At 46.5% G+C, this 72089-nt stretch overlaps 1 protein-coding gene across 1 annotated transcript; it reads left to right on the top strand.

Moving 5' to 3' along the window:
- The first annotated feature begins 10301 nt into the window (after positions 1–10301).
- LOC144163754 (phospholipid scramblase 1-like) lies at positions 10302–43476 on the top strand. The gene is made up of 6 exons (XM_077694486.1): positions 10302–10372; positions 10555–10676; positions 26049–26188; positions 35372–35536; positions 42755–42916; positions 43453–43476. The coding sequence occupies exons 1-6, from the start codon at positions 10302–10304 to the stop codon at positions 43474–43476; spliced, it is 684 nt and encodes a 227-aa protein (XP_077550612.1).
- The last annotated feature ends 28613 nt before the right edge of the window (positions 43477–72089 follow it).

The following is a 72089-nucleotide window of genomic DNA, read 5'->3' on the forward strand; positions in this document are numbered from 1 at the left end:
AACCTATGTACAAAATTATGTCCGTAAAAATAATTGTTACCAGACGAAAGGCAATGAAGTTAGGCGCTGGTATTTACGGCCATGATGAGAATGCGTGATATGTAAGAAGCTGTCCATTTTGAACTCCGTTAACAACCTAAAAAAACACTTCAATTGGAAAGATTGGGTCGTCCGCTCAAAACTATGATGGGTGACGTGGAATGTGTCGTCCATAAAGTTCACAGAAATGTTTATGTCGTGTTGTGTCAAGTGCCTTGCGTTTAAGTAGGATATGAACTAAGGATAGGCCTTATCCAAACCTGCTGCACAAAGGTTTTGGAGGTTCAGCTATAAACAATATTATAATGAGAATTGTTTATGTGCAACAAGATTTTACAAAATACGTTTGGTATGAAAACCTTCTTTTGTTGTTGAGCAGTCGACAATATAAAATGCACAAAAATATTTACTTAATTTTGAGCCAAACGTCCTAAAGCAACTTCCACAGAGACTTGCAAAGGGGCGAGTCAATGCCGTTGATTCATTAGCTTCTCCAGTTGTCTTTATTTAATGAATGTGGCGACGTCTTCCATAGCACCAATTTTAGGGGCGAAGCTCCTAAAGCCATGGATCTGTCCATCCCTTGTGTCTCGTGGTACGTGACCGCCGCATGCTTTCGGAGATGTCGCAAAGTTGGCCGCGTTGCACGCGCAAGAACCGGCTGCAACCGGCAGCGCAAACTCAGCACCGGGAGGGCGAGCTTGCCTGTGTTCGCCAACGGAGGCGCGAGCGCACGTGCACTGCGAGGGGGAGATCACGCACGAAATCACGCCACGAACGCAGGCAGTCGTTCTCGGAGATCGAACGAGACGCAAGGACCTTTGCTCGTTTCCTCTCGTCTTGTTCGGACACAAGTTCGCCCTAAGTAAAAGTTCTTTCTTTACCGTTGTGTCCCATCCTACGTGACAACTTGTGGTGGAGGTGTGGGGTAGTCCTCGATGGCGCGGAGTCTTTCACCAGGTCTGGGCCTGGGAGCATTGTCTCCGAAAATAAAAGTTGATTTGTACAATGTACGCACACAGTCTTACGTCTTTCTTAATGTTGTAATGGGCGTACTTTCACGGGAGAGTTACGGTTACCGATGATCTCCCCCTCTCGAGCTTCGCCCCACTTATCATCATTCATTCCGTGGATATGGCGTGATTTTTTTTTAATGTACAGCCTCCCACATTTTTATTAATCCAGCGGGAGCGACGACCGATAAGCATGCCAGCGCCTTATCACGGTGTTCACAGGCAAAATTTGTGAGGGTACGCGCACGCGCATGGAACTATCTCTGGCGGGAGTATCGTCTGCTCCGCTGTTCTTCTCAGGGCAACACACCCCCGGTTTTTCTTATCTTGCAAGACCATTTAGCAACCGCCAAAGGTAGCTAAGCAGCGTGCGACAAAAAGTAATTCCGATGCTGTGGAAGGGGGTGTGCCCCTCTCAAAAAAACAGCGTAGCAGGCGACACTCATGCAGCAGGTAAACCTATGCGCGCGCGAGCGTGGTCTCGTCTATTTCGCTGGTGAAAACCGTGACAATGCGCTGACATGCCGGTCGGTCCCCGCTCGCACTATATTATGAAAAATTTGGGAGGCTGTACCTCTTCGGCGTTTTTTAAAATAATGTTTTCAATAGTAGGAAAACATTGATTAACACCCTTTAGCCGTCAATTAACCATTCTACCCTGTGTTTACCGCATTTTACCCGAAAGGTTGCTGTGCCAAAAACCACTTCATCTTCTTTGCGTCTTTTCTAGCTGCGAGTTGCCCCCAGCGGAATTTTTCATTACGAATATTCTCGTGGGTGAATGGGCATTGTTTATTTGCGCACATAGATAAGTGGTAAAATCATCATCATCATCATCATTCTTCGTGCGAAGAGAGACGACGAAGCCTCCGCGGTGACGGTCACGCGCGGTCACGGTGACGGTCACGGTGACGGACCCGCGGGCTGTACAGGCGGCACTTCGAGCGGCTACTGAGAAGTTCGAGCACATTACGGAGGTTCGCCCGTTTGGCAAAGGTGGCGTCTTGTGCCGATCGTCAGACGAGACCTGTGTCGCTGACCTCTTGAAATGTACAACGTTTACCTCTGTTCAGGTGAGTGCATTTATCCCCCCTCACCTTGCTTGCGTGAAGGGCATCGTTCGAGGTGTTGATGTTCAGATGACACCTCAGGAGGTACTAGAGCAGTTTTCGGTAGCGGGAGTCACCTCTGTTTACCGTTGCAGCCGTGTTGTAGAGAAAAACAGGGTGCCAACAGAATCTGTCATTGCTACATTTGTTGGGACGCAATGTCCATCGGAGATTAAAGTATGGCCTCTCAATTACCGTGTGGAACCTCTCTCTCCCCGGCCTCTTCAGTGCCACAACTGTTGGCGTTTTGGCCACACATCCAAGGCATGCAAATCGTCTCCCCGGTGTCGCGCATGCGGTGAGAGCCATTCTGTCGAGCTATGTACTGCCCAAGATGCCAAATGTTGTCTGTGTGGAGCGGCACACCCAGCTGACTATTCTAATTGCCCTGCGACAGCTCAAGAAGTCCAAGTTGTCGAGGTCATGGGTAAGCGTCGCTGCTCGCGCGGGGATGCTGTTACTATTGTCAAAGAAAGGACACATGGTTATGCTGGAGTTACGGCCAAACACTCTCCATCACTCGCTGATGCAGCCGTAGTGAATACCATTGTTGCAGCGGTTGAACAAGCCGTTGCCAAGCTCCAACAGTCTTCCCTCGCTGACCCAGCTTTTGCTTCCGCTGTAGCAGCGGCTGTTGAGAAGGGTGTCTCTTCAGTAATCACCCAGTTAACTTCCACCATAATCGAGTGCGTGTCTCGCACAGTGGTGACTCAGCTGGCGCCACATTTGCAGCCCGCTCCCCTTTTGTGTACCTCCTCTCCCCAAGTGATCCAGCAAGTTTCCACCGTCCCTGAAGGTCCGCTGCTCTCAGCAGCTAATCTTGCCTCGGATTCTGTTAAAGTCTCGTCTATTCTCGCTACTTCGGTGCGTGGATCGGAACATCCTACTTACGCTGAGGCTGGTACTTCGTCTGTTCGTGGTCCTACGGCCGACAACGAGTATATGCCTCCCCTTTCGCCCTCTTCAGACTCGGACATGGAGCTTCAGGCTTGGCCTATGGAGACTGTTCTTCAGTCTAGTAAACGTTCCGGATCACCTAGTACCGAAACCCTGGAAGTGCAGCCAAAAGCAAAATCCAAGAAAGGTAAATCTGTTTCAAAGCCCAAGAATCAGATATTACAAGCTGCAGTTGCTGCAGCCGGTCTCTCTGAATCATAGGGGTTCTAAAAGTCGTTCAGTGGAATTGTCGCTCCGTTTCGGCAGGCTTTGCGGATTTACTTTGTTTGTGCTCCCAATTTTCCCCAGACGTAATTTTGCTACAGGAAACCTGGCTTAGTAGCAACCAAAAATTTGGACTTTATAATTACCGCACTTTTCGACTAGACAGGCCAACCCGAGGTGGCGGTCTGTTAAGTTTGATATCTACAAAGTTTGCCCACACCGCGAAGGTGTCCTTCCAACTTCAACGCCCAGACTGTGAAATTTTAGTGCTGGAATTAAAGCTACCTGGTTGCCTCCCCTTCTCATTGGCCAACGTGTACTTTCCTAGTGGCGTCGTTGATTCCGAACCACTTGATTTGGCTATTGCTTCGGCTGTACCTCCCATTATCTTTGCAGGAGACTTTAATTCCCACCACGTTACTTGGGGCTTCCGGACGGATTCTTGCGGTAATCGGTTGTTGGATTGGATTACAGATAACAACTTAACATGCATAAATTCGGATTCTCCAACCTACCATAAGGGACAAACGCAATCTGTTTTGGATTTAACTATATCTTCTCGAGGTGTTTCAGTGCCTTCTTGGTCGACCGTTGATGGCGGCTCGAGTAGTGACCACATCCCAATAGTTTTTGACATTGGGTGTCCCATCCGTTTCGTTAACCGCCAGAGCCGTTCTTTTGTTAACTATAAAAGGTTTCAAACCTCTCTGAAGGAGTCCCTGTCCTCTCTGGTCACACAAAATGAAGCTGAATGTGCGACAGGCCTTTGTTCCGCCCTTTCCTCTTCAGCTCAGTCGTCATTATTTGAAGTGATGTCGAAGAAGTCAGTATTGCCGAGTCCCTGGTGGGACGAAGAATGTTCGCGCAGCTTTAGACGTAGAAAGGCGGCCTGGAAGAAACTTTGCCATAACCTATCCCCGCTTAACTGGTGCAACTACAAATATTTTTCAGCGGTATTCAAACGCGCTGTTTCTAATGCTAAACAGACTTATGACACAGATCGATCTCTGTGTCTCTCCAAGCCTAACAATAAGCGTGCGCTTTTTCGCTTTCTTCGATCGCGGAAAGCAGTACCCTCTCCAGATAATACAGACTCCGTGGTGCTATCGTCAGGTGAACTCTCAGAGTCCCTAGAGTCGATAGCTGATGGGCTTCAAGTTCGTTTTTCGTCTTCCTTAGCGATGTTATTTACTCCGCCGGACGTGGTAGACGACTTCATAGAGGTAACGCTATCAGAGCTCGCTGACGGCATGACTAAATTGACTGCTGCAGCTCCTGGCCCAGATGGCATTACAACTGAAATGCTGAAGTTATTATTTGACGAGGCTCCCAATCATTTACTTAACATGATCAATTATTCTATTCGACATGCATGGATCCCCGATGTCTGGCGTCTCGCCAAAATACTTCCGGTACTTAAGAATGCTGGTCAGGGCCTCTCGATTGAAAACGTCAGGCCTATTGCGTTGACATCTAATGTGGTTAAATTAATCGAGCGGATTTTGCAGCAACGCATAATGCAATTGGTGTCCAGTTCTAGAATCTTTAGCCCAAGACAAATTGGTTTCCGCCCTGGGTGTTCGATTTGGAGTGCGCATATGGACCTTGAAAGCCGGATTAAACTAGCCCGTCGCACTAACCAGTTTTCGGCCCTAGTAACCCTAGATGTAGCAAAAGCTTTTGATAGCGTCGATTACCCTGTGTTGTTGTCCCGATTACAAGTCTTAAATTTCCCAAGGTATATCATAGCTTGGATTTGTGAATTTCTGAGAGACAGGCAGTTCAGTTGTGTAAAATTTAATGTTACCTCCTCACAGCGACCACAGTCTAGGGGCGTACCGCAAGGGGCGGTCCTTTCCCCTGTTCTTTTTAACATCCTTGTACGCGCTATTCCGGTGGTTTCTGGTGTTTCTACATATGTATATGCCGACGATATTGCGTTTTTTGCATCAGCACCTGACATTCAATCTCTTTACAAATTATTGCAGTCTTATCTGAACATTATTGCCTCCTGGTTGGACAGTATTTGTCTCTCTATGAATGTGAACAAATGTTCCTTATTAGTTTTTCCAATCTCAGGTCCTGTTAACATTACTCTCAGTTACCGACAGTGCATAATTCCCCAGGTTCCTTCTTTAAAGTACCTCGGGATTATTTACACCAGTGAACTTGACTGGACCCCACATATAGCCCTCATTGAGGCCAAAGGTGCACGTGCTGTTGGGATGTTGAGAAGTCTCAGTCATAGAAAGAAGGGCATGCGCAGAGAGACCCTTCTTATGATATATAGAATGTACGTTCGCCCCATTTTAGAGTTTGGGTGCGTGTTATTCTCTGGGTGCGCCGCGTATAAGCTTCATCGTCTGGTTATTCTGGAGCGCCAGGCTCTTCGCTGCTGTTTAGGGTTGCCTAGGAATGCAGCAAATGCAGTAGTTTACTTGGAAGCGCGCGTTCCTCCTCTGCTTAATAGGTTCCGGATTCTGACGGTTGAAACTTTTCTGAGAGCTTATAGCTCTGAGGTGAACAGGGAGCAGTTTATCTTTATTGCAGAACCAAGTGCGTTTATGGTGCACCAATGGCCCAGGTCCTTTTGTCCACAAAGCACTTTGATACAGAGCTTCCTTTCTCCATTGGGTGTAGCAATAAATCAGATTATTCCATATACTGACAGGAGTTCACCTCTTTCTATCAATTTCCGGAACATTTTCCCCAAAAATGCTAAACTTTTACCAGCCCGGCTACTCAATCGTCTTCTCGAAGATTATTTGGCCTCTATGCAGCCAGGTGCTATAATTTATACAGATGCCTCTCAACGAGAAGAAAAATCCGGTATCGGAATATTTTCCCTTTCCCTTAACTGGACCTTTTCGGTTCGTCTGCGTGATTTTATCCCCATATTCTTTGCGGAATTCCTGGCAATTGTGCTGGCGCTACGAAAGCTGGATGTGTCAATTACATCTCCAATGATAATTTCCGATTCTTTTTCTGTATGCCTAGCCCCTTCTTCCCCTAAAGACACTCCCCTTCTGCGGACATTTCGGTCACTCCTGCCACCTCACTTCACTGAAATTCACCTTCTTTGGGTTCCTGGTCATGCAGGGATCACATTCAACGAGACTGCCGACTCTCTAGCAAGGGTAGCACTTTCTGGGCCTGTAGTAGACGTCGTAGAGCCGACACCTTTAATAACAGCAGCTAGGTACCGTAGGATGCTGAAACTCCAAGTACAGCAAGAATCGGTTTTATTATCATTAAGGGATTTTAATCATCTTAAATTTTCATGGAAACCTGAATGGTGCCCTTCACGCAACTTAGAGGTGATTATTACAGCCTTACGTTGTCGAGTACCTAAGTTAAATAGGTATTTGCACAGGTCTCGTCTGGCGCCAACAGCTCTGTGCAGCTATTGCAACGAAGACGAGTCTGTCGATCACTACCTTTTGACATGCCGACGTTTTTCCCGACTCAGACGTCAGTCCCTGGAGGTGCCGCTTTACAGTTTGGGGATATCCCTAACAGTGCCGGCTATTCTATCGTTCGGGGCATCCGAAACGGGGTTCTGCCGCCGGGATGTATGCTCTGCCCTCCTGCGCTACATTGAAAATTCAAAACGATTCTCTTTATGATTGCGATTGGTCACCCTCGCTTTGATTTTTCAGGATTTTTTTTTTCTCAAAAATTTTTCAAACCGGTCTAAATTATCTTGCCTAAACGTCGCCTGATTAGAAAAGAATTCCATTCATTTTAACCATCCACTGTTGATTGGCCGATCCCCTGATTGGGTATGTGCCATACCTAAAGGCGCAACAACAACAACAACAACAACAACGACGGTCACCGGTCTCTGGCGTTTTACGTCGTTCGTGTGGCGAATGTATTCACGCGGGTTCAACCAGAGGACGATAAGCGCGGTGAGTACACGGCAGACAGCCTAACTGACGACGAGAATTTGCCCCTTCAGCTGCGCAGGACCAGTGCAGTAGCAACACACTGGGACGAACCATATTGATGCATTGACCGACAGAGCTGTTGTAAGACTTCATGGCGTGTGCAGCCACCCGACAGGAAAGCATCTCGTACACTTGCTGAAGATATCCCATTGAATTATATTAGAATTCATACGAGAGAATCGCACATTGTGCTGGTGTTATAGAGTGTTGTTCAGAAGCTGTCTAGGAGATGCTGCCGTCTAGAAGTGAAGCAAGTAGCAATCACGACACTAATGAGCGCCGACAGGTGACGCCTGGATGCCAGAGTCTTAGTGTACGCGGGCCGCGGGGGAATTGAGGCAGCCTCCGCTACCTATTACTTTCAGTTTCGGTTTTGGTTCTTTCGCACGGTTTTCAAGGGGCCAAGGTTTCAGTCGGATTTCAGCCATGTTCCGGAGCGTGCAATGCAGTGTCAAACGTTGATGCGTCTAACGATGCGTCTTTCGTGTTTTACCGATTCCTATGAAAGAGTTATCAACCACGTTTTTTTTTTAAAGTTAACCCTGCATTTCAACCACTCGCGTTATTTTCGTTAGCACATTATATTGAATATAACCAGTATTTACTGTACACCTTGGGGTAAATAAGGCGTGACGAAAAATGTCACGCCACTCACGGGGCTGTTCTGGAGGGCTAGATAATTTGGTGAGTAATGTTGTTATCGTACGGAAGCGTTAAAAGCCTGAGGCACGTTGGCTAACTGGCTTGCAGTGAATTGGTCACGCCCTTCAAAAAAGCCCCACGACCGGGCAAGCCGACCGAAATATCAAAGACGCGGATCTTAAACCAATGCCCATTGGCGCAGAAAGCAACAGCAGCGCCGGCAGTGTTTTCAACTGTTGAACTGTTTGCCTGAAGAAATGCTGTAAATTTTATGAAAATAAAATATTTAAGGATGACGCCCACTTCTCCGGCGGCCACATTAGCACAGCTGTTCTTTCACATGCGAAAAAAAGTTTATGCCACCTTTTCCCCCCAGGCATTTATTGCCCGTTTGGTTGTGTTCGGGCTGTTCGGGATTTTTGGGCGTGTAACTTTCGACGTCACTTGGGAAAGGAACATTAGCGTCTTCTTAGCGATATTTTCCTGCCATGCAAGGGACTGGGTGGTGGGGCAAATCACACCATGGGATAAGGTTGGTGCTTCCGCCCCCCCCCCCCCCCCCCATCGCTTCTTTTTTCAGTCGAGGAGGCACCTTGAGGCATGGGATTTGTTGAGTAACATTTATAGCCACTCAATATACTACTGAAAAAATAGACAGAAAGTGGGCTACAGAATAGTATTTTGAGGGGGTAAAGAGTACGTTACCAACGCAATAGAACTGATAACGCATTACATATAGCGTTGTTAGCGTACGCGTGTTGCTGACGGCGCTTGATCCAAAATCAAACATGTAGTTCTTGAAGCTACGTTTATTTCGACTTTACGTGTTCGTGAACCGGCGGCTTAGAACACTATTCGGCGGAAATTGCCCTGAGACAGTTACTTCAACGGGGTTTGGGGCGCTTGAACACAAGAAACGCCTTAATGAAAGAGCAGCTATTAGTTCCACAGCCCCTATTTGCCGGTTCACGAGGTCACAGGCTACAAGAAGGGGAATCCGAGCTATACTGTATAGCGTCAAGTAACGTTAACGCTTTCCGTCCTACCAGCTGCATAGGCAGCATTCACACCATATTGTCCGTTGAAATAGCATGGTCGGAAACAGGCGTCGATGATTCACACAAGTTGTACCGACGTATTTTGTTGGAACGTTACGCTAAACATTGCTCCGCACGCAGGAATGCCAGAATGACGACATTGGCTAAAATAAATTTCTCCATGGCATGTGGTAAACTACAGAGTCGAAGTGTGTTATAGCAAGTTTATTTACGCGTCTATTACCACCACCTAACGAAAGGGTAATGAAAAATTGAATTTATTCGATTCGGTACATGATAGGTACGCGAACACACCCTTTCATTAAATAAAGGCGCCACGCCGGCACTTATAGCCGGTATTCAATGGCGAGGAATTCATGCAGGCAACCAAGTGTGCGCGCCATATCTGTGGACAAGCGTCTGTTGCTAGGCGACGTTGTGCGCACCGCCCACAGATCAGGCACCCCTCTTCTCCTCCATGCAACCATGCGAGTGCGCCGTCACTCCTTACGTCGGGCTCCGCCGGATTTCGCTACTTGTCCATGCCTAGCACGACTGTGAAACATATGGCTGTGTTTCAGTCATGTGTTTTGCGTTGAGTCATGTGTTTGCATCCGCACCGAACGCAAAGTATTGCCTCGAGTTCAATGTGAGTGGGATTAATAACAATTCTGTGGACGCCATCGTTTAAAATCGGATTGGAACGGAGCAGATGACGCACGCCGGTGTTTTTTTTCTTCGGCGTGGGGCCGCAGTGGCCCAAGCCGCGCCATGTCCGTGGCGCATCGGCCATGTCTGTGGCCGTTTCCAGTGTTCCCAAGCGAAGAAATTGACCGCTACACTTCTCAACGAATACCGCCTATAGAGCCCTCCTGCAGTCGCGCTTTCATTCCACATAAGTGTGGCGAGTTAAAATGTCCGACATTTATTTTGAAATTTTTCATTTTAAGTTGTAAGAACAGCGGTGGAGCGGGCACCATGCCACCGGACGCCGGTCTCCGTGACCGCTGGTCAGTAGCCTTGCCGGTCATGAGTGCGACATGGTATTTACGTTAAGTCTCCTTGGATGAGCCCTTTCCGTAAAAATTAGCAGTGTCCTAGTTCCGCTATGCCAGGATATACTTAGCGTGAACTAAGGTTCAGCTGGTTATTCTGAGTTTTCCTGGTTGTCTAGGATTAGCTTGAATATAATGCCTACTGTTGCGTCAACAACACATTCACGTTATACGCATTATGTGACAGATGTATATTTATTTAGAGGTACGGGTCCTTTAAAGCGCCATACTTGGCTACTGCGCAACGGAAGTGCACCGCTGAACACGCGCCGGCGCCAGTGCGTCTGCCGCGGCTATGACGTCGCTCCTCAGAAATGCGCAGAACGGCAAGGCACGCGCCGAGGCTCCGGCTCCGCCGGGCCAGCGGTGCACCGTGTGACGTCACTGCTCCTCGCGTATGCGCAGCACGGGTCTCTAGGAGTCACGCAAAACTGCTCAACCTCGACCAGTGTAGCTCTCGATACAAAAGTATGTGGATATCTGTTGCCGACCCATAAATTGTATTCTGTAAGTACATTGGTCCTAATTCCGGCTTTTCTTTTTTCCAGAGCCAAAAGGCCGAGTGGAAAACCGGCTAGCCCTTTCCTCATCGAGTCGCTGCCATCTACGCCACTCCACCAGTGCAATGACAAGTTTGCCGCGTACACCAACCCCTGTACGAAGCCTGCAGGTGCCAGCCAACATAGAGCCGCCTGTTCCGCAAGGGCCTCCGGGACTTGAAATACTGGGACAGGTTGACCATATCTTGATCCAGCAAAGAGCTGATGTCATTGAAAGTACGTTCAAAGGGAAGAGGATTTATTTTTCTGCGCATGCGCCACGATATCGAAGCGAATTTGTCTCTAAAACTTGACAATTAGACACACCAATTCGAGACGGGACATATGGCTCCCAGGCCGAATGGCGTTACGAGACCAGAGGGAATGATGCCTTTGCTGCAATCTCAGCATTAATGTTTAAGGAAGCAATATAAGTATATTAGGAAGGGGTCGCAAAGAACAAACTTACTACAAAACATTACTGGACAAGCAGCAACATTTTTACATATGTTCACAGGGGAAGATTACGTTTCTGTAAGTTGCCGGGGAACGCGGTCCAACCACACGTTTATGACAGCGGCGTCCTTCAAACCCGGAGAGCAGTGTCGCGTGGCGGAATACGTAGTTGTGTTCTATCTAGTGCCCCGTTAAAAAGCAAAGCTGTATACCTCTACGGCCAACGATTTTATCGAAGTAACAAAAACCATCTCCGTGTTCAAAAAAGCCGAGGCGCCCTGGCATAAGCCTCCAGGCATATTCTACAGGCTTATCAGGCATGCAGCATAGAACTCCCAATTCGTTTAAGGAAACCACAAAACAGGCATCGAAACGGCATTATGAATGATAAGGCAACTGTGAACAATGCCCCCCCCCCCGTGAGTTGCTGGTAAAGAGTATGTTTGCAAATTATCTCTGAAGGCTAGGCAGGACTAGTATTACAAAATAGAGCAGTTCTTGCCCAAGCCGCCGTGCTCATTCGGGAGGCTAGGCAGGACCCTGAATATCCCCCCAGACAAACAGAGCGTCAGGCTAGTATCGAAGATATTAAAGTACCGCCACTGACGCACTGAAAATAAGTATCCAGAAAACTAAAGTAATGCTCAGTAACCTCGGCAGAGCAGAGCGCTTTGAAATTGGTGGCAATGCAGTGAAAGGGGTAAGCGAATATATTTACTGCGGGTCCCAACCATGAGGCAGGGATAATTACAAGAATTGGGTTTAGGACATTCGGCAGGCATTTAAAGATAATGAATAACAGCCTACCATTGCCCCTGAAGGAGAAAGTGTATGATAGCTGCATCTTACCGGTTATCATCTACGGGGCAGAACCTAAAGGCTCACTAAAAGGGTTCAACCTAAATTGAGGACGGCCTAACGAGCAACGCAATTGAAGATGATAGGTGTGATATTAAGGAACAAGAAGAGAGCGGAGTGGGTCAAGGAACAAACCCACGTTGAAGACCTGTTAGAAGAACTTAAGAAGAAATGGGTACGGGCAGGGCATGTATTGCGAAGGCAAGATAACCGTCGTTCATTAAGTGTAACAGAGTGGATCCCTAGAGAAGGCAAGCGTGAGAGAAAGTTAGATGGGCAGATGACATGAAGTGTGCAGGATAAATTGGTCGCAGTTACCGCAGGACCAGGGTAATTGGAGATCCATTGGAGAAGCCTTTGCCCTGAGGGGAACGTAGATTGGCTGATGATGATGAGTGAAGCACGCAAGTCAGCAACACCGGCTTTTTTTGGTGTTTATCAGTGTTTCGACATTGCCGCATCTACGGCTTCGGTGTTAACATCGACCGGGTTGTTAGTTAACAACACTAGCGTAGATGCAGAAAAATGGCATCTTTTGACACATTTATGTGGCTAAAACCACGTCAGTAGCAGGCATCCGAAAAGTAGGGAGGACAAGCTAACCATGCCAGAGCTGTCCGAATTGAAGGCATAAACAACAAAATGCACCGCCAATGTACAATCTCTGTAAACAAATGTCCCGTAATCCGAACTGAAAAATAATGATGGCAGCGAATAGGAGAAAAGAGGGAAAAGAGAGAATAGAGTGTGGAAACTCTGCACTCTTATGTAGTGACCCTCGAGCAGCGCAAGCGTCAAGCCCGCCAATACAAACAGAAGCATTTTATACCCTCGTTCATCACCGTTTGTAGTCGCTTAAAACCACTTTGGAAGACATCCACTTTCGCAGGGAGGGATGGCGGCCGAAATTTCAGAGAGTCGTGTTGTTTTAAATATTTCGCCACATTTGTTTCCGCCCAAAGTAACAATCGCAGGCCAATGAAATTTTTCACCGCATAAGAGCCGCAGAACTTGTGAACCCTTCGTCAGCGTTTATTTTGGCTGGAGGTGTTACCAATGACACAATAAATATTTCGGGTGGCGGAACCCAGAGATCTCCTAAAGGAAACAAAACGAGGCTTCGGGAATATAATACACTAAGCAACAGTTTAAAGCGACGTTTTGTACGAACTGTAATCGCATTGTTTTTGGTCTCGAGAAAGAACGCGCTCAGCGAAAAGAACTTTATCGCCAATGTTCAGCAGGAAATAGTTGTAGCTATTGTTTTATATTATCAATTATCATACCTTCCTATCAGAATTTATTACGCAATTGGCCACTAGGACAATTTTATCTTTATTCGAAGTTTCATATATGTGTCACCATTAGATCCCATTGAATTTTCATCTGTCGTCAACGCTTAAGCACAGAGTCTCGTTAGAGAAAACGGCAGTAATTCTTGTTTTAATAAAACTTTTCCATAAACAATTACACGATGATAAGCCACAAAGAGTACCCTTTCGTTTACCCAGTTAAACTATTTGTTATAGTTACTTCATCCACAGTTGTAAATGTTGGAGAATTTGTCTCTGTCAATGTATTGGCCTCAAGGGGGGAAATGGTTCCTGATGCTTAGAATAAGTCGTACAATGAAACCATTTGCAGCCAATCAAACATCAATTTGCCCATAAGAAGACTCTGTAGAAACCCGAATTTCATCTAATTGACTGAACTGTTTCGCTATTAATTAGTTGGTTTTCTATTTTAAGATTCTTTTTCGCCTTTGTAATGCGAGCTTCTCAGCTTCACTGGTCATTCACCTTCGCAGATAAGATTGGCTGAGATTTTATATTTGTTTACTTGACTTTGGAAGTATGGGGGAGCAATCAAAGAATTTCACGTGGTTGCTCCCTGTCACGCGTCTCACGCGGCGGAGAAATAAGGCTCAACTTGATTCATTTGATGACCACACAATATATTTACAGAACCAAAACCTCAAACGAACGCGAACATAACACACTCACACGCATATCACACTATACAGAAAAAAAAACATGCACAACCTCACACTACCAAAAATCTACTCCTAAAGTCACTATAACACATTAACTGCATCTGTCACATTCAAAAAAATCCTACCGCCGGTACCACGGTGCGATGCAGATGACGTGGCCCAGTGGGTTGGTTGGCTTCCGCGTCGCCGAACGTCGCCGAACGTCGCGATGGCCCGTTTTGGTGCGTCGTGGTCCGGCGGACCGCGGTGCGATGACACGGCTTCGCTGAGCAGCGCGATCAGCAGGGGGCCAGCAGAGCGAAGCTGCTGGTAATCGGTGGTCTTGAGCTGCCCGCTGCCAGACGGTGCGGTGCCGCTGGTGCGTCGTGGGGCACTGCTCGACGGGTCGCCGGCGGTGCGATGCCGCCGGTCAGCAGGAGGCCAGCAGAGCGCAGCTGCTGGTAATCGGTGGTTCCGGGCAGCCCGCTGCCAAACGGTGCGATGCCGCTGGTGCGTTGTGCAGGCACGGCCCGAACTTCCCACCGTTCCTCCAAAGATCCCGTTCCACTCTCTCTACTCCAACTTCGTACCCTTCCTCTTCACCTCGCATTGTATCGTGTGCGACTCCCATTCGCTGAACAAGTTACCTCCTCCTCCTCTTCGATTACCCTGTGTTTCTTCTCCATTGATCACTTCAAAATCCTTCTCACCATCCCGTATGCTGATTCTTCTTTCTCTTCTTCTTTTAAGACAACATCTTCTTCCGGGCCAATCCCCCTTCGTGTATGGGTTCTTTTGACCACATGACATTACCCCCCGAAATTGAAGAGTTTTTTTTCTTAAAAAAAACTGCTACACACCACGCCTGTTCGTCGAAACAAAGTCCGCAGTCTGTACGTCACAACAACCTCAGTCCTATTAACCTACTACATCAGTCCTACTCAACTACTAATATTCATCACACACCGAGTTCACTGTTCACGAAAACTAACTTCAAATCTTACATTCAACCACAGTACGTAACACTAACAGACAACACTTCATCATCCTGTTGCACTGTCTACTCATGAAATCTGCTGTAACATCACTGAAATCAAACACATCAATAAGTCTCAAGCTTGCAAACACACTTAATCAAACTACAGTACTCAACTACCTCCTTTCCGTGTAGACTTCATACTCCTACAACACCTTGTTGTCTGCACCATACCACGAAATTTATGCTTTATCCTAATATCTAACCTATTTGTCACCTTTATGAGTCCTCTTTCTGTCCAGGTCCTCTCCGTGTATTCCATCAGGTTAGGTGACACTTGCCTTCATCTTCACCTTCTTGCGCCTCTTCCATTCAGCACCTTTAACTAGCCTGTCATGTCGGTTTGCACCAGCAATGTGCACTTGACTCACTGCCCTAGGACCCGTGACCTGTCTGAAGTCCTCTGCTTTCAGCTTTCTCTCCATTGTGCATGACTCGCACGATCTCTTCGTTTTTGTCTTCTTTGCGCGTCTGCGCTTTTGCTCTCCTCTGACGCTGGTATTTTGCCTACTCCCGGTCGAAAACTCACTGCATATCTTTTGCCCGAAGCCACCTTGGCCGGGGTGCTAATTACTGAGCCAGCCGTTCGTCTCACAGGCCTTAACTGGTTTTCTGCGCGTCCTCTTGGTAGCGTGCGTTAACTCTACGAACTTCCCAGCTACCCTATCACTTTTCGCACAGCTCCGCTCATGCGCTTGAACCGTCCTAAGACCCAAACTCTTTTTCCTCCTCTCCTTCGCACTCTTACGAAAACAAGGAAACGTTTTCTCGCCCTCGTGCCTCTCAGCCCCCTTACCGGATGCTTGAAACTGCCTTTTACCTGGGACTAGCCCCGTTCCAGTGTCTGACCTGACTTTCTCAAGGTGGGACTCCTTGTCAACAACAAGCTGCTCGATCTGAGGGAGCTGTCCTAGTTGCTCTGAAATCCCTCCACCTGGCTGTGCACTGGTGACCCCGTTTATCATCTTAGACGCTGAGCTGTCCGCTGAGCCGTCTAGAAAATTCGCACTGTCCTTTTTTGGGGCAAGTGTACCCTCAATAGTGATAGGCATTTGTACCCGACCAGCAATAGAGCTTTCTGTCCGGATGCCATTACTGCCAGTGCACGGAGCGGCAGGTACCTCCGTCTCAGTTATTAATCTTTCAGAGACCGTAACACCAACTGACTCAACAGACATACTAGGCGGCAACGCGCTCTCCTCGCATGGTGAGTTCTCAGTGCACTCATTTTCAGGCGCCTCGCCTGCTGTTATGCCACCCCCGGCCGTTTCACCGCCTCGCGTTTCCAACGCCTCTTTCTCCTCATAGCGGTGTGAAAACCGCGTTCGGTCAACCGCACGTGCTTCTTCACTGTCGCCAATCTGCTTACTTTCTTTCTCACGTGCCTCATGGAGGTCGGCGACCCACGTTCCTTCAGGCTCACGTGCAGTGCGTTCACTGTTCTTTCTGCGTTCCCTTTCCTCGCGGCGCCGCTTTAACTCTGCTAGGCGTATCTGAAGTTCCAAAATCTCTTTTTCCCGCACGGCTTTCCTCTCATCTTCTTGTGCTCTCTCTCGTAACCTTATACTTTCCCGTTCATGCAAGCTGAGCACCTCCTCCTTGGTCAAACCTAATGTACAAGCCAAGGTTAACATCTCCTCGAGACCCATCTCTCCGCCAGGTGAGACGTGTGGTTGGGCCAAGGATAGATCCTGGCAGGCTCGCCAAATGTTTTGTCACGCGTCTCACGCGGCGGAGAAATGAGGCTCAACTTGATTCATTTGATGACCACACAATATATTTACAGAACCAAAACCTCAAACGAACGCGAACATAACACACTCACAAGCATATCACACTATACAAAAAAAAAACAGGCACAACCTCACACTACCAAAAATCTACTCCTAAAGTCACTATAACACATTAACTGCATCTGTCACATTCAAACAAATCCTACCGCCGGTACCACGGTGCGATGCAGATGACGTGGCCCAGTGGGTTGGTTGGCTTCCGCGATGCCGAACGTCGCCGAACGTCGCGATGGCCCGTTCTGGTGCGTCGTGGTCCGGCGGACCGCGGTGCGATGACACGGCTTCGCTGAGCAGCGCGGCTCAGCAGGGGGCCAGCAGAGCGAAGCTGCTGGTAATCGGTGGTCTTGAGCTGCCCGCTGCCAGACGGTGCGGTGCCGCTGGTGCGTCGTGGGGCACTCCTCGACGGGTCGCCGGCGGTGCGATGCCGCCGGTCAGCAGGAGGCCAGCAGAGCGCAGCTGCTGGTAATCGGTGGTTCCGGGCAGCCCGCTGCCAAACGGTGCGATGCCGCTGGTGCGTTGTGCAGGCACGGCCCGAACTTCCCACCGTTCCTCCAAAGAACCCGTTCCACTCTCTCTACTCCAACTTCGTTCCCTTCCTCTTCACCTCGCATTGTATCGTGTGCGACTCCCATTCGCTGAACAAGTTACCTCCTCCTCCTCTTCGATTACCCTGTGTTTCTTCTCCATTGGTCACTTCAAAATCCTTCTCACCATCCCGTATGCTGATTCTTCTTTCTCTTCTTCTTTTAAGACAACATCTTCTTCCGGGCCAATCCCCCTTCGGGTATGGGTTCTTTTGACCATATGACACTCTCTTTATAAAGCTGCCCAAAACTACTGGGCTGGCACTCGTATACAGTCTGGGTAGCGAGTGGAAAAGCCGCGATGGCGAGCCACCTCTTGTAAGGCTGGGGTGGCTGCTTAGAGATCAAGTGATCCAGGAAGAGCGTCCAAGGAAACAACTTACAGAATCAACGAAAAGAACAATGAACAGGTTTACTGCCGTGTGTTTCAAGGCAGATCGTGGTTGAAGTGCTTTGGCAATATCAGGGATGGTGCCTCTTTATTTGGATTTATTATACGGCGTTGAGCGCCGACACTATAGGGAAACTTTACCCCGGCTTCATCGTGCGTACTTTGATTAGAGAAGCAGAAAATGTGTTGATTGAAATTCACAGACGCGATTAGTACTGCGCCAATCGGCCTTGATAAGTTATTGGAATGGGCAATCTAACCTGCTCATCGAGGCATGAGACCGCCTCTGTTTGCGTTTTTGAAGATCCCACGGTGGCGGCTTACGCGACGGGGCAAGTGACAGAAAAGTCATAGCAATTTCTTTATTGCGTAAGCACCGTTCACAATTTTTTTCTGAGACGTTTCCTGATCTTCGGCATTCGTTAGAGCTTTGTTTGACTATAAGAAACCCAAGCCAACGCTACGCACTTTTCTTATGAGGGATTGTGATGAAGATTTCGTGAAATGTATGCTGAGTCAGATATAATTGCGGTGCCTGTTTAATTGCGAACAAGAAAAATATGCGATGCCTGTGCGGTTTTATTGGACACATCGTGTGTACCGTGCAAGTTCTAGCTTCGCAGTACATAGAGTGTACATTTGCAATCGTATGTTCTCTCTGTTTAATGTGATCTGATGCAAACTGAGCGGCTTCATCTGCAATTTGGCTGCAGCGTGTCGGAAAAAAAGTGGTATGAACCTAAGCGCGAGTACAATAAATACGCAAATTTGAACTGTATTTGGCCTCATTAATGTACCGGTATACTAATAGCAGCTGTCCATGTGTGCTTCGCCGACCAGACTGACTCAACCTCCATTACTGGGCGCATTGATGGGACGTCAGGAAAGGTCCTTGAGAACGGTATGTTGTGAACTGGAACCCCTAGAAAACAAGCGCAACGAGACTTCGACACTTCAGCGACCGCGGATATTGTGCTTGCGAATCATTCAATAAAACTGGTCTCGGCTTCCCTAGTATTTTGGCTACTTCGAAGGAGTAAGAACAAAGATTAAACATTCAGCTTGTTGTGAACAAAATTTCTGTACAGAAGTTATCAGAGCATCATTCCTCTCATAAATAGTTCTTAATCGTTTATTTCTTCTCTACTGTGCGGTCCTTCTCCTTTATGAGCGGAAAAATGAGTACGTAATCAAGACAGTAAGGGGTGCGGACCTGTTCGTCGCTTCCGAAGGTACGTACCTGTCTGGAATATCTCTACCAAAAGGGTTAGACAGGCAGCAAATTGTACTATGCATTTCTACTTTTAAATGATGATAAAATTAAGAGTTGCAGAAAACTACAAAGACTGGAATATGCTCCAACGGTGGGCCATACAAAGAACGGTGAGTTTGCTTACGGTGCTTCAGAGTTTCTTCAAGTTTTATCATATTCTAGAAGTTCACCGGTCTGTCAGGCTCGTTGGTTTCGAGTTTGGCACTCCTTTGTCGCCACATTGAAGTGAAACATTAAGAAAACTTGCACTCACGCGCAAGACGAATAGGGAAGCTGTTCTGGGTGAGCATTGCCGGACACATTCTGAAGTTTCAGTATCATAATTTCTTTTCGTAGTTACCGAGCTAGTAATCTTCATTGTACGCTATCTGAATCTAAGAGTTCGTCGTCCTCTTTGCGGCGAGTGGTGGACAAAAAGTAAACCTCAGCATTGTTCCTTCTACCAGCACAACTAGCTCAGCTTGCACTTGGTCGCTAGACTTGAACCATAGAGAAGCCGCAGGAGTTCAATGTTTTCTCACGACAAACATTCCTGGAGTCACAACCGAACTGCCGGTCGTTGCGAAAGCCATCACGCTGTTTTGGCCCACCCGGCTGTTGTGGCGACAGAGTGTTTATTACAAAGGCGGCTGCCATGACGAAATATGTCACGATATTTCAAGCTGTTCGCACAAAATACAGCACCGGAACAAGGCAATTGTTTCGTAAGGATAGCGTTGCAGCTATCCGTTTCATTCACCCAATGGAAGATAAATATTTTTGGGACTCTCCTCTGCACACATTCAGTGTCAAAATAAAACTTTCAATTTTTAAATTGGGGACAGGGCAGAAGAGTAGAGAAGACTAGTTTGCCCATTTACCATTTCTAGTCAATGGAAAAGGAACTGCTATTTAGGCCTGAGGAGGGGGCATTCAAAGGCGTACCATGTTATGCTACGTACGTGTGCCCTCCGTTCCATCACTTCGACTGAATTTACTTGGTGTTGTTCGTTAAAAACTCAATATTATTTGCGCTACTCTTCACAATGGGGAATAACATTCAAGCCTTGTACAACTACTGATGAACGCTCAGGATCACGACAACACAGGAATACGGCACTATGGAACAACAAAATCACGACAACAATACGACAAAAGATAGAACATTACAATCAGGGCACCAAAAGAATACGACAAGACGGCAGTAGGACACGGAAAACACGATGAACTGCAGAAAGATTTCTCGTCCCTATCCTCGTCTGGGTTGTTATTGAAAATACAAATCAACATGCAAGAGTTGACGAAGTTGAAATAAACTGACGGCACGTAGCCTTAACAATTTCATAAGTAAAGCCGAGAATAAGGTGCACAGCCGTAAACTTAGGAGCGTCTTCAATCTGTGAAGGTCGATTACCAGGGGAGCTTTTAATCCCATAACACAGAAGTGACAGAATATACCGATAAGTAAGAGGACATATTGTTCTCAAGGGTATGGACAGCTGTCGCCTCATTGGAAGAGGTTTACAGCTCGGAAACTATCCATTCATGCTACTATAGCACCACATTTTGCCGGGGTTGAGCGCGGCTAAGCAAGATTGTCGAGCCGGAGCTCGGTGTCAGTTGTAGAGGGCGCACCGGACACGCACACAATTTCAAGGAGAGAGATAGACCGCAAATACTTCTGGGTTCAGTGTCGCTGCAGCGATGAACGCCAAATTCAAATTAAAAGTTCAGTTTATTTTGTAATTTTTACATAGCAAAAATTCAGGGAGAGGGTACAGAAAACTGATGCTATATTAGCTTGACTGGGTCCCATCCCCCCTTACAATTCAGTGAGCTAGGGCAGAGTGCAGCTGTTAATGAAATGAAATACACATTGTACAGTAGAGTAACAGATATTGTAACGTTACTGAAAAGAGCAATAATAGAAAACATCAACTACAGCAATGCAGAAAACGCACGATAAAACACTGCTAACCTATATATTTCTAACACAATACTTCAATGACAAAATGTAGGTGAGAAAGAAAAAAATCAAGCATGAAAAAAGAAAAAAAATCAATTAGCCCAAAATATTGAAACATAAAACAACTCAATATTGTACGAAACACGAACCTTATCATGTTCAACGAGAAATAATGCGACAGCAGTGTACGACGCAGTGAAATAAAGCTATGAATTGGAAATGAAAACCGAGCAAAAACACAACAAAATTAGAGCACATACACGTATTCACGTGTCACTGCGCTTTTAATCACAATGTTTATAAACAAATAAAGAATGGCAATTGAAAAACCTATGCCTTAATTCGGATATAGAAATACTGTCTATGATAACACCTTCTAAAATCATGTCATTTAAGTCGAGATGTAAGGTTATCAATGCTATCTGGCCCATGAATGGTTCTACAGAAAGGCACCGAACAAGCGGCTTCATTTCGAAATGTATTTGCGGTGAGATCTTTGAGTGGCGCCCCCTGGCTCTGACGTCGGCTTAGGGATTCGCGCCGCTGTCGTCTGCTACACTCCGCTTGTGAGGGGCAACAGTGCCTGGGCTAGAAATCGCCCGCTTCGTTGCTGCAGTGCGTTAAAAAGCGTATTTCTAGCGACTCAGTTATTTTGCCAGCTTCTGACGCATCTGAATAATTTGAAGCTGTATCCCCCACAAGTTTGCAACACACGATGAGATAGAGAACAACTTTCTTCAGGGTATCGGTGAGAAGATCGTGTGTAACTCGTTCTTTCTTGCTTATTCGCGAGGATTAGCGATCAGAGCTTCTCGATAAGTATTCAAAATGCGTAGGCTTCCCTGCAGTATTTTTGAGATGCTCCTATGAAGACTCAACAGTCTTATACTACGTACCAAGCAGCGGCCTCTACACGCTCATCGCACAACAGGAAATAAAGCGGCTTTCTTCTGTTTCTTTCGTTGTTGTCTTGTATCGGATTAATGTTTCTTGCTTTTTTTTTCTGCCCAACGCATTAATTTTTCTGCGCCGTCACCGACTTCTTATTAGGAGGTTTCGGGATGTTTGGGAGCCTCACAAAGGTCGTGTGGAAATTTCCTTCATTTTGTATGGCAAACATTCCCTTCACAAATTGGCTTTCATTACGGCTGCGTGCAAGAAGGTGCATATCCGCAGCGTGCTTTGTTTATTCACATGCAAATACAATGAGAAGATTTGTGCTACGCCACCGCGATCGCGTCCTAAACAACGTGGTCTACAGTACTCGAAGGCGACTTTTGTGCTCCGAATTTCTGTCGTAATTATATCGTTATCATAACGAACTGACTCTCAACTCGAACAATGATGACATTATTACGGTGTTGAAGGCATGATATACTCGCTAACTAACGTAATAAATAGTATACCTGCGTATATTACAAGACTCAAAACCGAAGAAGAATTCCAAGTAGCTCTTTATTGCTTTTCAACCCTTCCAGACGCGAAGAACAAATCCTATTCTATTTGGGATGGCGTTCTACGATTTGAAGAAAAAACTTTACTCTCTTGTCCAGGACTGAGGACCCGGCCCACTAACCAGATCGATTTAATTGTTAAACAAAGTTTTCCCCTCCTCCCGTTTCCTCCTCCTCCTCTTGAGTGCAGTTTTCCTATAACGCATATCCGAATATCGGGAAGATTTGGCTGTGCAAAATGTTCCGAAATATCCCTCCAGGTCTTAACAAACATTTATGTGTTACTATAAATTTAACGAAGACGTGACTCGTTTTGCTCTATAAACCTCCATACTGGTATTAGATGCCTGGTATAGAATCAGTACGCGCGCATATACACACTGGGTTATCTGGAACTCAACCTACAGTTTTTGCAGTCTATAGTGCATGTCGGCAAACTTTCATGCATTGACAACGTAAAGTGATGTGACAAGACGCGTTGGAGCGTTCGGCAAGGTTACAAAAACTGTTTTACCTTACATATGATTACCGGGAATCGTGATGCCTTCTGCCAAAGCCGACAGCCCTGAAGGCCTAGAATTGGTTTTAGTCTTCCATTTTCGCTGTTTTCGGTTATTAGCAGCTGACTGTTCCTTTTGTCGAATGCTTACATGAGAAGCTGACGCCTAGCTCCGACTCTTCGTGCTCCGCACAGGACTGGTTCTGCAAGGAATGGGGTGGCGCCGCCAATGTTTCGCCCGTAGCGGTATCCAAAACTATACTTTAATTGGCACCATGAGCTAGTGTATGCGATTTTAAGCCTATTATTATGATAAAAAGTTACCCACACGCCAATTCTGGTGCGGACAAGCATCAGACGTTGACCGAGCGCAAAGAAACAGCGGGGAGAGCGATCCTAAGTGAAGCAGACGACAAATGCGAGAATCCCTAAGCTGACGTCACGGAGGCGCGCTTCGCAGCGCCGCCTGTGTTCGCGCTCACCGCCAATATCCTGCATGAGGAATCTTTCTCAGCTTGCATAGTGGTACAAATACGGTATTATTACTTTTTATGTACCTTTTATAACTAGCCAGCAAAATAAAATTGTACAATTGTGGGACGGTTACTATTTTAAGTGAATTATAATAATCGTGTAATGACATATCGTAGGAAACGTTTGCAACAATTCGAAGCGCTTTCTTGTGAATAGTGAATATGTTATCTATATTATTCTTCGATGTTGTGCCCCAAACAAAAACTGCAGTAATTGATTTTGGAAGAAAAAAGTGCATACTAAACCGTAAGTTTTATTTAATGGAAAAATATGACGAAATTTGCACAGAATACCAGAAACCTTTGGCACATTGCTCAGTACCCGCTTTGCCAGCATATTTTATAGTAAATGCTTGTAAAAAATAACGCCTAAAGTTTGGACTTTAATAAACTTTTGACTTAGAGTAAAGTTTTGACATGAAAGTCTGACGCGGGCAGTGCCTTTTTCTTGTGTTGATTCCTCATAACACGTGACCTTAATCTTTCTCTCTGGCCCCCTTTGGGTAACCCTTTCGGAGGAATTCCTTCACCCCACAAATTGGTTTGGTCAGGGGCCAAAGTGTGGTCGGTGGCGCTTCCGTTAGATAAGAGAACAGCACGTACTCTTCCGTTCCTTTCAGCACACGATGCATTTGCTTCATTGTCAGACCAGGCGATTCTTAGGAAGGAATCTCGAGTACCAAGCTTCGATTAAACATTTCCCGCGGACCAGCTTGCTTCACTGAAAGTGACGCCCAGGAGGGTATCCCTGTGCCGTTCTTCCACTAACACCCTTTCTTCGCTACCCCTTTGTAGCCTTCTAGCCAATCATGAACCCTGCTCTCCCTTACACAGCATCTTGCACCCCTTCGTCTAACAAGGACGATGGTTGAAGGTGGAGCTTGTAGAGGCGGGTCCTTTAGCTGGCCAATGCCACACTGCGAGTATGTGCTCCCCGGGAGGCGCGCCACTTTTTTGGAATACCCACAGCAACTCGGGGGTGTGGAAAGCCGAGACATAAGGTTTGGGCATTGGGCGTGCGGCGAGAATCGATACCTGCTGCGTGGCGTTGGGTGAGCAGTTTTTTGAGTGGGTGCCGGTGTGGGGCGTTAACATACACGATGCTACGTTAGGTCTGATGTATTTAGGCTCACAGCCTTATTTATTTATTTATTATTGATGGCATGCACAGCAACGCCATTTTTCTCGTGAGGGATCCTTTGTTTGTCATCTCAGCTTTGAGAAACGCTGGGACCATGTCAAAATAAAGCGATAAGATCTGTCTGTCTGTCTGTCCTTAGATTCAACCACCCTGTCAAAGCGAACCAAATGCTGCGCAATAGGCTTACATGACCCCAGCCAAATCTAAACTACATTTGCGGGGGCTATCTTCATATGTCTGAACATTAGGGAGACAAACAAAATATTACCCTTATCTGGGGCAAGACACAAATACATAAGTGATATTTGCAGTGTTGTCTGTATAAAAATGCGTATGATTGATATATGAAAGATACGTCCAGAAACATACAAAACCGGTGGCTGCGGTGTCTTTAGCGGAATTTAAAAAAAAACAAATGGCAACAGTAACGAAAGGTTCCGTTATTTAGTTTTCAAGTTCCGCTTAGGACGCAAGTGAATTAAGTACGGTGCGTCGATTCACGCGCGCCTCCGCTAAAGAGCAGCGATGTTATTGAGGCATTCGGCGTGGAGCAGTTGGACGGGGTAAACTTAAATTTACTCGATGAAACCACTAACGTGTTTATCTTGGGAGGAGCAAGACGGGAGAAAAATAGCATGTTAAGTGAGCCGGAAGGAGAATAGAAAAAGAGTTAATTGAGAGGGGCGCCAACCGACTGCCCTCTGTAGTCGACATTTGCAAAGAACTGCGCAGATACGAGGCACATTTTTTCATTCATTTCATTCATGAACATTCATCACCACCGTCAGAGAAAGTCTGTTTTCCTTGTGGGCGTATTGGCGCACAACGGCATCGGTGAGGACACGAGACCTTCGCTTTAAAAATGCTGTGCATGTTTGCTCAACTGAATTCATTGTTTTCACAATGCAAGGCTCGCACTCCATGTTTTGGAGCCATATGTTAGTGACGATCTTACGACGTCGTCAACGTTCGCTGAAGCTTTTTAAAGGTGACTGATTTTTTACCTCAGTTTCATAACGCGTTCACGACGTTTCTTTTTCCTTTTCTATCTGATAACTCATGTTCACATCTTTTAAATAACCGCAGATGATGTCAGGTATATAATTAGGGCTAGGGGTATTTTTGTTTGCTGTTACGTTTTCACAAGTATGAATTATTTTATAACGCACGAAAACGCGCGCCGGCATTTCACCCTGTAGAGAGGTCTCCAAATTTATGCAAGATTATCAGACCTGATTTCTGCATTTTAATTGTAATGGCTTCACTAGCTTTCAGTAAGAACACCTCCTAACCTTGAGAGCAGCACAGTAACTCCAATTAATACCGAACTCCACAAACTAAAAAAAAATGGTCATCGTTTCCGGAGGGCATATTTAAGAAAAACGCAGATTCAAAAGCATCTTTCCACGGCTGCTTAAACTGCCTGTCTTAAGCCGGCTCATGTTGCTATTTTCGCAAACCTTTCTTCGTTATACCCACTGTACCTGAATAATAGGTTGCGAAAGTTGTATGCTTGCTCCTGTAGTATTTCTGTACCCCTAAAAAATGCTCATGCGTCACATACGCAGTCTCCAACTGCTGGCTTCGCCAGTTCCTACGAATGTTCCGGCCCCTGGTTCTCAAAATTGTGGACCTAGAACAGCGGGAGGTGATGGAGGTTCGGCGCCCTTTGAGGTGCTCCGGCTGCCTGGGGCCCTGGTGTCTTCAGGTTTGAAAAACACCTTTTTTAAACCTTTTCACAAACAGATGCTAGCTCTACACTGTAAAAAAAGTCCATTTTTACGGAGAAAGCTGGTGTTAAAATGTTGCCGGACACATTTCTGTAATTTAGACAACGGAAAGAATTTCAAGGGTGGACATTCCGTAGTACGGAAAGGCCGTAACAAAACAAACACTCAATTTCAACAAGCATGTCTTTCCGTAACTGATAGAACCTCCAGAAAAGAAAAAAATAATTCCCCGAAGAGGAACCGAACCCACCACGTTGATCGAACGGGCACGACGCTCGAGACCCCTGCACCACCGCACGAACGCTGCACTTGCGCCGAACAACCTGTATACTTCATGGATGTCCACCCTGCGTGTGCCATACATCGCTGTTTACTAGCTGGCTTACAGATTTCCTGGCTTATAAAGTGCGATTTCTTATATAGCGCTTGTGGTTCCGCGAAGCCTCCACAATAGTTGATCGCCATCAACTCCTCTGTTTCTAGAAAGCGCTCGCAAAAATATGTGTGACTAGATGCGACCGCCATTTTGCACTGCATGAATAGTGCTTGCTGTGCTTTAGTTTTAAACTTTAGGCTAAATACTTCGGCCGATATTGATTCCTTAAGAAGTAAATTACCTTCCGCCACTCTGCTTCTGCACGCAAATGACCTTACATTTCCTACAAGTGTGCCGGTCACACACTAATGTGCAGTTTGCAGGTCCGGGGCAGCGACGTTGCCGGGACGTCGTAAAGACAAGATACAGCGCTCGTGTTGACCGCTATGGGCCTCATGGTCCTCACTAAGTGTACTACAATTTAGACACTAACCAAACAGAGCGGCATTTATTACGCCACGGTTGTTGTCGGGGCGCAGTTTTTGCTTTTCGATCGATTCCGGACTATCGACACAATATATTTCTTGCACCTATTTATAAACTGATCTGTTTCTGTTCTGCATCATATAGAGGAAACGCCCGTATTTTGCAAAGCAGAAAAAGATTCCGTTTGACGTGTAACGGAGAGAGCATCCGTATACTGTGGGACGGAGTGCCCTTCTGTTAAATTACGGGTGTTTTCTTTGTTCTGCATCAAACAGAACACGGCTCTGTTTTATTACATCAAATCTGGTCTGTAATTTATCCGTAAAATTACGGGTTGTTTTTACAGTGTCGGGAATGAACTCCAAAATTGCGACGCCAGCCCGAAATACATGACTAAAAGCGGAATTCGCAATATTTCGGAGTGTTGTTCCTTCCAGCAATAGAAATGAGCAGCCTGTGATGCATTCACAAGGCGGGGTGCTTGCTGACGTCGGTTCTCACAGTGACGTTGGAACTGCTGTTGGTGCCTTTTCCGGGTTGGTGATGTGCAAGATGATGAAGATGAGCTTGTTAAATACACTTTATATCGTTCGTAACCTAGCTAAGCTGTGGAGTACAACACATCAATATTTTGTTCGCAAAACAAAAAAGAACTGACCGCAGCCATAATACTCCTCACGCAAAATGCTCACGGATATTTGGCGTGACGGCTTGTGCTTTCGCGACACACAAACGCTTCTTCGGAGAACGAAATGAGTTTCATTTTGTAATTACTCCAACATTTAAAACACACAGATTTAAATAGTTTGAGGCTGCGAGTAACAGTTTTTCAATTCGCATTGTTTGAAGGGGGGGGTGGGGGATAGCATGGGGCTTTTGGGGTGCAAAGTGTAAGAGCTGAACTGCAGATATCGTTTACTGACGTGCTAAATGGGTTTAGAGCACTAACAGGCTGATGCTACAAGCGAAACTCTCCCACTGCTTCCCTAGACGACTGCTCGCGCGTTCAAATAGAAGTTGCTCCATGTACCATCCTATTATTCACTGGAGTTTTTGCGGACAAGTGAGGTGTCTCCCTATACGCCTCGAGCGCTGCCTCTAGGGGCGGCACTAAACTCCCCCTATCGGCCCGTTTTGAAAGCAGCCGCGGGAGTCTCCGCCCCGCTCCCCACTGTCGCCGCTGCTTTTTCGGAACGTTGATGACTGAGATTTACCGTTTGTTGGCATGGGAAATACATTTTTATGTGGAGCAGTCACTATCTTCGCATATGCGGTGGGTTTACGGGAGTATAAATGTTTCTGACGTGATCAAAGTGTAGTACATTCGGCCTGCATAAGCACCAGGTGCGTTTCAAAGGCCAGCATCGTTGAACCGGCGTATGCATGGAGCTGATGGTAGTTACACTGCCCTGAAATATACTGACAGTACCTTCGTAACCACCGTTTCCTCAGATGTTCACGCTACGGCTACACACAACTATAGAAATCGGTTTTGTGCGCTTACATAATTTTTCGGAGCCCTCATATCTGACAGGACGCCGGTTACGTTTGCGAATATCATTTGCATATATCGATCGCCACCATTTACAAGCCAGTGTGTCTCAATTTCGCGAACATTCAACAAAAGTGCGATAGACAATGCGGAATTGCACACGACAAAGTGTCGTCTTGTCGGGAGGTGAGCGCCCGTAAATATTCATCAGCTAGATATATCCTCCGTGAGCAGAGCGGAGAGGGGCTTAGAATATATTCCGCGTCCGTGACTAAACGCTTCTTCGAAACATCGTCATATGGCACTCAGAGCGTGCAGAATAAAGCACTAACTGAAATCAGAGGGTCTCATCAGATACCACACTCTTTCAACGACATCTTTCACCGCTTCTGAACTGCCTAACTTGTATACTTGCAAAAATGCGTACGCCGAATGATAGCTGTTCGTATGTCGAAAAATAATAGAATGTGAACGCGATATTCGTGTGAGGGATTACTAAAACGTTCATTGCTTGATTTCGCTCCGCATTTGTACACAGCGTCCCCCTCCCCTACCGCCACCCATGTCTCGAGCAGTGCATTTCGCGTCTAGGTGGTCTGGTGAGTCCTACCTGGCTTAAGTTTCGACGAACTTCTTCAGCATGTCAGAAGCTGGACTGGGTTTTCAGATCCGAAGTAGCCTATGGTCGAGCGTTTTCCCTCCGTCGTTGTGTGGGCACCGTTGTGCGGCGTCCACACCCCCCTCTGCGCATGCCTGGCGAGGCACCGCTGATGAAGGTTGTTCAGGATGCCCCTAGGGATTGGCCAAGCAAAGAATCCATCGCGAGATAGCTTGGCGTTCAACCACGGTCATCATCTTCCCGTAGGGGAACCTGTGTAGTATGCGAAGCATTCCTCCTCTCCTCTCCCACGCTCCTCTCCTCACCGGCATTCCTCCTCTCCTCCCCGTAGCTCTTCTTCTCTCCGGGATTGCGCAACGAATGGCAACATCTGTGGTTCCGCGTGCGATATTGCGAAGCAGCTTAGGGTTAGAGACGCGACGGTAGCAGCTGCATATTCCCCTGGGGGCGCCACTGAAGCTCCGCGGTATAAATGACGCGCGCGCGTGCTCCGCTCCCCTCATTCTCCTCCCGCAACGCCGCGATCGAACTGAAAACTAATGGGAACTTGAGTCGACCCCATGGCTGCTTTGTATACTACTCAGGGTTCCCCTACGGGAAGATGGTGGATTTTTTTTTCATTTCCGTTACAACAATTGTGTCTCTTCCAGACTAGCTCAGCGTTTAATGATCATTGAAACTGCGGAAAAATTTCTAGTTTCATTAACTTTCTTTGGTTCTTGGTATAATGCGTGGGTGGGCACATATTTACCGATGCTCAATCTTGTAATGTAAGTATTTCGCGCGGCTTATATTCTTATTAAAGACATGTTATTGTCCGGGCATAGGTAAACGCATCCCCCAAACATATACTTTTCTGCGACGTATACGTTCGAAACGAAGCCGCATTCGTTGTCCGCGCTGTAAAACGAAACCAACCTCTCACTGTGCCAGTATCGGGTCTAAACGAGGCTACAGTAGAATTCACTTGTGCCTGACGTATTTGGAAGTAACAGTGCTGACATGCTGCTGCCGTCTACGACGCTCGGAACAGCGGCGACGAAGAATGGAGAACCGCGTCCTCGGGTCGCTCTTGTTGGCGTTAGAGTAATTCACAAAGACGCACCTGCTTTTTAAGTGACCTAAACCCAGTCCTTGCCTACAGACGTTACTATAACAAGTTTTAGAGGGCACTGAAATGCGAAAAAAGGCGAAACAGAACCAAAACACGGCACGAGACCCTACCAGCCATGCAGCGGAAATCCCGTAATCGTCGCGGAGAAGCGGCGGTAGGTGGCGCAGCGATCGCGAAGCTTGCGGAGTATACAAGTTTAGCCTGCTTATCGCGTTCTTAAGGAATCCACTCCCGTTCGTCAGAGGCGGGTTGACACAAACTGTTGGGATGTCGTTCAAAATATTTTTCACTTCTTCAAAATTCTACGTACTCCAGGATAAGTTATGTTACATATGTACCTGATTTATGCAATATAGGGGCGAGAGACCCTGAATCTTTAGCACGAGGAATAGCTTCAGCGGCCAGTGTATATTTTACATGACATATCACACTGTAACCCAAAGTGAGGCATTTTATTCTAAGAAATTTGCCCTGAATTGGTGGGTCGAAGCGTCCACTTGGTGCTCTGTACAAGGACAAGTATGTACTTGTTGCTGGCCAACCTTTTCAGGAAAGGACAGATGTGGTCGCATTCAACACGCTACAGAGGTAAACGTAGATGTAAAATAATTTCTGATTAGTGGTTTTGTGTCGGACACATTTATCTTCAATCTTGCCATGTTTGACTTACAAATATCAAGGTTGAAAGTTGCGTCACACTTAAAGCCACAGTGACCATTCTCAATACCAAGCATACTTCTTTCTCGTCCTAAATAATCTGAATTTTGCCCTTTACTTAGCTATAATAAAAAATCGTTTGCAGGGATTATGGAAGCACAAGTAGTCAAACCACAGGGTGACACTGAGATGATGTCACAACGGACTGGAGAGAACAATCAACTTCAATCGTTGCCAAAGTCTTCGGCAACGTGTCAACAGTGAAAGCCTACTCGGGAACAATAGTTTTGCTATTCAGTAGGTGTAGGTTGCCAAGAACGCATTTCCATTGACTGCGCGCATGTATTTTTTAAGATGAATTTGAGGTGAGATACCCAAACAAGAATGCTTGCCTGAGGCGACAAGCTTGCTACGGTGTACGAGAAGGAAATTTCGTGTGTGGATGGAGGGACTACCGGAGGGGTTTTGCAGTCAAGCGCAACTATGACTGCAGCAGGAGCTGATTATGGTGATGATGATGACGGTTGCATAATAATGGCCCAAAACAGTATAGGCCAGAAGGCGCCAACGCCAAAGCTCTTTAATGGTAGGGATGTAAACGTAAATACTAAATCATATTACTAAAAGCCAAAGTGAAACGGAACAAAACGCGAAGAAGATGGCCGATTTATTGGTCCAGGAGGAAAATTTATGTTACGTAAGAAGCTGTAAACAATTCACTTCTGTAGGAATCTTCACACGTGTAATAGGAAAATGAGTCGTCGTCTAAAAAGCACGATTAATGCACTGAATTGTGTCATCAGTACAGTTAATAGAAACGTTTAGTAATTGAAGCTAAGCACGGCGTTGTGGTGTACATAACAAACAGCGAAACCACGCGCATAGAAGTACTGAAACGGCGTTATAATTCCCCGAGAGCGACACCATTACCCTGGAGGAATGCAGGCGTCTATCATTTTTGCAAGCCAGGGACTTTTTTATTAACGAAATCGTTGTCCTGATAATGACTGCTGCTGTAAAATACCAGTTCGAACTTTTCGTTTGGTTTGAGGGAAGGGTTCCTCCCGTTTTGCATAAATCCGGTAATGCGGGGAGCTTCCGAAGGACCCTTCAGGTCAACTATGGAGGCTTTTTGCTTTATTTTCAAACACATGCACTAGTTTTTAGACCACCGGTCTCAGGTGCAATGCTCCTGGGAAAGATCCTGATAAGGTCCTGGTTCCAAGTAGATGGCAAACAACAGATCACTCAAAGGTTTGCTTAACCGAAGATAGAAGCTGAATACCTGGCGTAACTTGCGTATTGACAATAAGACTAGCGAAGCAATCCCGATAACATATTTTCACCTCATCCAGTATCACAGCAACCCTTTTCACGTACTCCAAAATACAAAAAGAAATTTTATGTGCAAAACGGCCAAACGCTTTTTCAAGATCGAGTTAAAGTATTGCCACATGTCCATTCCCCGCATCGCAACACCCTAGGATGCTTCTCATTGTTTGTATGTTAGTGAAAATTGTTCTTCCTTTATTCCCGCAGGTTTGGTGAGGGCCAACAATGATGTTTGCAATCGTTTAGCCAATACCTTCATGTATAATTTATAATCAGCATTTGTGAAACTAATTTGGCGGTACGAAGCTACAGAGAACAGAATGCTAGGTTTTTGGTACCAAAACCATGTGTGTCCTGCAAAAAGAGGGGGACATCCAGTTTACTTTGTATGCATCGACCAACAATCGCTCTAAAGCCGTGGTGATTTTGGTTGTGAACATTTTGTAAAAGGCAGCACCAAGCCATCAGGCCCGGGCGATTTTCCGGCGGTTAGCGCATCTGTTGCCTGTTCAATTTCACTCACATTGATCGGAGCCTCGAGCTCTGCCTTGACGTTATCATCTAGTTTGGTCATAAGTTGCGAGAATTTAGTTTTAAAATTCACTTCAACGTGCAGTTTTTTACCAAACAGATTATTATAGTAGTCGACAAACGCACCGGCTATTTCCGCTGGGTCTCTCGTGAGCTTATTTCGATGACAAATCTGCTTGATTTCTTTCTTGACAGCGTAGCTGTTTTCGCCACTAAGGGAGTGCTTACTAGGGGCTTCGCCCATCCACAAACGTTTCGATCGAGCTCGAACAACTGCAGCTGCGTAGGTATTTTGATCTATAATCTCGAACTTCTCCTTTACTTCCCTTATTTGTTTGTAGAAAATCCCGGAGTTTTAGCAATCACTACTTATTAAAAACTATAATTAACTTTTAAGCTCGCGTTCTTTTTTCCTTTCTTGTTGCCGCAAGATGCACCCTCTTTCAATACCGAGCATTTTAACTCCGCTTTTAAACTCTTCCCATGGCTCTATAAAGGTATTCGTCTTTGTCTTGAATAGTTTTTCTAGAACGGGAGACGCTTTGGCGCGTGTCAGGTCAGCCTTAAAAATTCTATTGTCGTTGGACGGCACTCTAGCCAGGCCTGTAGCGCTCAGCTGGAGTGCTGCCGGACGGCACTCTAGCCACTGCCTTTATTAAAATCCGCATGCTATCACTGGCAGAGGGACTGACGTCGGCATCGTCTGCTCCCCAAAAAAGAGACCAGCATTAAAAATCTGCACCAATTTCAGGTATGAGTACCAAACGGCTTGCAACACAAGTATAAGTTCTCGAAGGAAATGCCGCTTCTGCTTGAATCATTTGGACATAAACACATAACACCTAACATGGATATCTGGAAATATTCGTCAATCCAGGTGATTCAGTTTACACTACAAAATGGGCGTGTGCTCGTTCGCCTGGTAGATACGAAGATGAGGTGCAGAGGGTAACAGCCACAATGTGCGGTGGAATGACACCCGGCAATGATATTGAGAGAGGCAGGAAATGCACAGAATGTTTATTGCGTAAGGCGGACGAGGACCGCAATTGAGGTTGACACATACTGGGAAACTGTTTAGCTTAACTGGGTGTGCAATCGATAGGGATAATAGCCGCGATGCTACTTTAGCTGGCGTCCTTTGCAAAAGCGGAAAAAAAGGTGAAATGAATTTCCGCACTAGAAATAGACAATAAGGTTGGTGGTAACAGGCTGTTCGAAACCTTGCATTAAAAGGTTTTGGGGCTCCCCTATAAAAATGGCGGAGGTAAACTTAAGCAATTACAGGTGCAGCCTGTGAAATGCGCAAAGGTGGTAAGTTATCATTGCTGTCCTTTTCTCTCACAACCTTGTCAATATTCCTTGATTCTACGCGCCGAATAATCATTAATCGCAGTGTTCACCGTCATGATGTGTGAAACGACTCCGCTTCCGCAACAAAATCCTGACATTGATTTTCCAAAGAAGGAAGCTTGTAGGTCTGTCTGAAGTGTATATCCAGTAAAAAGTACATTGTCCCAGTCATTCACGTACGCCATCACATTGATTTCCGGATTTGTAGACCGATGGCTCCAGTAACTGAAACCTAGTCTCAACTTGAACAAATGGGATTTTTTATATATGCTCTGATCAGCATGCTGGCGCGTATTTCTCGGGTTCAATAAACTTGTCGGTGTATACAGAACCCCAACCAATACACGCCTTCAGTGAAAGTCGAGGAAACCATGTTATTAAAGACCACGCTAATTATTTTTAGGCGCTTGAGTAAACATCTGCGTCCAATTTCTTATGAACATTTCTAAATCTCGGTTTAGAAGCAACGAGTTTGCTCGAAATATTGGGCTCATACGAGGAACTCAGAAGTCAGTGTAGCGTAAACGTTGTTTTGTAGGTTTAAAACAGTTAACTGCGGAAAATTCTGTCCCACCATAGCCGCTGGTCAATACTTGTTTTATAATAGAGCATAAAGAGCTTAAATGTACTCACGGTGATTTTCTGGGATTTTCTGGCGAAAGCTCCAAGTATACTGCAGAAGCTGATGACTTCCCTTAATTGATGTTACCTTCGCGCAAAAAAGGGGAATTTTTATTTGTTGCGGGAGTTTCCGACCTTACTGAACTGAACAGAACTTTTACAACCTTCTAAACTGCCTTTATCGCCCACCGTTTCGCCCAACAAAGAGCTGAATTGGCTGATACGCAGCGGCGTAGCCAGGTGGGGTGTTTCCGTGTCATAACACATGGGAAAATATGAATTTAGAAATACTACTAAGATATTGCTTTTGCGTCGGGAATGGCCTCTCATTTGAAGTTATTGTTTTCTTGAGGGTTTATATACCCCCATAAATATAATTCTGGCTACCCTAATGCTGACTGGCTTTCCCACAGCTGGCAAAGCCTGCAGAAACCAGCGCTGTTCGAGACCTAGTGATGTCCTTTAAACAATGCATGAGTTGCTCTGGAAGTCTGGGCGGCAATAAACACTAATTATATTGGTATCCTTATGTGAAGCTGATTCAGCCGTTCTTTGCCTACTTGGAACAATAGATTGCTTTCAGCGGCAAGCTGCGATCACGCCTACGTGACATACAACAGCGTTGTACATTTTCTCGCAGACTGTGGAAGTGATGGCACCGCCGGGAACAACTGCCGGTTACGTGATCGAAGAGTGGAGCGTACGCCCGAAGTTCCGTGTGGAAGACGCCAATCACAAGACGGTGCTGCGTATCGACGGACCCTGCTGCCCGTGCCAGTGCGTCTGTAACGCCGTCGTCTTCCGAGTAAGCTCCACAACCTTACCTGATGTTGAGGGGCACCAAAGAGACGTGCAAGCAGATGGCAACTTTGCTGTACCGCATTCCGATCGGGTCAGCAAAGTTCACACTTGGTGCTTAAAAGTGGTCACCGTGCGATCACATCTGTGTTGGTCATGCGTACTGATAGACGCACAACATTACTGAATGCTTTGCTCAAAGCATGCTGCAGACCAGATGGCACTGCACTCTGCGCTGCGAAAGCTGCCAGCCCCACACACCGCTAGAGACCACATCGTCTTCCCAAGGGTCCATTGGATGGTGCATATGGAGGCGTCACTCCTGCTACTTAGCTTCCCTTGGTAGACCGACGTGGCCATATTATATACTCCGTTCGGGTGGAGCGATTGCTGGCACTTTTTGCCAGGCTCACGCCCCCTGATCCAACAAAACAAGCAACCACAGCTAAACGACAGGATTTAAAGTGAATCTTCCTATTGAGCGACCTGGTTTCATTCGAACATAGTACAAGGGTAATTTTCTGTCCAAATACCCTTTTTCTTGCTTTGAACTTCTTTTTTTCTCAGGTGAAAGACCTCGCATGAAGTCACAAAAAAGGCAGTAGATTTCTGTAGAGATTTTTAAGTATAAAGGTTAAACCCGACCGCGGGTAATATTTATTGACCAATAATAATTTACGCCATTTCGACGTGCACACGCACCCGCACGCACGCACGCGCGCGCTCACACACACACATATGACCATAGACGCACACGCACACACGCGTAGGTGCACGCACGCAAGGACACGCATACACACACACGCGCGCCAGCGGAAGCGCACGCACACACATACACGCACGCACGCACACACACAGGCAGACAGACAGACATACAGAGAGATACCGATTCGCTCTCTCGTACTCGTAGCAGTATGTAAGTGTAGGTGGAAGCAAATTTTAAATGTTTTGTTAACAACCAAACTCGGAAGGCCTCATGAACCCGGGAGAAAATAACCACCACTGGGATGCCGTGTTTATGCCATCTTGGTGCATAAACATTGTTTATTTAAGTAATATCGAACCAACAGACTCAGTATTTGACGCTAATCATCGTTTACTGAGTGATGACAAAGATAGAAGGATAAAATAATGCATCATAGTTGGAGGTAACCCAGGTTCCCCAAAGAGTTTTGGTACTGCCCGCCTCGTCGTACTCCAGGCTGAGGGCATCCGCCAGACGACCTAGGGAGAGGACTGAGAGTATGCTAACAGTTAAAGTAGCCGATGCCTGCAGATTTACTGCCAATATGCTGCACTATTATCTACGCTATAAGAAAAACACGCGCCCCGAGATAATGTCCCAACGCCCCTGGATGTGAATGGTGTCGTTGGCATAAAAAGTGCGAAGTAAATTTTATTCCGCACAATGGTGGGTCGAACTTTTTAAGAACTTCCGGCCAGTGAGCTGCAGCTTTGTTTCAGAAAATAAATCAACGCTTCGTGCGATTTGGTTGGATAAGCACACTGATTACGAAGACGTACCCACAAGTGCTACGCTAAACGGGGATTGGAACAAAGGCAACTGGAAGTGCGACGGTTTGTGGGTGTTGCATCGTACGGCATTAGCGCAATACATAACTGCATAGCTTCTTCAGCTCACGTAAGCCTGCAACTGTAATGGTCTCACCTCTGATGCTCCCGTCATAAAAATCATGGTTCAGGCTCCTACTACTTACTTCTGTTTTGCCGGGGCAACATACACGGGCAGAGAACCCGAAGACTCACAAATGCTTCTATACGAACTAGTTTATGTCAACAGAGTTGTAGCGTCGAAATACATCGTTCCAGCTTCGCAGGTTGAAAATGAAGGCATTAAAAAGACAAATTAACCTAAGTGTATGTTACCATGGTGTAAACAGCAATATTCTTCCAAGATTACATCGCATATGTGTACTTATTATAGACCTCTAAATAAGATGCACCGTCGACAATACTACACAAGACGGCAAACCAGGCTTGCGTTGGGAATCACGCACTCGACCATCTAATTCACGGGTGACATTTTTTTGCCATGTATAGTGCTCTGACGCTAAAATATATGCGCTTGTGCTGCAAATATTAGACGATGTTTCTTGCAAAAGCAAATAATCAGCGCCTTGCAAATTTTCCGATAAATGTGGCTCCTTTGCGGCGAAAATAAGAAGTTTCTCAAATGGGGCTAGGCAAAGAAGATATAAGTATGTTCTATTCGAAAGATTACATGTTTTATAGTGCCCCCACAGCTCGTCCGTCTGCAAATGATGCCGTATCCGTTGGGAAATCATTCAATTTTGGTGAAAATTTTGATTTTCCCGCCAGATCGTGTGTTCGTGTTGTTTCTTATGGTGTCTTCAATTCAGTTGTCCTATTCGCCTAAACAATCCAACCTTAGTCAGACCCATTTCGCTTGAAAACGCGGTTACGTGTTATGGGTGGTGCGAATCCAATTATTCAGTTTCGAGGAAATTAAAATTGCAACGACGGGATTCTTCAGTAACTGTACAACCAGCGCTATTTTTTTAAAGTATTTATTGATTTACGTGTACTCCATAGAAGACCGCAGGTATTTTACAGGGGGATGGCGGTCGGTTTATACTGCGAAATAACGCGCCTTGACGACAGTAGTGGGACTAATTTAAAAAAAAATGAACATTAGGAACAACCTTGAGGGAGGCAGAAATAATCAAATGCATACATGACAAAAAAAGCGGAAACAGGATATATACACAAAGGAGAAACCGCAAGGCGTCAATATGCTATACAGTAAAAACTGGATAATTCGAACTGGAAGGGGACCAAAAAATTGTTCCAATTAGGTGGAGTTCAAATTAGCGGGCGGGCGCTGGAATGAGTGAAATTTGCTGCACACTGCGCGGGAAGACCACACAAGAAGCCACCTGTAGACACGTTATTGCGAATTAGGCGCTACAACACGTTAATGGCAGGTGATTTCGCAAACAACGTTTCGGAAATAATAATTGCATGCGCTGGAGCACCGGTGACGGTGGCGCGGCGCCCTCTGTAGAAGCAAAATAAGCTGTTGGAGGAGCGTAGCACGCCACGCTGCTGTTTTTCTTTTTTGTTGTTTTGCATCTCTCGTAAATTTGGTTGGGGTTGGATGTGCAACATACTGTAATCACTCCGGCACGGCTTCTTCTGCGAGGCGCGATAGAAACCAGGGCATCATAGTTGGAAATATCCGTTCTGGGCACCGGCGCGTACGAATTACATAGGGCTGTGCCAGGTTCAGTGCGTGAGTTCGAATTACCGGGAAGATTGAATTAACCGAGTTCAAATTACCGACCTTTCGCTGTAATATTCTAAATTGTAAAGCAAGCCTAACAGGCAGTTCGAAATGACGACGGATGGGCTAAGTTAAATACTCGGGATCGCAAAAAATTCCATTCAGTGATTCCAGCCTCTAGCGGGTAGTTTTGATAAATGTACGTTCTGGTCAATATCATGTAATGGTATGAGCGCGATGAGGACCGGATGAACACGAGGGGCGGGACTAATGATAGTGTGTGCAAGCGGGGGAGTGCAGTGATTAATGAGCGGAGGTGTGATAGCTTGGAAAATGTTCTGCTCATGACTAGAGGAGAAAGGTCAAAGACCTGTTTTCAGTAAGGATACACCTTGCAGCGGACGATGTTATGGTGAATAGAACATTGCAGATGTATACTTAGTGGGCTGGAATAAAGTTGGTAACATTCAAATTGTGGCGATGCCATATGAACGAGGCATAATTAGTCAAACGTAAATGTAGCATCTGATAATAAATTTATACTCCTATTGCGCTGCTTTAGGAGCTCGAGTGATTTCCAGTGCTCTTGCAATTGCAAGTTGGATGCCGGTGTTCTAATTCAGATGTATATTAGAAGTATCTCTTAAGTATCTGAGCGAAGCTGTCGGCTCAGTTAGATTGGGGGTTCGTAACTCTGAGGGGAAACTCCCCAGAAAACTTTTACATATTTCTTCTCTTCTTGTAACTATTTCCGTTTGCCGAGTGTCGAATACTACACCAGCCAATTAATATCTAGATCGGAGCGCAAGGTAAATACACACAGAACACAAATAAGCGGAAATGGGAGTAAAGGGCTTGTCGCATAACTCAGTACCAATTCCCACTTTTCAAAACTCCTTCGAGTGGGAGTATCGCCTTACTCCTATTATTTCCGCTGTTTTTTTCAGTAGCTTATGGGAGTTTCATTTTAGTGCTACTACAATGGCAGTTTTGAGGGTGAACATTCGGAGTATATTATTTCCTCCAAGTGGGAGTTTTCAGGGGGCGTGTTGGGAGCAGTGTTGGCCGGCATTCGAGGTATTTTTTCTCTTTTTGAACGTTTCATTAAAGCGCTTTACAGGAATATATTACTGTATTTGGGAGTTCTTAATGAGCGCACAGGCCGCATTTTCTTATTTTTGTTTATGATTACGTAATTTCTAGTCTTTTCCCGCATCAAACGTTTAATGGCAAAACGTGAAAAGTTTGTTTTCTGCACAAAGTCAGTTTATTGAAAAGAAATTACATAAATGCGATATACGTGCGAACACGTTAATAACACAATAAAAACACTGAATCAACAAAATAACTACATCGATAATACAATGTATATTGGAATGAACTTTCTACTACAACACTGGTCAACGAAAAAAATGCCAGAATTTGATAACGATGAGGTCAGCAGGTCGTCAATGCGCTGTTTGCTTGCACTTGCCTCCCAAACGCTGACGTTGCTACGCCTCCTGGCACGTTCCCCAGGAAGCCAAGAAGCAAAAGCATAGCAGGGATACCAAATGATTTAAATTAAAGGCAACAAATACAGAAGCATAGTGGTCATCCGACCTGAAAAAATGAAAAACAAAACTGCATCGTAATGACTCCGCACTTGTCGTTCTTGTGCCAAACTTTCCGTTGTGTCTGAATGTTTATTTAAGGCTACGCAAAAGTGCACTTCCGTCCGAGACACCTGCGCTCACTAGTTGGTCAAAACGAAGTGCTGTTCGAAAGGGAGCGTGACCCTCGTGGCGGCGAACTTCTCAACATGCTTCCTCTACCTCCTTTTTTCGCGTGTAGTGTTCGGGGAGCGAGCTTCAGGTTTTACCACCCGCAATTTCCCTCTCCCTTACCCAAAGTTAAAGTAAAATTAAAAACAAAATAACCAGTGTTTCGTCGACTCTACAGAATGCTCCCTCGAAGGGCGCACTAGAGAGTTTTAGCTGTCCGTCCGTTCCGTTGCTTACGCTGTTACGGGGTTTACCGATACCCGTACGCGCATGCACGCGCAGAAGTGCGAGGAGGCGCGCACATGGCGAAGGCAGGCCCGGGGAACTGATACCACTACCGCGACGAATGCACAAGTGCTCAGACGGGTCCCGGTCAACCCGGTAACTTTGTACACGAGGGAAAAGACGGACGGCTAAAACTCTTAAAAAATCTAAACGGCTAAAACTCTGTGCGCGCCTAGCGCATGGAGAGCTCCCATGGGCCCCGACGGGCCCCTTTCCAGTGAAAGCAATGAATCGGTGGCCGCACGGGGCAGTCACCCTGCTCGTAGGAGGCACGGCTGGCAGCACACGTACTTCTAAAAAAAAAGCGGCCCTGCGACGTGTGACCGGCCAACTCCCCTTTCGCATGCCGAAAAGGCACAGACACAGCCTAACAAAAACACCTAACAGCCGATCACAGTGCGGGCACTTTTCACTGCACCGGCCAGCGTGAACGCGTGAGTGTTCTGCTCGAGACCCGCATAAATACACATTGCTTTCACACTGTTCGGCCTCCAAAATGACGTTCTGGGCATGGCGCCCTTTCTAACGCACAACGCTCACCTCCAGTGGCGGAGAATCGCCGCTGCAGTGACGCAGGAAGTTTTTTTTTGACACTTTAAGGGGTGCAAGTATTCCAAAGTGTTGGTTACAATAAAAAACGTGCAAATCTTACCTTCAACCACCTCGGAGAGGCACAACCGCGTTGTTTTTAACGAGCCACTCTCCGTTATCGGTCAGTGCATTTAGGCCTTGCCTCGGCTCGCTGGCGTACTCCAACGGCTCGAAGGTCAGTAACTCGGAAGCGTCGTCGCAGTGCGCCTTACGTTAGTCTAGGATGGTTCCACAATGTTCGCAACGAGCTTCGGTTGTCGGAAATCACATACATCCCTTAGTGTGGCCGCAAGTTAACACCGACAACACATTTTTGAGGACGCTAGAGCTCACACGACACCAACTGCGAGTCATTTTGTAAGGACGCCTAGAGGAGGAACGGGAGAAGGAAAAGGAGGGGGTGTGGCAGATTTAAATAGTCTCATTAGGACAAACGTAGTATTCGCATCTAAATACTCCGTTTTTCTGGGGAGGTACATTCGTGATAAATGCACCTTTTTCGGACGGCTCGTGGCCCCCGGAGTAAACAGGCAGTTCTTCCACCAGCATACCTAGCAGACGTAGGAGAAGGACGCCTGCCGTGAAGAGCTTCAAAGACGTCTTTCATTAAAAAAAACTCCCATTCAGGCTAATTTGTGTTTTGTGTGTACCTCATTCGGACTGACTATTTTTCTTCAAACCACGCAATAATCAGCGGAAAGACGAATACGAGAGTCAGTGTTATCAGTATGGTCGATGTGTATTAGGAACAGAAAGGATTTCAATACTGAGCTTTTCGGTACCCCAAAATGGGCGCGCTGCTTGCAGATGAGAAAGGTATCTAGTTAAATTAGCTCATTTAAAATTGACTAGGTCAAGTTACATGATTTAGAAATGCAATTATGTCGTGACGGCCGTTTACAATGAAGGAAAGAAAGCTTACAGGAGGCCGTGATACACGACCTACTGAAGCAACGACCGCCATTTTTTGCAGCGTCTTTGTTTTTTCATAATGTGCACGCCCGCAAGTGTCGGCGTCTGCGACGTTGTAGCATGTAGACCAGTGGATATCAGGTGTTCCGTGCCGTGACGTAGCGCCTCGGCAGGCTGGCCTCACCGCCGTTGCGCGAACGTGGTCGCCAGTGAACTCCTGGAGAGGGTAAACAAATCACGTGATGTCCTCCTCCACACTTCTTTAAATCTGGATATGGTTGCGAGGTTTGCTCAAGCGTTTTTCCCTTCCTCGCGTGCTACCTTAGTGCTGTGCATGTGTTGTTCGTAACCCTGCCTTTGTGGTTCGAGTAGACTAAATGGTATTTGAAACAATGCCTTCTTCCATCAGATTCTCTCAACGGACGGCGTGACAGAAGTTGGTCGGATTTCAAAGACATGGAGCGGTTTAACAAAAGAAATCTTCACAGATGCAGACAACTATGGGATTTCTTTCCCACGTGGCTTGGACATTACCATGAAAGCAGTGCTTATCGGCGCAGCATTTTTGATTGTGAGTGTCTGGTTAAAAAGTATTTATTTTTGGATGGCCTAATTCCAGATAATATGTGCAGAAATTGAACCTCTTAGTAATTTAGTAATAGTGTTACTTATCTGATCCCCTCGGGCATTGTTGGAATAGTGCAAGGTAAACATAAGACCATTGAAAAATTGTTATAAGTAATTAGACGCATAGTCTCGCACGTGAATTTTATACGAAGTTTTTACTCCACGGTTCTCTTTTTTTGGCAGAAAATCAGCAATTTAATCGTATTTATGGCTTCAAAACTTTTTGCATTCGCCTATTACCACTGGGTAGGAAAAAAACTACTTCGCGTGCCAAGGCTTACCCAAAATATTGTTCCCGTTTTTTGTTACGTGTGGCTCTGACAGATAGGGAAAAGGCTGAATATGTCGTGACAAATCTATGAATTTTATTAGGCTGAACTTGAAGCTGATGTGCTTATGCAAAATTGCACGGTACTTTTTTTTCTGTTAACACACTCACCCAAAATCTATCGTTAACCATTTCGCCGTTGTCCTTTTCAGGATTTTATGTTTTTCGAGAGTTAGAATAAGAAGAAAACGACTGCCTTGATACCTTCTGAGAGTGAGCACGAAGGCATACACACCAAGGAATAGGAATAACCCTGACCAAACAATCTGTGTTTACAAGCTGTGTGCTCCAGTGGTGAATCGAGAGGCATAATAAAACAGAGTTGTGTATTTACGGATACGCCGGAAAGCAATACTTCTGGAGGAATACTTTCGTACATGGCAATACCTCTCGAGCGCTGCCTGTAGAGGCGCCACCGGAATCCCCCAAGGGGCCATTTCGCCGCTCCTTTCGGGCACGTTCACGACCTAAATTTAGCGTTTAGATGCGTTCAAAACACATACTAATGTGCAGAAGGCACTCCATTTGCAAATGTGTGGTATTTATGAGAGAGTAAACATATCTGACGGGTTGTAAGGTTGACACTTTTGTTCTGTGCGAGCGCTAGGTATGTGTCACAGATACACTACGATGTCAATTGGTTTTGTGCGTTTACATAATCTAGTGGACCACTCATACACAATGACAAAAAAACGGTTTTGAACGCTTACATAATCTGGCGGAACACTCATACACTATGATTTAATCAGTTTTGTGCGCTTACAGAACTAGCGGAGCCCTCATACCAGGCAGCGCGCCAGTTACACTGGCAATGTCATATTGCCCCGAACCATGTATGAGTTTGTTTATTTAATCTTTGTTTTTACTGCCAGGCCATGCCAGGCTGCGTTATCTGCGTTCCAATCAAAGCGCGTCTTGCATTCTTTATTTTTATGTCGCACAGGCTATCACATTAAGATAAGCAGACTGTTTCGCCCTAACGTCACTAGCCCAGAATAATCTTCTGTGATCTACAATGTTCTGGAAGTGAATCGACGGTTCTGGAAACACTCGCACCGAAAGATAAAAGCCTGCAGAGCAGATGCCGCCGCATTCGGTTCGACGACACTCCCGAGCGCAAGTCACTTTGTTGACCGCTGCTTCGCCGCCTCTATATTCTTTTGAGTTTTTACGGGAGCACAAGTTGGCTCCAATAAACTTGTTTCTCCTGCAAGACAACTGCGCCGTCCTTGGCTTCGTGAAATCTAGTAGAGGTGCTGGGTACATGCACCCTAAGCCCTCGTCATGCCGAGAAGCAAGCCCGACTCGTGTCAGCCGCTGACCGCAAGGTCTCCATCCAGAGTTTGGACTGCTTCCTGATAAGGTGAAAAAAGAGGACGTCGGGAAAACCACTATAACCAACGCAGGCACCATAACGCGCTACGCAGAGACCGCCGCTCTTCCGAGGAGAACTGCACAAGAAGTGGCAATGTTCTTCAGAAACGAAGTTGTGCTGCGACATGGAGCCCCTGAAGTCCTAATCACGGACCGCGGAACGGCCTTCACTGTGGAGCTTATGCAAGAAATCTTACGCTACAGCAACACGGATCACCGAAAAACGATGGCGTACCACCCCCAAACGAACGGACTAACTTAACGTCCGAACAAGACGATCGCGGATATGCTGTCAATGTACGTCGAAGTTGAACCTAAAACTTGGGACGAAGTGCTCCCGTATGTCACGTGTGCGTACAACACGGCTGTCCAGGAAACTACGGAAATGACGCCGTTCGAGCGTGTCTACGGAAGACTGCGGACTACGATTCTTGACGCCATGCTTCTGCATGTAGAAGACGACGAACTCAATCCCGACGTCCAAGGGTACCTTCAACGTGCGGAGGAGGAACGCCTGCTCGCTCGAGTTTGTAAAAAGGACCAGCATGTGTTGGATGCCGGGCGCTACAACCTCCGACGCCCAGACGTAGGGTACCACCCAGGGAACCGTGTTTGTGTTTGGACTCCCATCCGACGACGCCGACTCAGTGAGAAGCTTCTGCGACGATGTTTCGGACCCTACCAAATTCTACGACGTGTCGGCCAAGTTACCTACGAGGTGACCCCCGATGGTGATTCCGGAACATCACGACGACGCACGCGGCCCGAAGTCGTCCACGTGGTTCGCTTGAAACCTTACTTTGCAAGATGACGGACATTTTTGTTGTTTGTTGGGGCTGTATTTTATTTTAGGATCGGGTCGATGCACTCTTACAGTGGGGGTAATGCCGCGAACCATGTATAGGTTTGTTCATTTATTGTTCGTTTTTACTGTCGGGCCACGCCTGGCTGTGTTATCTGCGTTCCAAGCAAAGCGCGTCTTGCATTCTTTATTTTCATGCCGCACGGGCTATCACATTCAGATAAGCAGACTGTTTCGCCCTAACGTCGCTAGCCCAGAATAATATTCTGTGATCTAGAATGTTCTGGATGCGAATCGACGGTTCTAGAAACACTCGCACCGAAAAATAAAAGCTTGCAGTGCCTGCAGAGCAGACACCGCGGCACTCGGTTCGACGACACTCTCCAGCGCAAGTCACTTTGTTGACGTCTGCTTCGCCGCCTCTGTATTCTTTTAAGTTGTTAGAGGAGCACAAGTTGGCTTCAATAAACTTGTTTCTCCTGCAAGACAAATGCGTCGTCATTGGCGCGTGACAATATATCAGATATTCATCCCTACCCTGGACAAGCCATGTGACTTAAATTCTAAGAACATTAGCGAAAGACGTACAAACTTATACCTGAGAATAAGCACCCTACAAATAATTTAATGCTGTTTCGCCTTGTCTTAACTTGAACGCTCGCAAACCCTAATATTGAACATATATCCTCTGCGAGCATATCGACGCTGAGTAGCTCGGCGACGGTTACATGACTAAGCGCTTCTTAGAAACATCAACATGTGACACAGGGAGCCTGCAGAAAGTATAAAAAACTAAACTCAGATGTCCGTATTACATTCCACTCTTACAGCGGCAGCTTTTGTTGTTCGTGAACAGGGGCGGATACACGTGCCTACTTTGGGGGAGGCGGGAGGGGGGGGGGGGTGGCCCCATAATGTTAATGGAGGAGGCGCCGAAGGGCGTAACCAATCAAAATGTCATATTTTGTACTCCGTTGTAAACGAGTTCTTTCTTCATCCCCATGTTGCAGACAACTGTGTGACCGGTTTTAAAAAGGCTTCCTCCTCGGCGCTGCGCTGATACCCTTTGTGTAAGAAAAATTGGCTGTGGGGAGAAAGCGAATATCACGCCTAACAAAAAAGGAAGATTTCAGGGGTGCTTTGCTCGCTTCGGACATTGCTGGCTGCTCGCTGCTGTCACCGCCGCTGTCTAAAAATGTGGTTGATACTTTTTTCATAGGAATCGGTAAAACGCTAAAGTGAATTGGGCCTTCACAGGAGTATTTAAATGGTTATTGTGCATGTGTATGAACTTGCACATCACTAGGGGACTACAGCGCTGCTTGTACAAGGATTGAAGGCAGGAGAACTAGCCACACGAGCACATCGCTATTTATATTACGTCAGTATGTCACCGTTAGGTGATGAAAGTCACACACTTTGCTGCACTCGCCGGAACATCCTGTAAGTCCGTCTGAAATCCCAGCCCCCTGAAAACGGGGCGAACGAAATGGAACTGAAACCGATTCCGAAAGCAGCAGGTGGCGGAGGGTGCGTCAATTCACCCGCATCCTGCGTGCACGAAGACGCTGGCATCGAGGCACCAACTGTCGGCGCTCTTTTGCGTCATGATGAACTACTTCGCTTCGCCTCTCCTAGACGACAGGACGAACTGAATGAGTAAGGTAGTGGAAAAGACAGAAGCCGCGTTCGTAAACCTACTTGCGCGTGAATTCATAGCGCCGTGGGCATAGCGCTGTTTACCTCACGTTGCGGCGAGAGAGTTCGTGGCACGGATCCGGGCGGAGCCGCGTGAATGGAGCTTTTTCTGGTAATGTTATTTCCGTGACAGATATGACGCCGGTGATATTTTGGTGTCCCGGGCATACAAGACTCTCAGTTAAAAATAACAAGTGCAGAAAAATCAGTGTCGAGGGGTGTGAAAGGAGGGTAGGTGGATTAGTTAGCGGCGTAGCGGCGCGAGATCACTTAACTGCCACCCATCCTTGAATCCGCCAATGTTTGGTATCTGCCTTCATTGTACTTGGAAGGAAGGAAGGATAATACAGTGCCTGAAAGGCAGGGAGGTTAACCAGGTTACAGTCCGGTTGGGTACCCTACACATAGAAGTGGGAAAGGAGGGATTTAAAGAGAAAGAAAAAGTATTGAAAAGACAGGAATAGAGCTCGAGAAGCAAGAAAAGAAAAATTAAAGATAACTACAAAAACAAGACAATAGGCGCTAATAAAGCCTAAACTGAAACGGTAAACTAACCAAATAACAAATGAACAATGGTGCACAGTGTGTCTACAATCGTTCAGACAGGCCTGTGTCCTTTAAAAACCGAAGTAGTGCTTTTGTGGCCTTTTCGAACTGTGATTGGCTACGTCTGTGACACAGTACAGTTTGCGCAGTCAATGGCTGGTTGTCGAGTTTCCGGAAAGCGGTTGACAGGCGCAGTCTCTGCGTTGCAAACCGGACACAGTTTGTCTTGTCCGTGGCGCACACATCACATGCATGGCTGTCAGTCATGCCGATAGTAATGAGTAAGCTTTAGTGAAAGCAACTCCAATCTACAGTCGGCACAGTAGGGTGGCATCTGAACGTGGCATGTCAGTAGGTAAGTGGCGCTGCAGGTGAGGGTCGAGCAAGTACAGGCGGGGGTTTGAAAACTGCGGCGTATTCCAAACGGTCAGCGTGATTTCGCGGGCGATGGAGCGCAGTGACCTTGCTGCATTATGGCGCGACAACGGGATGTCGGCCAATTGGGCACTTTCATGGGCATGATGAGCCGCTTTGTCCGCACATTCATTCCCTTAAATGCCGCAGTGGCTAGGGAGCCATTGAAAAATAATATTGTGCCCATGCCTTGTTGGGAAGTCATACGCTTGACGAATCTCGGCCACAAGCTGTTCGTACGGCCAGCGGTGAAGAGCAGAGTGCAGACTTTGGAGAGCTGACCTGGAGTCGCAAAGCAGAGCCCATTTTTGTGGTAATTCTTGCTTTAGGTACAGAAGAGTCTCGCGAATAGCTGTGAGTTCGAATGCAGTTGAGGTTGCTAAATTGAACAGCTTGAATTGGATGTCTACTGATCTGGCCGGCACAATTACAGCTCCCGCAGAACTGGAGTTCGTTACCGAGCCATCGGTGTATATATGAATCCGGTCTCTGTAGGCTTCATTTAAAAGGTGCATAGACAGCTGTTGGAGGCCTTGAGGTGGAACGTCCGATTTCTTGGTTATTCCCGGGATGGTTAGGTGCACTTCTGGCTTCGAGAGGCAAGAAAGGGGCGATGATGGTCGTGCCGCAGGTGTGTATCCTGAGGGGAGGCTCTCGCAGTGAGCGGCGACTATCTTAGAAAAGGATGCGTGTGGTCTAGTTGACGGCAAGGATGCACGGTGGTGATGAAGCAGCCGAGCGAGATGTCTAATGTGAGCCCGGAGTGCATCCACTGCCACGTAGGTCGTTATCGGATGGTGTCTTGCGGTGCATATGGTTGCCACTGTAGAGGCGCAACGCGGTAGACCAAGACACGTTCGGAGAACTCGGGCTTGCATCGCCTGAATTGCACGCAAGTTGGTTTTGCTTGTATTGGACAGAACGGGCAGGCTGTAACGTAGAACATCGAGAAATAGTGCATTGTAAAGATGTAGTATTGAGCGATTAGAAACGCCCCACGTCTTTCCAGCCAGAAATTCGAAAAGTTGGATAATTCCAGTAAGCCTTTCTTTCAGATATGAGATTTGTGCTTTCCGTGATAATTACCGATCGATCATGATTCCAAGAAAGCGGTGACTCTTCACGTAAGAAATGGGGTGTTCATTTAAATAGACGCCACACTGCGACATTATTTTACGAGTAAATGCCACCACTGCACACTTATCTGGTGCTGTTTCAAGTCCTTGTAAAAGCAAGAATGCGCATGTGTGTCACATACGCCGCCCTGCGCCACCTAGGTCAAGGAGCCCGTCACACCCTTCTTTGCCGTATAAACCAGTCTTGGCAAGATTGCACGGTACCTGAAAAGTGGAAATCAAACCGTCTGGTGCCAATCCTTAAACCAGGCAAGCCGCCGCTGGACCTCGCGTCGTATCGCCCTATAACCCTAGCAAGTTGCATAGGCAAGTAATGGAAAAAACGGTTTTGCTCCGTCTGGAGTGTATCTTGAGTACCACAATGTTTACCCAAACGCTATGGCTCGATTCCGGCGAGGCCGTTCTTTCATCGACAATGTTATTGACCTTGTGACATCGGTGCAGCACGAGAAATCGCTCAAACGTCTACCCGCAGCGCTGTTTCTCAATATTAAAGGGGCTTACGACAGCGTACTACATGACGCCATTTTAAATAGCCTGGAGGATGCGGGAGTGGGGGGCCGAACGTAGTAATGGATTCCAAGCTTTCTATCTGGACGATAATTTTTTGTTGACACCACCGATGGCACAACCTCCCAACGCTACGTTTTCCGGGAGGTTCCACAAGGCAGTGTTCTTAGCCCGACATTGTTCAATCTCACGTTGGTCGGGCTTCAAAAAGTCATACCAATCACTGTACATCTCTCCATGTATGCTGATGATATTTGCATCTGGGCATCAGGAGTTTCACGTCCTCAGGTTCGGCCACGCTTCCAAAAATCCGCGACCCTGTACTTGAAAGCAAGCATCCGCTTATAGATCAGCTGTTCGTTGGTTTAAATCGAACAATAAAATGAAAGTGGACGACCCCCTGTGTTTGTGAGGCATTATTAAAGCTTTCGTTCTTTTATTTTGTTCCGCATTCGTACACAAAGATGGTTAAACCAGGAAACAGTCATATCTTTCGCGGTTTACTGCTTTCACCTACAGAGACATGTGCAGTAGTTGAAATTTTACTCTCAATTAACTAGATTTAACAATGTACAGGAATACATACATCATTTAGCTTTGACAAAAATTGGTTCAAATCTACGCCCTGAAGGGGTTTGGAAAGCAACGCTTTAAACGACACCCACTACAGTTGCCCATGCGACGTCACTTGAATTCACACACGTGGTTCTACACAGATTGAAACCAGATATTCGGCCAGCCGCTACCTGGAAACGGAGGAGTGTCTGCACCGGCTTGGATAGAGCAGCGGATATACCGCCGCTGTAAACTGGCCGTGCGTCGGCAAAAGGAAACGCGTAGGGGCGTCGTTGGAAGGGTGTGATTTGTGATTGGTTGTTTGGTGTGATTTCTGTGATTTGCAATCTTCTACTTCTGTGTGATTTGTGATCTGTTGTTTTATGTGAATTTCCTCTGACCCACATCAAGTGGCTAGCATAATCACAGACTTCCATTAAGAGACATCGAGGACACATTTGTGTTTGCAGTGTATTGTGTGCGGTCTACTTGACTCCATTAACTTTGCATGAACTACTCGGAAGAGCTCACTTTCACCGAAGAGAGCAGTCAGTTTGAGACTTTTGAAACGTCTTCTATGAGCAGTACCTTACGCGAGAAGGAGTAGCCGGTGCTCCTATAAGGCTCTAACCTTTCGGATTTTTTCGCCGTGTAATTAAAAAGAAGTTGGAGAATTGCAAGAAAGCTGAGGGAACTTTTCTAATTGCTATTTATCAGAATCAGTTGCTACTTTAATCTTATGTAATAACTCTTAAAACACAACAGAATTGCTATTGATCAATTTGGAAAACGGAGTCCCAGTCATGGCCAGCACTGCGGTTTCTCTAGAGGTCGATGTCTGTATGTGGTCTGCATATCTTGTTTTCCCTCCCTGCAAGCAAATCCTTAACATATGTTTGCCGTACGACCACTTAGTTCCGTAGAGAGTGGGTTACCCAGGAGGTGCCATCGAACAAGTTATTCAAGCCGTGCGAACGAAGCACGCAATGTACGCGAGGCTACGCCAAAACACGCCCAAAACTACCGTCGCTAGCGCAGACGACAAAGCCGTCCAGCCGACTCCGCCGACGAGCAGAAACTTCCGCGGGGGGAACGCGTGGTAAATTCGCCGCGCTATCTACAGTGTGCTCCGCGAGTGAAACTCTCCGCCTTCCCCTACCGCCGCCTCCGCCTCGTTGGGAGTTGGTTGTCCTGCACGCAAGGAAAGAACCGTTGGCTGGTAGAGCTGGAAAGATATGCTTTAAATTATGTGCTTTATGGTAAAGGAGGAGGGAGAGCTTTCGTTAAGTTTCACAGTTCGAAGAAAAACTACAGCTGACCTTTCTGCAGTTACATTTGTTGCCGCCACAGGGCTGGTTTTGGCTCACGTAGCGAGTTAGAAAAAGGTTGCACTTATGTTTATATGGGCGCGTCGAACAAGCCATGTTTGGTCGTCAAACATTGTAGAAGTCTAACGAATAGAGGTGGCGTCGGCCAGCCCAATCAGAAAATATTGCTTGCGGATGTGCAAGGGGTACAAATTTTAGTAAAACATTTCTTTTGTTACAGATGCAATGGAATGATGAATGCAAAGGAGAGTGCTCGCTCTGCATTGTTTTTCGAGTAAAATATATCTTCAAACAAAATATGTGTCGCTAAATATAGAAGTATCGCAAGCGCGCGTAGAGTTTGAAGCCTTCTTATCACATTTATCACCTTGTCAAAATGCGGATATTGCTACCGACGCCATTATTTTCGTAACATGTGATACCAAGTAGTAGAGAAACCCCGCGCGAACGCACGCCAGTCGCTGGAGAAGGGCTACCTCCACGGGACAGGTTTCTCTTATTCGCACAGGCCACCCAGAACTTGTTTTGGCGACTGTCCGCCGGATACAAACGTCGTTTGCTATACCTTTTTGAACGCTTCCTATTATTGTGCTATGGGGGTATTTCAGCCTAAAAGTCGCCATGGAGATTGTCAAAGCATCAACAAGTTCTTTGGGTCAAATTTTGACATAGAAAATGATGAGTGCTGCTGGCCTCGAAGCAGGGACGTACCCAGAGGGGGGGCCCGCGGTGCCCGGGCCCCCCCCGAAATTTTTTGGGCCATACCCCCCTTCCCCGCGCCACCTCTCCTCTTCCCTCGCACACATTCTAAAGCGGCGCCATACAAATCCTGGGCTTGATAGATATTTGATGCGTTTTTTTCGAAATGAGCCACATCCACCTAAGGGGAATTTGATGGGGAAAACGAAAAGTTTGGAACCCGACCTAAATGCAGTGCTGTGAAAACTACTAAATGACATGTTTCACGTGTCAGCTAGGGGAAGTCTATAGTGACAAGTAATTAAGAATTATGCGGAGAATTTGAGCAATATTAGGATAAGTTCAGATTTGGCTCGTACTCAGTTGATACAGACAAATTGGTGCGGCATTCTTGAGAAAATTTTATTGGAATCAAATTTCAAGAACGGTACGATAGAGTTTTAAGCAAAAAAGGCAATAAACACGCAAAAGAACTCAAAAAACAGTAACACTCTACATCAAGAGCCTGTGAGTCCGCTTGGCAGCATTAGCAGCTCTTTATGAATGGCTCCGAAGGGTACTTTTTTGGACACGCCTGAAAACACTCATGAAGCTCTTCATTGCCTTGCCATAAATTTCCAAAACGCTTTACAAGAAGCCTGCTCATATCATCTTCCATGGCTTTGCATGGCTTGTAAGAGGCAGCTAATTTGTTAGGTACGTAAATGGGAAATATGGGAGTAATAACAATAATAATAACCAGATTTACTCCGTAAGGACGAGGGAGATGAGATAAAATGATAGTATCACACCTCTCAGTTTCATTTCGTTCACTTCCGCTTCCGTTCACGTTATTGTACACGTGTGGCGTAAGATCATTTGCCGTTCTCCTCATTGCTCTCTCAACGCATGATACGCCAGCTCTCAAAAGGAAAAAAAAAATTGATTCAAAAACGCACAAAACAGCTCGAAACGTCACACCAAACGCGAAATCCCATTGGGCAAATGAATTTGGCTCATTTTGATCCAGCAGGGTCTGGCTCATTTTCCACACGAAGTAAGATCTGCGCACACGTTTGCAGGGAATTGTCTCAACTATTTATTTGCCACATTTTTGGGGGGGAAAGTTGCCGGGATTTTCTTGGCAGTGCAGTTTTATCTGACTTAGTTTTGGTTTGTGGATAAGGTTCATTTAGAAAAAAAAGATGTCTCATTTGGTGGTCAACGTGGGATTAAAAAAAAACAGGCGAGGTATGTTTGCCCCGTTTACGCGGAAGCCAGTACCGCTGTACACTGGCTTCCTGCTCTGCTGCAGGCCGGCCACTTGCAATTCGCTGCACCCCTTTTACCCTGTTCGTCTGCAATCGGTGCTTCCGTTCTCTCGACGGCAGTACTTATCGCCTGTTTCGCCAAGATGGCGGTTTCAGCGGCTCGGGTCGCATATGTTTTGGTGGGGAAGAAATTTTTTGTCTTTAAGCATTCAACAAATTCCTCCATCCTAGCGCGCCGTGCTGTCGGCCGATACTATCGCCCATGCCTGGTGTTTGTGGCTCAACGAATTCCTTCCCTGAGCCGAACTCACAGCGCGTTTTTCAATAGTTTTCGTGGAAATGCTGCTTTTGCTTTTGTCGGTAAGAAGGGTAAGAAGTCTTCTTGCCACGAGAAACCCTCTGTAGGGTTTCTCTACGGAATTCCTTCCGACGTCCGGCTCGCGCACGTGTGCAGCGTCCGCGGCCGCCGAACAAGCCAAGGCGACAGAAGGGCTTGGAACCGGATGGCGATGAGCGGAGTGGCGCGAGGGGATGCTTGACCCCACCGTCCGGCGCCTCTAACATTACGCCCGCTTAGGGAGAGCTACCGTGGGAGTACAAAAGCCTTGTGCCACAGTCGGCGCGCCCGTCTGGACAAGAAGGATCGCTCAAAAAGAAAGCGCAACAGCGTTACCAAGCCCGGCGACGGCAGGGTGACAAAGTGAAGGCGCGCATCGCAGTTGTACGGCGGCAAAAGACACCACACCGGCGGCATTGCTTTGGACAACTAAAGGCAGTGACAGCGGCACTGTTGATTGACAGCCATTGTGGTTAATGGCTGCTATGCACAACGGCTGTGTAGTCATGCCAGCGCCGGTGGACCCCGTCGGGGCGATGACCCTCCTCCCTTCTCGTCGCTTTGCCGTGTTCCCCAAGCCGTCGGTGGAGTGGCAGCCCTTTGAGACGGCCTTGCCGGCGACCTTCTACGCGGCTTTTGGGAAGGCTCGTTTCCTCCCGACTTTCTGGGGCGACGGACAGGGGGGAGCGGGGGTCAAAATCCTAATTGGTACGTGTGTTGCTGTGTGGAGGCTGCTTCGCTTGCGACTGCATGCGCAATTTTGCTTAGTTTGTCCGGAGCTGCGGCCAAGAGCGTTCGCATCAAGACTTGCTCTCGTGGCAGTTTTGGGGCGCCAGAGCCCCGCAAATTTCTCGCCAACCACGCGGCGATTCGGCACCCGTTTTGGCCCCCGGGCAACAAACAGGGATCATGCCCCGATACCGTTTTTGTGCGCTGCGGCACCTTTTAATTGTAATGCAGTTTTCATTGTCTTGCGTTAGCTTATGTTCATGCTTCGTTGTCTCTTGTAAATAAGTGTAAACAGACTTTTTCTTCATCATCTACTTGCCTCGTCTCATCATCGAGTTCCCCACCATCATCCACGACGACACTATCCACCTCAATAACGAACCAAACTTTACTGGTGGGTTTACGGACCCCGAGCTGCATTCCTATGAACAGACCTCGAGACCACCGGGCTTCAGCGGGGAAGGGCACGGAGTCAAGGTGGCCATTTGTCAACATGAGAGAGACGGGTGTGCAGCGGGCGATCGGTGAAAATGAATCCGGGCCGGACATCCCGACGGACACCAACCAGACTTTTGGCCGAGAGCAATTTCGGCTTCAAAATTGGACTGCGAACTGTGTCTTTGTATTAGAGAGGTTATAAAACCCCGGGTACATATGATAGCTTAGTCTCGCGATGTCGGAGTATCGTCAAGGTGTCGGCAGAGAGCAACGAGTTTACTTCACCAACGGGCCGAACGAGAGGACAGAGGAGAAGCTCATTCCCGCCTTGCAGGACAAGCCACGCTGCGACGCCGAGGAAGCGACAAGGCGCATCCCTGGCTACAACAAATAAGGTTCTTTACAAAACAGCCAGAGGTAAGCGCTGACGCGCTGGCGCTTGCCACCGTTTTTTTATCTAAATTTACTGCAGTCCAGTGCGTCTCGATACTGCAATTTCCCAAGCCTGAATCATTGGTGCTTTGAATGGCAGACGGTTAAACGTCGAACTCGGACGCTGTTTAGGGTTATCACACACGGAATGAGGCGTATGACATCTCTGATTTACCTAGCATTTTGTTTCGTTCCTTCATAACTAGTAGCCACAGATTTTGTTTGGAGAAAAATATGGAAGCGCAAGAGGTTTGCCCCGGAGATCTGAACTCTCGAGTGCCTAATGCACATTCGTTTCTGCCGACTTCGATTGCGGATAACGTGTGGGGTGCTCGAGAAATGTATAGTTACTGTTCAGTACGCGTATTTATTCCCGTAAATATTTTAATTACTGCCGTTCTTTTTTAATTTTGAAAACTTCGCGTAGGGATCTTTAACATGCGCAGAAATCTCGAACATACGAGTATTTTCGCTTTTCGCCTGCATCACAAGGGCGGATACACTTAATTTCATTTCTGTATGCAGGTTTAGGCGCATTTATGGTAAACGCTTGGCGTTCAACGTGTTTAACTAGTAACGGCGGGTACCCTCGCCCTCTCCCATAATTTGCATAGAAAAGTTACCTTGGGTTGGGCCCCCCCCGAAAAAAAATCCTGGGTACGTGCCTGCCTCGAAGCGTAATTTTATATAACATTTAGGGTGAGCTTTCCGGTCTTCGCAGCAACGAGAGCCTTAGTGCACATGGAGGTGTGAAAACCAGCTGACAACTTTTACTCTCAGCTTTCTTCGAGCCGTAGAAGCTCTGTTTTGTAGAGCTTGTTTAGTGCGAATTACACTTTGCTAAAGGTGTCTTTAACTTTAAAGTAACAGACATCTGCCCACTGGAGAAATGCTAGAGAAACGCACTGCTTGCCACGAATGGGACATAATTTTGTAAATTGGTGAATACGAATTCGGTTGTGTTTTAACAGGTATTCCAAAAAGCAAGATTAACCACTGGTTCTGCTAAATAGAGATTATAAAAGTTCCCTCAGCTTTCTCGCAATTCGCAAACTTACTAAACTAATTATTTAAATCGGTGTAAATGGGAATCACTACGCTCACAAGCCGAATTGTTTAGGTGTCTGCGCTTGTGTCGCGCGTTGGTGTAGCCCTTGGCTAGCCGATCAGGATGACTAAGTTCTGCTGTCTCACCCTTCGAAGACGCTCCTCTCCGTTTCCTTTCTCGCGATTCCCAGCCGGCCTACAGCTGCGGCATCACCCGCTCGAGCCCGGCCGTGGCCCACGCTGCTGCAGCGTGCGGCACACCGCCCCCACGAATTCCACGTAACGGCTGGCAAAATGTCTCGTTTCACTCTTTGTACAGCCACGTCTCTGATTTCAAGTGACATCGCAAGGACAGTTGTTGTGGGTGTCGTTTAAAGGTTTGCTTTCCAACAACCTCCACGGCTTAGATTGGAGCCAATTTTGCCCCAAACGTGTGCCCCTCCCCTGAGACACTTTGCACGCAGGTCACATTATGGGGGTACTCTTTGTTAAATAGGCGATTATTGTCTTGCTGGTACCGCGTGCGTTGTCTTTGCTCGCAGAGCCAACAAATACTTAAGAAAATGGAGGGGCTCGGTGCGGCTCCCACGGCTGCCTCCCACTAATGGCGGCTCCAAGAAAGAGCACACAGAAATGCATGCTCCCCAAGGAGCCCCATCCGTCGGTTACTCTGAGGACATTCGACGAGGACATGGGTGTTGCACACTTCCTGACTGTACCATAGCGCATGTAACGGGACCCGAGAGGGTGTCCAAGCGTAGAGGGAGATTGAAAATACACGCGGCCATCTTTGGAATTGGGATGCCAAGACTACGAAAACAGCGGAGCTGGTGGTCTTCAATCGTTAACGTGGCTTTTCGCAGTGTCTGCCCATCTTGTCGGTAGATCGGACACTAATGCCCCGAGCCCTCACCGCCACTCTCTAGTAAGAGAACAGCTGCACTTCAGAGTTGATGTCATGACTCCGGGCAAGTAGTCCCCGATGCGCACGTCCCCACCAGAACATCTGCGCCGCTACGCGTTTACCCCCACACCTGTGGTGGTGTTCTTGCCTCCTGACATCCTTCGCTCACCCTTCTTGGCCTAGCAGTTTCCTTCTCTACACTTTCTTGCACAAATTTTTGAGCGACGCCAGGGATGGACGGAACTCATGTTTATACAACCCCTATGTGAGCCGGCCTAGGTGTAATCTATCTACGGCACCGATTGCGCAAAAACAAACTAGGCCAAAAAAGAAAACGACGATGAAAAGCGCAGTCGTCCTTGGGCACTCGTCCTCGTCATTTTCTTCTTGGTTCTTGTTTGTTTTTGCGCAATTGGTGCCGTTGATAAACATATCCGGTCTTAAAATAAAGTGAGTAACAGCAGTCTCTGCCTTCCCCACAATCGACAAAATTCTCCTTTCGCATGTTGGATTTAGGCTTGCAGTAAATAAGTTTACTGTTTGAATTGGTGTAAATAACGGAAGAGACAAACTGGCTGCTTAGGCGAATACACTACAGTAGTCTCTATAAACGGAGCTTCAATAGACCGGAAAAATTAGTTCCGTTTAACAGGAGTCCCCTTTACCGAGAGAGATGTTCTAAGTTGCAAATTATGTGCGTACACACTTCTAAGGGCATTTCATGGAACTCTAACCACTACAAAGTGACTGTAGCTGATAGTTTTCAGAAAGCAAGAAAACTACAGAAAGCGTAGGCACAGAATTCAAAAAGTTGATTTAGCAACAATGAGTCGCTGTGCACTAAAAAATGCGAGATTAATTTCTGTTTCAGTCCTTCCAACTGCATCTTCACGGAGGCTAGAAGCCTCAACTTCGCGAGTGCATACGAACCACCGAATTTAGAAGACGGCAACGTGGTAATGAAGGACGAATAGCCCAACGATGGCATGAACAAGGCGACAGGACGTGAGCCCTGTAGCCTCGGCGTCTAGAGTCGAGACCGAACGACTGGAACAAGAGCTGCGATGTTGCATTCGTTGCGCTAACACGGCTAACCACTTACGAGACAAGGCTTACGAGGCCAACAAGGCTAAAAAGCATGAAGGAAGAAAAAAAAACAAGAACGAAACAGCCGGAACCGTAAAAAGCTGATTCTCATGCCGGTGGATTTCACAAGAAGTTCCATTTCTGGTTTCGTTTACACGGTGATGCGGAAATTTTAGTTTCGATTACCTAGAGTTTTTTTACGTTATCTGAATACAAAACCAACCAAGTTCCAAGCAACTGTTCCGTTTAAACGGCAATTCCGTTTAAGCGATTTTTGTTTATCGAGATTCTACTGTACTTTCATTCCATTGCGAAAAAGTGGGAACGGCTGTAGGGACTGTCTTTTTCGAATCATTATGAACCTCCTCCATCTCCTCCTCCTCCTTCCCATCATCATCATCATGAGCCTTTTTCCGCCCACCGCAGGGAAGAGACCTCTCTCATTCACCTCGAATTACCGCGGTCCTGCGCTAACTGCGACCAATTTATGCCCGCAAACTTCTTGATCTCATCTTCCCATCTGACTTTCTGCCGCCCCCTGCCACGCTTGCCTTCTCTAGGGATCCACTCTGTTACCCTTAATGACCAACGGTTACCTTGCTTTCGCATTACATGCTCTGCCAATGCCCATTTTTCTTGTTAATTTTTACTAATATGTCCTTAACACGCGTTTGTTCCCTAACCAACTCCGCTCTCTTCTTGACCCTTAATGTTCCACCTATCACCTTCCGTTCCATTGCGCGCTGAGTCGTTCTCAAGTAAAGTTGAGCCACCTTAGTGAGCCTCCAAGTTTCTGCCCCGTAGATGAGTACCGGTAAGATGCAGCTGTCGTACACTTTCCTTTTCAGGGACAACGGTTGTTTGTTGTTCGTTATCTGAGAATGCCTGCCGAATGCACTCCACCCCCTTCTTATCCTTCGAATTATCCCTGCCATATGGTTGGGATCCCAGGTTACTCCTTGGACCAAGTAAATATGTTCGCTTACCCCTTCCACTGCATCGCCACCTATTTCAAACCGCTGGGCTGTCGCGAGGTTATTGATCCTTACTTTAGTTTTCTGCATATTAATTTTAATGCCTACGGTCAGGGAAGCCAGATCTGGTGATTTGTTGCCAAACTGTCCCCTTTTAAATACTTGTGCCGACGGAAATAGCTGTGTGGCGACTTGGCTATTTACCCACGATTCTACTGTGTTTGTCCAGTGCGGTAAGCATGCTTTGCAATTGCTCCCCCGATGTACTTAACAAGGCAACGTCATCAGCAAATCTGAGGTTACTGAGCTAATCTTCATGAACCCTTGCTCCCACCTGTTCCCAATCCAACGTTGTTAATACTTCTTGTAAACGTGCTGTGAATAACATCGGATAGATCGTGTCTCCTTTTCTGACGCCATTCGTTATAGGTATTTTACGGCTCTCGTTAAGGAGGATGATGGTAGCTGTGGATTTTTCAATATTGCACCGGAAAAATGGATATTTATGCCAAGACCGAGCAGTGTTACGTATAGCCCCTTGACATTTCTCGAGGTTGGTAATATTTCGGTTACGACTTTATACGCTCCTGATTTTAAAAGGAAATGTGGCATCATATTTCAATGCGGAGCTCTTTGGCGCCCGCTGCTGTATTTTCGCAGCGGCGTTCTCCTCCTTACCAAACGAATGCAGGAGAAGCCGAACACAGAAAGCAAACGTAGGAGAAAGTGTGACGAAAATGTCAGGGTGATGCAGTGAGACATGCTGGGTGGTGGCGATGTGTTGAAAGATAAAGCCTTAGCCGCGCGTGCCGCCACGCTCTTGACAATGACACGTTCACGTTCTGAAAGGCAGTTAGCGAGCCCTTCTCAATAGGCAGAGTGCGCTCTTTTGATCAGATTCAGTTCGCGCCGCCGACAGAGAGGTTTACCGTCGCGGAGATCTTCGTGGGAAGTTGAAACATCATTAACGGCACAACGAATGGCGGCGGCGACACGGTACGAGACAACCGGAGAGCTGCGCATGCCACCGTGCGTTCGCTCATCACGCGATCACATTCTGAGAAGCAGCAGCTGGGCTCCCTGACTGAGAAGACGGGTTCACGCTGCCCACAAATTTCGCATTAAGGAGTGTAATGATCCATAGAAATTTAGATGCGAAGCATCTCATGGTCGGGCCTATGTCCCTCCCTTGTAGTGTGCGTCATCCACACGCCCACTGCGCATGCTCGGCTTGCTGCCTAGAGCGACTGTTATCGGTGTCTTCCTGGGCCGGCACGAGACGAGCATGCTTCACCTTTAAGGGCTACTGGAGCACAGAGTTGCCGGTGACTTCCTGGGCCGGCCCGATACGAGCATGCTTAAAGCGCCTTCGACGTTTCATTGTCGTCGGCAGCGGCGTGCGTCGGCGAGTCTCGGCGGGCCGTGATTAACCAGCAGCCCACAACCATCCGAGGAACGTGCATCGACCTCATGTTCAGCCACTTTAGGGTTCGTTCACTACAACAGGCCTAGAATTTACATTTCAAAGACAATAAGGTGCAGAATTGCTTGGGTTTGATGAAGACGATGAGGTTTGAGGTGATGAAGATAATGAGTAATTAAAGACAAACTCATACCACGTACAATGCCTCTCTCGCTTTCTATATCTCTATAATGCATCTCCACTCTAACACCTCCCATCAATAAAATTACACCATCTTCCCGTAGGAGAACCCTCTGTAGTACGCGAAACAGCCATGGGGTCAACGCAATTTTCCATTTCGTAGTTCCAGTAAGTGAAAAGTGTGGTAGTTACCATGAAAACCAAACGGTAAATATAACGGTAGCTACGTACCTCTACCTAACGGACTCGACTAACTGAAAACTAATGGGCACTTGAATCGACCCCATGGATGCTTCGCATACCACTCACGGTTCCCCTACGGGAAGATGGTGTAGTTTTTTTTACCGCTATCTCTATTTTTATTCGCGCTGCTATAAAGAAACATAGCATAGTCTACAGAGAGATGCCACTCTCCTGGTGACGAGAAAAAAACACTTCCGGCACTGAACACATCCTCTCATTCAACCGTGTGCTCCCACCCTCCCCTCCGGGTCTTACCCGTGCAGAGGAAGTTGCGCTCAGGAGGATTCAGGTGGGGGTGGCCTTAATTCCCGCCGTGACCTGCCACTGGACTACATATCGAGGTTGTTTTACAATCCCTGGTTGCCCAGTTTGCCACAGCATAGCCGGCATCACCGACCTGCACCACTTCCTGTGGTCCTGCGTCGCCTTGAGCCGATGAGACTGCGGCACCTTGCGGCGACGGGCCTCCGCGTAGACGGCGCCTTTGCATAGGCCGCATGGATAAATGAGCGACATCATCATTCGCTCCTTGACAAGCGAATATTTTCGTTTTCATCTAATCATGTTTCTTCATCAATTCATGCCCACCATATATATGCCCTGTGGCAAAATAAATGTTCATAAAAAAAGCAAAAGAAACTTGAGGCTCTCCACCTTCCACCGTAACTAAAATGTATTTGTGGTGACTGTATGTTCGCAACACGCCGCCTTGAGATACTTTTTGAACCAAAACTTTACCGACCTAATCAAGCCAAGTTCCACGGTCACCAGCAACTTGAACTTAATTTGACCGCAGCTGTCGCGTAGCCTTGGCAACGCATCACGTGACTAGCCATGCCGACCTTCGCCGCCACCGCGTGCACTAGCCAGCTGCACCGGCTTGGCGCATGCGCTCTCCGCGGCCGCGTTGCCCTGGGAGCACGTAACTCGCGGCGCGCCTCGCACAGGGTGGCGCCACGCTCGCGTAGTTACTGGGAGTCAGGCCATGCAGGTGGGCGAAGCTGGGCCGTCATTTCTGAGGGTCGCGCGACGAAGGGAGGCTTTCAGAAGTCGTCGGAAAGGGCCGTCTGACCGCCCACCGGATGTCTACCGGCGTGCTCCTTCAATGGAAAGAGTACGGAATGCGGAGCGCGTAAAGCACAACCATCATGGTGTGCTTCGTGGTGCGTGTACACATAAGCATAAAAATCACAGCCAAATCAAAGGCTAATTAAGTGAATCCAAGACTGAACCAGGCTACACCACCTCAAAGGGAGCTTTCATTTTGCATATTCAGGGTTAAATGTGTAAAACATTGCGCCGATGTTGTAGGAGTGACGTACTTATTTTTAGCGTTGGTTTACTATGTGCACAGTCGTTGATATGTTTGTATAATGGATATCTTTTGAACGTAACAACTTTTGAAAGTGACAAAACTCTTGAAAGTGATAAAATTCTCTGTTATTACAATATTTCTTTCTCCCATTATGCGTTTTCATTTGCAAAAACAAAACTGACGAAATGAAACAAGCCAACGTTGCTACCAAGTTGCAGAACGGAGAACACGTAGGATGAGCCGGTATTCACGCGTTACAAATATGCAATGAAATAAAAATAAATCTTGAAAATACTCATGTAATCTTTCAGTTTTTAAACTCACTTACGTAACCTTTTTTCCAATAAAACGACTTATTAAATGTTTTCAAGCAAGTAAAGTGCATATTCCACGTTTCAATTTCCTAATGCGCTTCATAAATGTGTGAACTCTGAGCTAATCACTGAACTGTAGTGCAGAAATACTCTGGTTCATGCCTGCTGGGTCGTGCTAACTTTATTCCGCAAAATGCATGCCATAAACGAATACGATTGTCAATCGGGATTCTTTTTATTAGCCAGCTGCCTAGATAGGACCAACGATTTCTGAAGTTAACTGAGACGACTGTAATGTGGTTTTCAACAAGTGCTTCAGGAGACAGATTTTATCTGTATGTCCATTTTTCTGGTGCGATGTTTCTCAAAATATTCAGAGTGCAGTGCGCACTTTTTTTGTGAACTAGCAAAAGAATATTTAACGTCCAAGCTTGCCAAGTCTCCTGTGATCATTTAAACAAATACGCGGAGGAAAAAAATCCATGCATAAATCCACTATAGTAGCCAAAATTTTGTTTGATTGCTAGAAAGTTTAGCACTGAAGCCACCTTGTTTATATTGGATTAGATTTCATCTATTTGCTTTTTTTCTGAATTCATACAAGTATGAAACGGAGTGAGGGAGTAAGTAATAGAAAAAAGGGCAAGCCGAAACGTGGGAAGCGGGACAGAGGCCTTCCTTTCGAGCACAGTGTGCACGCAGGCATATACGTTCACAATCAAGACGTGACAATGTATAGATGTACAGAAAATGCTCACAATTACCATACTCCCTAATGCGAAATTTTGGTGTAGTTCGAACTGAATTCTCCTCTTTGAGGAAGTGAGCGCGTCTGAGGAAGTGACCGCGTGATTAGCGAACGTACGGTGCCGGGCGCTACACTGCCGCGATTTCGGAGCACACATCAATCGGCGGGCATGCTCTTGTAAATCGTCTTTGAACCTCCCACGCAATTTTTAGCGATTGTAGTCCTTGAGTCGAGGGCGCGCAATGTATGTTGGGTAGTGATCCCAATCTGCGTCGCGAAAGGGACCGTGAACTGCGTTTTAGGAAATAAGCCTACGACCGTCGAGCGGAAGGCGCAACGCGCTGCCTTGGCGTCATTTCGCAGCGCATTGCGGCCGCCCAGCATGTCTCGCTGTCTCCCTGTTACACTGTCACCATGCGTCGCTGCTGAGGAGCGTTTCGCACCGACTCGGCCTACCGCCATCCCGTTCACACTTGTCGCCACACTTGCTCCTGCATTTTCTTTGTCTTCGGTTTGCCCTCGTTCCCTCGGTAACGAGGACAATGCCGTTGTCAAATTACATTAATGGGCGCTAAAGTTCTCCGCACTACAGGATCAGTAAAATATATGATATTCACAGTTTCGTAGACAACGGCTCAAGTTTATGGCGAAAACTGTATGCACAGCGCCTTCTTCTACCCTTTACTGGATCAAAATTCCGTCTGGTCCTTCCTTTCGGGACGCCAGGTGTGCACGCCTCTGATATTGAGATTCGTCCTTGCTATCTGACAAGCGCGCTAACGAAGCAGAACACGGTGTCAGTTATCGGCACCACCCATAGCCTAAAGGTGGCATGCAGTCAAAGCACAAGTTTGGTTCATTCGAAAGATTGCCTGGTTAGAACCATACTCACATGACTCCGACGTAATCGTCGCTCAAATTAGCTATATAATTAGGAAAACAGAGAATGGCCATGTGACCCACTAGCTCATTTTCGGCAACAGAACCTTAGATGTAATAGGCTCACGTGTGCGATTGGCTGAGGCCGGCGGAAGCAAGCGTAAATTGGGCACGGCTTGCTCAACGAGCTATTTCGGTTTAAATTTAGGGCAAATTATTTTTATAGCAGTAAGAATACTGGGGTACATAAAGTTACGAATAAATACGTAAACACTGAACCAGATAGTCTAGCGCTTTGCCGGTCGACTCTGCCTAACACAGCTGTCGGGCGCGTTGGACTTGCCTGACACAACACTGACCAACTGACATAAGCGGCAAGGTCACTTACATGACCATGTTTGTCGAGTCATAGTTTACGTTTTAGGAAACGATTAGTTCGAACTGTAATAAAAATACGACAGGTATAGAAGGCCAGCAAGGAGCAAAGTGCGAACACTGGCACTTCAGCAGTATTGCAGCGCCATCTATGAAAGGGGTGATAAACAAAAAAAAACAACTTAACGGGGGGCCCTTGAGATCATAGCAGTCGTGGCCAGCAGGCTATCTTAAATTTTAAGGCCCTGCTCCGGATATGTCTTGTCGAAGTCACTAAAAAGAACGATGTAGCGGAAGAATTAACATTATTTTCTTAAACTGTATGATTTCTCACGTTTGCTTCTGTACAAATGCTGAGGGCACTATAAACACTACATCTTTCGAATAAAACAAATTTGTATTTTGTCTGCCCGGTCTTTTTAATGAGACGTCTCTACATATGGGAAGCGAAGTATAGTCTGGGACATATATGGACATAACCACTCGCTATCGCTATGCCGGCATACTTCTTTTCGGAGCAATCCCTCCTTAAACCATCAGCAGTTAGTGGTGTGGTGTACCTTGAAGTCCAACAACTTTCGCAACCAGGAGGCCTAAAGCCGCCTATATTCACAACTCTACAAAGACAAATGTAGATGGTGCTCCGAACGAGGTTACCTTCAATATATTGGGTCGGCCTATCTCCATAACCCACAACGCACATAAAAAACAATAGCGATTGCGGCTTTAAAGAAATAAATGGACATGCTGCTTAGTTCCGACCAGCGTAGATTGAAGGCAGCGTTGTGAAACTGGCTGAGGACGCCGATAGAGCTCACCGGCTGCTGGTCACGGTGTGACGAAGATGGACCGTCGAAATCATCCATTTGTAAACTTCCGTCTCCGAGTTAGGCAATACCAAATTTTTTATCAGCGTCACTGTTATGAGACAGGGGTTTTATATATAACGATCATTCGAGTACTGGCTATTTCATCTGAAATATCTCTTCGTTATTCCTGAGCCACCATTCATAACATGTAATTCAGCCTGCCCGGCATATGTGCGTGATTTTTTTTTAGTCGCCCGGTTAAAAACGTGAGTTTTTTGTACAAGGCGAATAATTCGTTTTTTGTGAAGGTTTCTGCCTAACTCCTTTGTGAGAAGGCTCTTTCTGCACATTCCACTTTCGAGGATTAGTAACACCGAAAACATGGATTGTTATCATCAATAAAAAGTGCGATGCCTGTAAAAAAATTCAGAAACAAACTTTTCATCGCCACACTTACTCCTTTTTTTCACCCGCGCTCCTTGGAATAAACTTTATTCGCAAAGATTTGTTTTAACGGACTGTACTGGGTCCGATCTTAGGATTTTGAGTTTTCTTTTCCACGAGACGGTTACGAAGTATATGAAAGGGTTCAGTTCAGTCTCAACACGTGGCATGGTTAACAGGTTAAGGTAAATTGACATCTTGGAAGAAGGGCTCAGATAAAACCACATTTCGTAGCAAGACTTCGCGGTGATCGAATTCGGAATAAATATTCACCGATATTAACAATTTCACGACATCAAATGCGGAAATGTCGGCTTGAACGCAAAGAAAACGGAATTAAAAGAAAGTGGCCGGAAGCGCCTTACTTGTCCCAACCAGTATCACACTGGGGGCGTCGATTCCCCCCCCCCCACCTCTCCGGCCAAAATGGTATTGGTTTGACCCGTTGGTGGGATGGAAACTTCGTGCCCGGATGCCCTTTGGCGTTTCAGGAAAGTTTGATTCCGCCAGTGGTGAGAATTCTAAATGTCCTCCTTCAAAATAGCGCCCGGCTGAGTCTGTCTTGACGACAAATACAAACACAATGAGGATTCATCTACGCTTCCGGGTTTGTCTGAAGCTGGGGTTGAGGTTTGCTTAGATTTCTACAGATTTACTTTTTAAACGAAGCGTAGGCCAGTTCACTGAGTACAACAGCCCGTATTTACCAACAGAATCGGTGCTCCCATTTTGTGGATGTTTTGCCCGTTAGCTGATAGAAAAGGAAAAGAAGTTACCATGAGGTTTCGTAAATACGGTGAAGACAAGCAGCCACTCGGCCCCTCAGATTTAAAAAAAAAGGTCAAATAGTCCGCTTTCAGACTCGTTTTATCGATTCTGGGTGTGTTGTTGGTGACTCTAGAAACACTTACACTTGTTGTGACCATAAGATTCTGTTTTACGACTCGTCGTCTTTCGGCGTATTAAGACAACTCCCATCGCAGCTGACACGGCTATACATCGTACGGTGTCCATCTAGCATACCTGCTGTAGGCATCTATTGTTAGCGCAGAATATTCCCGGTAGTGATCTCCATGAATCATTTTACTCTTCTTCTAACTTCGCCTAATACTACATTATTTCGGACATTCACGGAATGTCCGCGAGCTCCTCTAGTACTAAAGATAAGCTTCCCTGAGAAGAGAAGGTGCGTATATTGAACGTTGCCGGGATGAAGTTTCAAGAAAAAAGGAAAAAAATAGAGTTATGAGGAATAAGCATGCCAAAATCGTCACCTTCAGCTTAGGAAAAAAAACGCTAAAATCCGTAAAAGATTGCAGTTGCTTCCGACAGATGTATAGTGCTAACCCCAACCACGAGAGAGAAATCCGGCGCAAAATAGTTATGCGTTGGGAAGCACTCGGGAAGCACTTCCTATAGAATAAAAAATAGGCTACCTCTGTCACTCAAAAAAAAGTCTAGAACCAGTTCACACGGCCTCTGATTACATATGGAGCTGAAAGTTGGCGCCAAACAAAACAACTTTAAAACAAACTTAGGTCAGCTCAACGCCCCGTGGAACAAATAATGTTAGGAATAACACTCAGGGGAAGGAAAGGAGCTACCTGGGCGAGAAAACAAACTACAGTAGAAGAAATCATTGTTTACATATTTAAATAACGAAAGAGAAATCGACTTCGGCTGGCCGTGTAGTGCGACGAACGAATAACCGGTGGACAATTAGGGCAACAGAGTGGATACCAATAGATGGGGCTTGAAGAAAGGGAATGCCATTAACCCGATGTAGGGGTGAAATAAAGATATTCGCGGGCAAGCCGTGGACACGAGGAGCGGAGGACAGGAGTGGTTTTAGGTCATGGACAGTGACGTTCGTTTGGCTGTGAACCCGAGTACACGGATGATGATGATTGTCGTGGAGACAATAACGATAAGCGGTAGTAGGCAGTGATGCCCGGGTGGGTCACTATACTAACATCAATCATGGGTATCAGAACATTTCAGTGATGCATTCTTCATTATCATCATCATTTTTCCAGGTCCACTGCAGGACGAAGGCCTGTCCTATTGACCTCCAACTGCTGCTTCCCTGCGCTGCTAGAGTCCACTGTTTACCACCGAATTTAGCTATTTCATCCCTCCATCGGGTTGATGGCCTTCCCATTCTTCCGAACCCATCTCTTGGCATCCACTCTATTACCCTAATTGTCTTCCGTTGGTGGGTTCGTCTCACGACATAGCCAGCCCAAGTCCATTTCTTTTTCTTTATTTGAACTATGACATCCTCAACTGCAGTTTGTTCCCTGATCCATGTAGCTAGTTTACTGTTCCTGAGTGTTATTCCTACCATTGTACGTTCCATCAGTGTTTGAGCCCACCTAAGCTTGCTTTTTATTTGTTTAGTAAGGCGCCAAGCTTCAGCTCCACAGGTCATTGGCGGCAGTATGCAGTCGTTGTATGTTTTTCTTTTTAGTGACAGATGTAGCTTTCTTTTCAATATTGCGAGTTCTTTTCGAGTGCTACCCAGCTAATGCCTATTCTGTGTCAAATTTCTGTCTCGTGGTTGGAGTCAGCATTATCCATCTGCCCGAAGTAGTTATATCCTGTTACTTCTTATACCGTTTCGTATCCCAAGCGGAAGGAGGCGTTCTTGGCATGCTTATTTCTTCTCAAGATTAAGTAGTTCACTGTAGAGTTGAACACTTTTAGGAACTCCAGCCTGCTTTAAGTACATGGGCTCCAAACGGAGGCGTATGGCGATGTAAAGGGCTGTAACTCGTGTTTTATCGAACTCTGGAGAATCAAATTGTACCAATATGGGGTGCTCAAACAACTACTTACCCATAAAAAGTGTTGTCATGAGCCATGAAGGATACCCATCGCTCACAGTTTTATCATGACCTAGCATGAGTACCCGGTGATGCCCCCGTGGGCTACAATTCTAACAACAATCATGGGTAGAAGAGGAGTTCAGTTATTGCTTACTTGAACTAATAAGGGGGTTCACCGTGAGGTTTCACGCGATTAAGAACTCCAGGCTGCTGTAAATACACGGGCTCCTACCGTAGGTGTGTAGTACTGGGAAACACCTGGAACTCGTGTTTAATTGGAACCCTGCCGAAACAGATTGTACCAATACGGTGCGCTCAAAACACTACTCACCCGTGGGAAGTGTTACCTCAGTAAGTATAAAGGATACTTATCAGTCACAGTTTTATGATAAACAGCACGGTCTCTACCGGGGGCACGTGGTTTCAGAAAATCCCAACAGATGGTGAATGCTATGCGGGCGCGGGAAAACTGAACCTAATTCCACTTCGCGAGGGATGTAATCTAAAAAAAAAATACCACTCATCTGTTTTTGCGCTGGTTAGAACAAAATCTAGAATTCGCTTTTTGGGCACTTTATTGGTAAATTTTTATTATAAGTCAAAATAAAGTCGATAGATCGACGGGCTTAATCGTTACAGGACAACGTGTAAAAACACAAAATTTGGTTAAAATCGTGATTGTCCCTCTAAAGTGGCCGTTATAAAAAAAAATGTTTTAAGCCAGTTTTTAGACTTCTATGCGCAGTACACACATGAACAAAAACCTGGTCGATATTTCAAAGGGTGTGCGACAAAAATATTTTCTGAGAGCGTTCTACTCATTTTTTAATGTCTCATAGCCGTATGTGTTTTGAAAATTTAAGAAAAATTTTTTACACCAGAATAGGAATATACTTGTTCAGTTTGACACGTCTGCAACCGGCAGTTTTGGCGTACGTTGACATTGCTCGTCTAGCCTATTGGGCCCGGTAAGGGCTGGAAAAAAGAGCACTCCTTTTTCTCTTGTGGCAGCGTCACAGGGCGAAATCCATTTAATTGGTTTTGTGCATTTGTTTGAGAGAGAAGGCTCTTTAGTAGAAAAGTAGACAGATGTGCCGGCATTTTCAGACGCCTACATGTTTCTCTGATGTGGGTTGGAGATGTGGGAAGAAAAGGCCCAAGGAAGAGCTGGGCAGAAAAGAAAAAATAACAAAATCTCGTGGACTTGGCGAGGCAGCGGACTTACATGCATATTTTTGTTCTGAGCTTCGGCCACATAATCAAAACTTTTAAAATTAGGCCAATTTCACCCAAATAAGAAAACAAACACCCTAGAGCTTGGTACTGCTTTGACGGACATAAAATAATACTGAGAGTAATTGGTCCCTGTTCTATACGTTTCATGCTTTCACGAAAGTAGGCCGCACACTCAAATAAAATTTCTCGATTGTTTCGACACAAGCACAATTGTCGCAGTGCGGATTTGGCGTCGCTCCAAGGCGAAATATGACTAGGCACAGATCAGCTGTAGACGATGGTGCATTTGTTGGAGTTGTACATTTGTTTGTTTTGTGCATTTGTTAGCAAAGCCATGTCGACAAATCAATCAGTGAAACATTTATTGGGGGATCGTTACGAACACCCATTTTGTTCTTTAATTCGAAATCGCCCCAGTAGGGTCGGCTAAGGCGAAACCGTAAAATGTCTTTTTAGAGATTCGTAAAACTGCGCACATCAGGAACAAACCATTTAAATATGACAACGGGTGAGCAAGGTAATGACGAATTTACGAAAATACCATGTTTCTTTCTTTCTCTCGCTGGTCGAACGATTTCGGCAAATCCCGCCATAGTCATCCCCATGACGGAATGTACTCCTGAAACTTCAGTCTCAATTGTTTTTAGGGTATAACGCGCCGACGCAACTCAGGTGATGAGGCGCGCTGTAGTGGAGGGCTCCGGATTAATTTTGACCACCAGGGCATCTTTAACGTGCACCGAAGTCTCGTACACACGGCCGTTCCTGCTTTTCGCCTCTGTCAGGAGAGCGGCCCCCGCGGCCAGAAATCGAACCCCCGACCTTGTGCTCAGCAGCACAACACCTTAGCAACTGAGTGATCGTGGCGAGTGAAACTTTAGACTCAAGGTGCCAGAGTTTTGGCTGGGCGTTGATGATCCGAAAGTCAGTCAGTCAGTCAGTCAGTCAGTCAGTCAGTCAGTCAGTCAGTCCGTAAGTAAGTGAGTCGGGCACTTTTATTTATAGGTATAAATATTAGCAATGCCTTGCCAAGCAAGCAACAAACGAATACGGCACAAACTATCCTTCCGATGCTGAAATCTGGGATATTGCGAGCCGTGTTTCGGGAAACCGAAGGGAAGACGGAGGAAATTGAAACATTTTAAGCGAAGTAGCACTTGCAATGAAGACAGTTAGGGCTGATATTAACGGCGTTGTAGATAGAGGCGAGTTCTAGGCGGCCGCTCTTCTTCTACCTGGGCTACTGCGGTTGAAACCAGGGGGTAACTTTGTGTCCTATTGTGTCCTATTCATGGGCACAGCTGCGAATTTATTCCATCTGATGCTTGCTTTAGAGGTGCCCCTGTTGAAGGATACATTAATCCGCTACTTGATGAAACGCTGCACTTTATTGTAGCTTTTTTATAACAGGCGTTGCTGTTATTGGTCAGCCCTGTCTGAACACATGTGCTCGCAAATGACCCGTGATCAACCTGCTTTTTTGCGATAGCTTCGTCATTGAGGGGTCACGGGCCAGATAAAGGACAGTGATATCAGATAGCAGGGTAAGGCGGGTGAAACCATATTTGCCCATTGCATGGTGCGCGTTTGTCGGGGGCGACGCAGGAACAGTGAATAATCCTCTCTGAAGGGCCTGAGATGCCTTCTATGAATACACGTCTGTATCCCGGAAGGTGGTCCTGCAATCGCTGATCTACATCCTGCCCTGAAGAACCATGAGGGAAGTTTGTTTGGTA

The sequence above is a fragment of the Haemaphysalis longicornis genome, unplaced genomic scaffold (assembly GCF_048455015.1).
Source record: "Haemaphysalis longicornis isolate Haplotype H1 unplaced genomic scaffold, Haemaphysalis longicornis Haplotype H1 scaffold_13, whole genome shotgun sequence".
In the NCBI taxonomy this organism is placed as follows: domain Eukaryota; kingdom Metazoa; phylum Arthropoda; class Arachnida; order Ixodida; family Ixodidae; genus Haemaphysalis; species Haemaphysalis longicornis.

What these genes read in the sequence shown, in the direction of transcription:
- LOC144163754 (XM_077694486.1), top strand. Translation starts at nt 10,302, where the DNA reads ATGACGTCGCTCCTCAGAAATGCGCAGAACGGCAAGGCACGCGCCGAG. An exon ending in TGGGGCCCTGGTGTCTTCAG is followed by an intron (nt 26,189 to 35,371) that starts GTTTGAAAAACA and finishes ATTTTCTCGCAG; the next exon opens with ACTGTGGAAGTGATGGCACC. An exon ending in GTAACGCCGTCGTCTTCCGA is followed by an intron (nt 35,537 to 42,754) that starts GTAAGCTCCACA and finishes TTCTTCCATCAG; the next exon opens with ATTCTCTCAACGGACGGCGT.